Raw genomic sequence first — 72,089 nt, 5'->3', positions numbered from 1 at the left:
CCTCTTTTTGGAAAGTAGACATTTCAAGGTATTTAGTAAGAGGCATTATGAGTTTTTTTAAGTTGTAATTTTTTCCCACAATTCTTTGCAACATGAAGATTTTTTTTTTCCACAGAATTGTCATATTAACAGGTTATTTCTCTCACACAGCATATGCATACCACAAATTATACCCCAAAACCAAAAATTCTACTACTCCTCGATGCCACATGTGTGAGACTTTTACACAGCCTAGCCACATACAGAGGCCCAACATGCAGGGAGCTATGTCAGGTGTTCTAGGGACATAAATTACACATTTCATTTTTTGACTACCTCTTACACTTTTGAAAGCCCTGGAGCACCAGAACAATGGAAATGTCCACAAAATGACCCCATTTTAGAATGTAAACACCCCAATGTATAATGTATGAGGGATAATGAGATTTTTGAACATTAATTTTTTTCCACAAGTGTTTGGAAATCGTTGCAAGAAAATTAAAACTGATTTTTTTACATTTTTTATAGAAAGTTGTCCATTTATAAGATATTGCTAACACATAGCATGTACATAACAAAACCCAAAAATATTGTCAGTACACAAATCCGTCACACAAGTCAAAAGTGCAAACACGCATGCTCGAAATCAATGCTCACCAAACATGAAATTAGCAGAAGGGGCCAAAAGGGTGGCGCTCGAGAGCTGAAATTCCTCATAGTGGGTCACTACGTTCGTGTTTTTGGCACGACAATTGTGTACCGTTGGTATGCAAGACAAGATCCTAGCACACTCCCTTTTGACAAAAATCAGACGCTCAGTTGACCAACGATCGTACCATGTGTACGAGGCTTAAGTCTTCACTCACAGAGCTTCTAGTCTCTCAATAGACTTCTCAGACCCAATCGCCACTGGATCCCCTGAGCTCTATCACTTCCATGACTCAGTATCTTCCTCAAGTGCCACCCCCGCTTCCCTGCTGGGTCCCTGGCTTGTTACTCACAGATACTCTTCAAGTGTCACCCCATCTGGCTCGTGTGATAGTAGATAGAATCAACTTTCCGCTTATCACATAAGCAGATCGGGGGGGCGGGGCCATGTTACAGAGCGGCCGCCGAACACAGAGCCAGCCAGCGCTGTGATCAAGAGGAGGAGATGCCCATCCGTACAGCCCTCCCTGTGTGCCTGGAGTGGATAGGAGGATCAGCAGGGGGGCTGCATATAGAGAAAATTAGCCTTCTATATTCCTCCATGCAGCCGCTGAATGCTTGCAGGAGGGAGAGGAGGAAAATCAAGCATTCAGCGACTGCATGGAGGAATATAGAAAACTTGTGCTCCCTGCCCCCCAGTGCTCTCCTCCCCCACCACACTCTCCAGCCCCCCCCCCCCCACAGTTCTCTCCACCCCTGTTCTTTTTGCCCCCCCTCCAGCTCTCCCCATCCTTCTCTAGCCACCATCCCAGTGCTCTCCTCTCCCCCCAGTGCTCTTCACCCCCCCAGTGCTCTTCACCCCCCCAGTGCTCTTCACCCCCCAGTGTTCTTCACTCCCCCAGTGCTCTTCATCCCCCCCAGTGCTCTCCCCCCAGTGCTCTTCCCCCTGTTTTCCCCCCCAGTGCTCTCCCCCCTGTTCTCCCCCCCCCAGTGCTCTCCTCCCCCCACCAGTGCTCTTCACTCTCCCCAGTGCTCTCCCCCCGTTCTCCCCCCAGTGCTTTCCCCCCTGTTATCCCCCTGTGCTCTCCACTCCCCCCAGTGCTCTCCCCCCTGTTCTTCCCCCCGGTGCTCTCCACTCCCCCCAGTGCTCTCCCCCCTGTTCACCCCCCCAGTGCTCTTCCCCCCCAATGCTCTCAACTCCCCCCAGTGCTCCCCCCCTGTTCTCCCCCCCCCCAGTGCTCTTCACTCCCTCCAGTGCTCTCCCCCCTGTTCTACCCCCCCAGTGCTCTACTTTCCCAATTGTTCTTCCCCCCAGTGCTCTTCACTCCCCCCAGTGCTCTCCCCCCTGTTCTTTCCCCCCAGTGCTCTCCCCCTTGTTCTCCGCTCGTGCTCTCCCCCTGTTCTTCCCCCCCTGTTCTTTTGCCCCCAGTGCTCTCCCCCCTGTTCTTTCCCCCCCCCCCCCCCAGTGCTCTCCAGCTCTCCCCATCAATCTCCAGCCCCCACCCCAGTGCTCTCCAGTCGCCCATTTTCCCCACCCCTGTTCTTTCTGGCCCCCTGGTGCTCTCAAGCTCCACCTATTGCTCTCCAGCCCCCCAGTGCTCTCTACCCCCCTGTGCTCTCCACTCCTGTTCTTTTTGGCTTCCCCAGCACTCTCCACTCCCCACCCCTGTTCTCTCCACTCCCCCCTGCATTTTGCCCCCACCCATGTGCTCTCCAACTCTGCCAGTGCTGTCCACCTCCCATAATGCTCTCCAGTCCCCCGTGCTTTTCCCCCTGTTTTTTCTGGCCCCCACTGGTGCTCTCAAGCTCCCCCATTGCTCTCCACTCCACCCTACTCTTTGTACCCCCCCAGTACTCTCCAGTGCCCGTGCTCTCCACCCCTGTTTTTCTGCCCCCCCCCCGTGCTCTTCGCCACTCCACACTCTTAGCCCCCTCAGTGCTCTCAGCCTACCATGCTCTCCACCACTGTTCTTTTTGCCCCCCCAGTACTCTCAAGTTACCCCCAGCGCTCTCTGCTCCCCACCCCTGTGATCTCCACTACCCCCTGCTTTTTGCCCCCACCCATGTGTTCTCCAACCCCGCCAGTACTCTGCTCCCCCTTCTCTCCAGCTCCCACCCAGTGCTCTCCACTTCCCCAGAACCAGAGGACAGGCTGACTGGGGATGGCTGAAGGTACAGGTGGCCAGGGACCACTCCATCTTACAGCAAACAGATCCTCTGGAAGTAGCGCCGTCCCCATCCAAAACGAGAATAGACCCTGCCTGCTGCTTGCCGTCATGGATATCCTGCTGGCATGCAAGGTACCGTACCGAGCATCAACAACACACCTTCCCACAGACAGGGGCTGCAGACTGGTACATGGGGCACAGGAGGGGCTGCATTCATGGGCACAGTGAGACTGCATTCATGGAACAGTAAAGCTGCATATGATGGGCAAAGTGAGGCTGCAATGGTGGGCACGGTGCGGACGTATTTGTGGACACAGTGAGACTGTATTCACGGGCAGCGTAAAGCTGCATTTGGTGGGCACTCACCCCCCTTATCTTAGTGTATTCTTTCTGTGGAATGAGGTCCCCCCCAAGTTCTGGGCTCCTGGGGTCCCCCTTGATGATTGTACACTTACTATTTTAAACTGGAATTTGCATATATATATATATATATATATATATATATATATATATATATATATATACAGTATATCCCTATGTGATTTCATATATATATATATAATACACTCTTCATCAAATGTGCTTTAAAATGTATGGTTTTCCCTTTCATGAACAAGAAAATAATGACGTTATGCTGTTGGGCTGGTATAATAATGATGTGGGGCTGGTATGAAATTTTTTCCAGGGCTGGTTTTTATTCCCAGTCTGGCCCTGTGAAGGGGGAACACTGAATGTGAAAAGTCTGTCCATCCATCTAAGAAGATGGCCTCGGTTTCAGATGCGTTTCTTAAAATACAAAGCTGTCCTTTGCATGCAGCAAATCACCACACAATTCTACACAGCAGATGTTGACTCTAAAGCACCCCCCTTTATTTTGTCACACTGTTTACCATATCTGACATCATTTTTATTTCATCTGGTGACTTTATTCCACTAAACTGGAGCCAAAGCTCCAGGGGGAAAGTCAAGGGACAAAGGCTTGCCACCCTCACGCATGGTTGTGCCACTTGTTCCTGACACAGAGCTGTCCTTTGCTTGTGGCCTTTTTTAACATTCCATTTATTTTAATTCTTATTTAAGGAGTGAGAGGTTTACAGTCTCTGAAACTAAGATTTAAGTGGCATAAACATGACTTTTGACAGCTTGTGGGATAGTGAAAAAAATCCCAGGGCAAAGTTGCAAGACTGCTCACCAACTATGCTCCAAGTAAGTTTCCTCCTACAAAGAAAAAACATATTGATAGGTTAAAATAAGCTGTTTAGTTCATATAGGTTTTGCTATAATAAACCATAAACAGGGCAATAGCTGTTTGGGTGTTATTTATTATGTATTTCTGGCAGTAACTATATAGTTCTTACTTTACCTCATTTTAAATAACATTCTGCATTACAGTATATAATAGGCTTGCTTTGAAGGCTGTCATGGCATGCACATACGTATCGCTTGACAATTTTTTGTAATTCCCTGTATACCAGCACTTGGAAGGAGAAGTAGGGGCATAAAAATGAATGAATCAGGTTATACTGAATGCACATGTGCTAACAGGAGAACAATGTGCTTTATTGTCCAATCAACAGGCTGGGGGTGGCTGCTTCTTGACCAAACTGTGGTGCTTCTGCAATGGAGGTCAACTACCAACTTGGCCTCCAGCTACATCCCTAACCTGGTCTAAAAAATACCAACCAAATTGTTCTCTTCGTTCCTCCGAAGATCTCCTGCTCTCTAATTCCCTTGTCATCTCCTCCCGTACTCGCCTCCAGGACTTTTCCCAAGACTCTCCCATCCTTTGGAATTCCCTACCCAAATCTGTCCAACTATCTCCTACTCTATACACTTTTAGGCGATCCCTGAAAACATCCTCTTCAAAGAAGCCTATCTTGCCTCCACCTAACATCTGTACTTTTATTTTCTCCATCAGTTAATCCACCACAGTTATTACCTTTTGTATCACTTGGCTCTCCTTTTTTAAATTGTAAACTCTAATAAGCAGGGCCCTCTGATTCCTCCTGTAATGAATTGTGCCGTAACTGCACTGTTTGCCCTAACATTGTAAAGCGCTGTGCAAACTGCTGGCGCTGTATAAATCCAGAATAATAATAATCACAGACAACCTTATTCAGTAAAATAAAGAATTAGTAAGCTGCAAATTATTAATCTTTGTTTTTTGGGTTTATATACGGTTTTAATTCCTATGGCATAAAACAAGGGTCTTACAGACACCCACAAGCCTCGGCAAAAAGGATACTTTTATTTTTTATTAAACTCTATTTCCAATTCTATTATACATGTTTTCTGTCAACAGAAAATTAACATAATTAGCAAAAAAAAAAAAAAGAATTATCTAATTATTGGTGTTCTGTGGTTACTTACTTTGAAAGAGACATTACAGAAGTCATTGTGTGCCACTACCATATGCCTCCTAGCTCTAGCAAGTCTAGACCAAGGCACCAGGCAGGACAGGGCACGTGTCCCAGTTGCTTTGGTCTAGAAACAACTAGCCAAAAAAAGATGATTTCTGATTAGTTATGGTTTACCTCACTTTCCAGATTGCTGTTTACCTAACCAAATAATCCTAGTTGAATGATTGTCATTGATATGATTTCTAAGCAGCTTTTACATTCAATGTTCTATTTCATTTGGTTAAAAAAGGAATGCACAGGCTTTTCTGTAATACACACACGTATAAATTCAGAATAGTCAAATGCAGGTGGAGAAAATAGAATACTGCCTGCTGGGAAGTAATGATGCCATGTGCTCCACAGCTGTTGGGTCAAACTAGAATAGTAGATAGCTGGCTTTAATAATGGTTGTTATATTAAGAAGCATAGGGAAAGATGAGTACAAAAACATGTGCAGAAACAGCGAAGATGTTAGATGTAAGTGTGCTTTTATTCCTGGCATGTAAACTACTTGGGTTGGAAACTTGCAGATCAACCCACTGCAGAGTACAATGAAATACAAATAACACACTGCTTGTTGTAAGGTATCCTGAATGTCCTTATTTTCAGTGACAAGTAAAAGACTGTGCAGGACACACACTATATTACCAAATGTACTGGGACGCCTGCCTTTACACGCACATGAACTTTAATAGCATCCCAGTCTTAGTCCGTAGGGCTCAATATTGAGTTGTCTCACCCTTTAAAGCTATAACAGCTTCAACTCTTCTGGGAAGGCTGTACACATGGATAAGGAGTGTATCTATGGGAATGTTTGACCATTCTTACAGAAGCGCATTTGTGAGACCAGGCACTGATGTGGACGAGAAGGCCTGTTTCACAGTCTCCGCTCTAATTCATCCCAAAGATGTTCTATCCAGTTGAGGTCAGGACTCTCTGTAGGCCAGTCAAGTTCCTCCACCCCAAACTTGCACTTCCGTGTCTTTATGTACCTTGCCTTGTGCACTGATACAGATCATTTGGTGGAGGAGAATTATGGTGTGGGGTTGTTTTTTCAAGAGTTGGGCTTGGCCCCTTAGTTTCATTGAAGGTATCAGCATACCAAGACATTTTGGACAATTTCATGCTCCCAACTTTGTGGGAACAGTTTGGGGATGGCTCCTTCCTGTTCCAACATGACTGTGCACCAGTGCACAAACAAGGTCCATAAAGAAATGGATGAGTGAGTTTGGGGTGGAGGAACTTGACTGACCTCAACCCGATAGAACACCTTTGAGATGAATTGGAGTAGAGACAGCAAGCCAGGCCTTCTCGCCAACATCAGTGCCTGACCTCACAAATGCGCTTCTGGAGGAATGGTCAGACATTCCCATAGACACACTCCTAAACCTTGTGGGCAGCCTTCCCAGAAGAGTTGAAGCTGTTATAGCTGCAAAGGGCGGGCCAACTCAATATTGAACCCTACGGACTAAGCCTGGGGTGCCTTTAGAGTTCATGTGCGTATAAAGGCGGGCGTCCCAATACATTTGGTAATATAGCGTCCTGCACAGTCCTTTACTTGTCACTGAAAATAAGGACAATCAGGATACCTTACAACAAGCAGTATGTTATTTGGTAATATAATGTTTCAGTGGAGTAGGAGCCAGCAGGAGGGACCACAATGACACAGTGTGTTGGATTGTTTGGCTTAGCAAAGGAGTAAAAATTCCATTATTTTTTTTTTTTTTAGACATTGGGACTGGAAAGTATAAGGTACCTCAACACAGATGCTTTATTGTCAATAATATACATTTGTATATACTCCTTTATTCTTTTTTTTTTAGCAATAATTTGTATGGCTCCAACCAAAATGATGAATATGATGAAATGCAACATGTGAATACTTTCTGTTCTAAGAAAGCTCTGCTGCACCTTAAAAATACCCAGTCGTATGAAAAGCATCTGCACATCATTGGGTATTCATAATGAACAAGAAATTGCTTTTCACATGATTGGATATCCGAATTGAATATTTTAAATATTTATTTGTATGTATTTATCTAATCTTGACTCCTAATATGCACTGGATAGTTTTTTACACCAAAAGAATAATTATTTCGGATTTTGTGCTTTGGATTTTAATTTATCTGGCTTTCCCTACTTAACGTGACCAGCAGAATCTTTGCATTTATGAGATTTGGGACATGTGTGAGTATTAAAGTCAATGTCCGACAAATTCTGCAAACTCGAAAAAAAGAAAAAGAAAAAAATGAACTGCATTCAGGCTCAATTGACAAATCAGATGAAACGAGCTGCCAGCACTATAAGTTCAGATACCTAAAGTGTTATTACACCTGCAACAATAAAATCAGTCTATATACAGTATCTCACAAAAGTAAGTACACCCCTCACATTTTTGTAACTATTTTATTATATCTTTTCATGTGACAACACTGAAGAAATGACACTTTGCTACAATGTAAAGTAGTGAGTGTACAACTTGTATAACAGTGTAAATTTGCTGTCCCCTCAAAATAACTCAACACAGCCATTAATGTCTAAACCGCTGGCAATAAAAGTGAGTACACCCCTAAGAAATGTCCAAATTTGGCCCAATTAACCATTTTCCCTCCCTTGTGTCATGTGACTTGTGTTACAAGGTCTCAGGTGTGAATGGGGAGCAGGTGTGTTAAATTTGGTGTTATCACTCTCACTCTCTCATACTGGTCACTAGAAGTTCAACATGGCACCTCCATGACAAAGAAACGCTCTGAGGATCTGAAAAAAATAATTGTTGCTCTGCTTAAAGATGGCCTAGGCTATAAGAAGATTGCCAAGATCCTGAAACTGAGCTGCAGCACGGTGGCCAAGACCATACAGTGGTTTAACAGGACAGGTTCCACTCAGAACAGGCCTCACTATGGTTGACCAAAGAAATTGAGTCCACATGCTCAGCCTCATATCCAGAGGTTGTCTTTGAGAAATAGATGTACGAGTGCTACCAGCATTGCTGCAGAGGTTGAAGGGGTGGGGGGGGTCAGCCTGTCAGTGCTCAGACCATACATCGCACGCTGCATCAAATTGGTCTGCATGGCTGTTGTCCCAGAAGGAAGCCTCTTCTAAAGATAATGCACAAGAAAGCCCGCAAACAGTTTGCTGAAGACAAGCAAACTAAGGATGTGGATTACTGGAACCATGGTCCTGTTGTCTGATGAGACCAAGATAAACGTATTTGGTTCAGATGGTGTCAAGCGTGTGGCGGCAACCAGGTGAGGAGTACAAAAACAAGTGTGTCTTGCCTACAGTCAAGCATGGTGGTGGGAGTATCATGGACTGGGGCTGCATGAGTGCCACCGGCACTGGGGAGCTACAGTTCATTGAGGGAACCATGAATGCCAACATAGTTACACAGTTACGCAGTTGCATAGTAGGTGAGGTTGACACAAGTCCACCAAGTCCAACCTATGTGTGTGATTATATGTCCGTATTACATTCTATATCCCTGTATGTTGTGGTCGTTCAGGTGCTTGTCTAATAGTTTTTTGAAGCTATCGATGCTCTCCGCTGAGACCACCGCATGTGGAAGGGAATTCCACATCCTTGCCGCTCTTACCATAAAGAACCCTCTACGTTGTTTAAGGTTAAACCTCTTTTCTTCTCATTTTAATGAGTGTCCACGTGTCTTGTTAAACTCCCTTCTGTGAAAAAGTTTTATCCCTATTGTGGGGTCACCGGTAAGGTATTTGTAAATTGAAATGATATCCCCTCTCAAGCATCTCTTCTCCAGAGAGAATAAGTTCAGTGCTCGTAACTTTTCCTCATAACTAAAATCCTCCAGACACTTTATTAGCTTTGTTGCCCTTCTTTGTGCTCCATTTCCAGTACATCCTTCCTGAGGACTGATGTCCAGAACTGGACAGCTTACTCTGGGTGCGGCTGGACCAGAGTCTTGTAGAACGGGAGAATTATTGTTTTATCTCTGGAGTCAATGCCCTTTTTAATGCATGGCAATATTCTGTTTGCTTTGTAAGCAGCAGCTTGGCATTGCATGCCATTGCTGAGCCTATCATCTACTAAGACCCCAAGGTCCTTATCCATCCTAGATTCCCCCAGAGGTTCTCCCCCCAGTGTATAGACTGCATTCATATTTTTGCCACCCAAATGCATTAATTTTACATTTTTCTACATTAAACCTCATTTGCCATGTAGTTGCCCAACCCATTAATTTGTTCAGAACTTTTTGCAAGGTTTCCACATCCTGCGGAGAAGTTATTGCCCTGCTTAGCTTAGTATTGTCCGCAAATACAGAGATTGAACTGTTTACCCCATCCCCCAGGTCATTTATGAACAAAATAAATAGGATTGGTCCCAGCACAAAACCCTGGGGGACCCCACTACCCACCACTCCCCATTTATCACCACCCTCTGAATTCGCCTTTGTAGCCAGTTTTCAATCCATGTACTCACCCCTATCAATCCATGCCAACTGACCTTATTTTGTACAGTAAACGTTTATGGGGAACTGTGTCAAATGCTTTTGCAAAATCCAGATACACCACATCTACGGGCCTTCCTTTATCTAGATGGCAACTCACCTCCTCATATAAGGTTAATAGATTGGTTTGTCAAGAAAGATTCTTTGTGAATCTATGCTGATTACTGCTAATGATACCATTCTCATTACTAAAGTCTTGTATATAGTCCCTGATCATCCCCTCCAAGAGCTTGCATACTATTGATGTTAGGCTAACTTGTCTGTAATTCCCAGGTATGTATTTTGAGCCCTTTTTAAATATTAGTGCTACATTGGCTTTTCTCGAATCAGCTTGTACCATTCCAGTCAGTAGACTGTCAGTAAAAATTAGGACCAATGGTCTGGCAAATACTTGACTGAGTTCTCTAAGTACCCTTGGATGCAAGCCATCTGGTCCCGGTGATTTATTAATGTTGAGTTTCCCAAGTTTAATTTTAAATCTGTCCTCTGTTAACCATGGAGGTGCTTCCTGTGATGTGTCATAAGAATAAACACTGCAGATTTTGGTTACTGAAGCCCCCCGATTCCCTCATGAGGACTGAGGAGAAGAATAAATTGAATGCCTTCGCCATCTCCCCATCCTTTCTAACCAGATGTCCTTCCTCATTCTTTATGGGGCCAATATGGTCTGCCCTCCCTTTTGTACTGTTTACATACTTAAAGAATTTCTTGGGATTTTTTTTGCTATGTGCTATGTGTCTTTTGTGTTCTATCTTAGCTGCCCTAGTTGCACCCTGATGATGATCCCTCAACCTTGTATTTTTTGAAGGCCTTCTCCTTTGCTTTTATATGTATTTTTACATTGGAGTTAAGCCATTGTCACGTACCTGGTGGTGGGGCCTGATATGCAGGGAGAGGCCTCTCTTACAACTCTGACTCGAGAACCCCTGATAGGGCAGACAGGAGGCTTGGGAGTACAGAGTGGCACAAGTGCCTGGCAGGAACCCGGGTGCTGGAGCCCAGCTGTGCTTCCGAAGACTCTGCGAAGACAGTCTGGCTTAAGACAGGAACAATTGGAAGCCGGACACAGCAGTCACAGAGGGAGGTGTCCTGTAGATCGGGGCACTAGCAGGTGAAGACAGGCTGGGTCGGTAGCAGACAGGCGGGTCAGGTACAAGTTCAGAGGCAGAAGCAGAGTCATGGTACAGGCCGGGTTGGTAACAGGCGGGCAGCAGGCAAACCGGGGAAGAGGCAGGAGCTGTTCACTTCACTGTGTATGTGTGAGGGTTTACATCCACTTTAAGTGCTGTTTGACCATCTGTAATACAGGGGTCAATATTTTCTGGTAAGGAGCTGTAATGTTCTTCTAGCTCGGGCTCTTCGCTCATTATTTGTGGACTTTATATGTGGTGTTTTGATAACATATTAAACTTATGGAATTCTTTTTTTTATCAAATTTTTTTTTTATAGTTATTAGATGGAAATTATTTTTGCACATACAGTAATCTTGCACTTATCTATATATTTGTTGTGTTATAGTGCAGCACTTTAATTTATATATTTCGATTTTTATACATTTTCTGCAAAAAGGCTCTGCACCCCCCCCCATCTGTATGCAAGCAGTAGATTCCATGATGGTAAGTGTGGCATGTATCATTGATAAAAGCTGTAAATAACTGAATGTGGCTTAAATTTTCTACATCAAATACAAGGTGTTTTGTGAATGGACAAAAGAAGAGGATTTATGGATAAACGACAGTGGGCTCCATTTACAGAATGAACTTGCATGAGATATTTAGGTGTCAGGACACAGTTTGCCTAAATATCGCATGTGATCCTGAAACTGTCAATTCACTAGACCGTTTTGCGGTATTTACCAAGAAATGCTGAAAGCGCTTGGTAAATACCGCATGAAAAGGTGTTAAATTTAAGGAAATTAAGTAGTGATCCAGGCATGTGGAATTTGTAGAATGTGTACTAGTTGTTGAGGAGCGGGCAGCCATCCACTCCTTAAAAAACAGTAAACAACATAGTTGTTAAGGAGCAGGCCGCTGCTGTGTCCTTATCAACCTATGAGTCATCAGCTGTCAGCGGGGAAAAAAAACAATTGCTGGCAATTAAAAAATGTGAAGAAAACTGTGTGGGGTCCCCCCCAAATCCATGCCAGACCCTTCAGTTTGATTTTCAGCACCCTGTGCTCTGGTGGCAGCAGGAAGATGCAGCTTGAAGTGGAAAGGTCATCCAAACATGAGCAAGCTAAACCTTGTGGTCAAAAATAAAGGCATATGTTGAATAAATACGTTACTGTTTCAAACCCTAAATCTAGCTATCCACAGTATCTCAACAGTTAGTTTATTAAAGAAGTCCTGTCTCCCACTGAACTAATGAAATTTCTAGAGGGCTGCCCTTTTCCCTAGATCGCTGGGCCTGAGAAGGTCATGCTTAACTCCCCTATCACAATAGAAGAGCTTACAGAGGCTGTGACGAACCGCTTCCATCAGTATACAGCTTCCTCCACTCTGGAAACAGGTATTATAGCTGAATATTGCAGCCAAGGACTAGAGGACACTAGCTTAGGTGCAAACTGGAACTCTTGACTGAAAATTCACACAGAATTTATACCACACAAAATCAGATAAGAGCTTGATCACATTATCCTGAACAATGAAAACTACAGTAAACAGTAATATTATCAGTATGTCTAACAGTACATCTAATGAACAGCTAACTTAAACATAAACACATGTTTATGCCACAAAAGTTTGGTAACAAGCTGAAGTGGACATAATACTAGAAGACAGACAGAAACAATATGTGATTCAATTAACAATGGGGATACACACCTATGAGGCACACAATGAGAGAAAGATATCTTAATAAACAGATTACACATAGCAGGAGGAGACCTCAGCATTAGGTTGTTTTAAGCTAATTTATAATCTTCTGCTTAGAATATCTGAGTGGGGGGGGGGGGGGGGTGGAAGCAGTCAATGCTGGTTTGTGCACAGAGGCTGTATCAAGGTCCTCGGTTCCCAGAGTCTGTGTGTTTACAGGGAGACATGGACTCAAAGCTTAAGCAAAACTACTCCAAATGTACCCCAGGCACACACCTCCCAAAGAGCCCCCCAAAAGCCAGGGCCCATAGTCAGTAGGCAAGAGGCTACCCTGCAGTCTGCTCCAAAAGCCCCTGTCCCTGTTGGGTCTGTCACAGAGGCTTTAGCTGCGGCTCCTAATAACAAATCCCCAGGGGCTTATGGTCTCCCTTCTGAGGTGTACAATAGATATAGGGAAGTGCTCCTGCTCGTTCCACTACGGGCATTACACGAGGCCGCAGATATAGGGGAATTGCTGGACTCTATGAAAGAAGCAATTGTTATAGTTCTCCCGAAACCAGGGAAGTTTAAACTACTCCCTAAATCATACCGTCCTATTTTTTTTTTTTTTTTTACTGAATATGGATGTAAAGTTAAAGGGGTTGTAAAGGTTTGTTTTGTATTTTCTAAATAGGTTCCTTTAAGCTAGTGCATTGTTGGCTCACTTATCTTTTCCTTCGATTTCCCTTCAAAATTTTTTTTTTGTTTGTTTTCTTTGTCTGAATTTCTCACTTCCTGTTCCTCCTCAGTAAGCTGTTCAGTAAGCTGTTCTGGCTGACTAAACACCGCTCGGATGATGGTGTGAAGGTTACTGAGGAGAAACAGGAAGTGAGAAATTCCGGCAAAGAAAAAAACATTTATGCCACGTACACACGGTCGGAGAATCCGTCGGAATGCGTCTTATCGGACCGTGACGTCAGATAATCCAAATGTGTGTGGTATGCATCGGACTGATTCCGTCCGAATCTCCGTCGGACCCAATTTTCCAACATGTTGGAAATATTTCCCGATCAACTGGGCCGGTCAGACCTAATCCGATCATGTGTAGAGCATTTTGATCGGACCAAGTGCCATGCATGCTCAGATCAAATTCCTACATCAAAGCTATTGGCTACTAGCCTGAATGTAGTCCTATCGTAACGAAATTACGTCATCACGTTCTGAAAGATCGGATTTTTCGACAACTTTGTCCGACCGTGTGTATGCAACAGTTTCGGACAAGATCCGACGGACAAAATCCGACGGGCAGAATCCAACGGATTTGGTTGTGGAAATCTCCGACCGTGTGTACAGGGGCTTAGAAGGGAAATCTAAGGAAAAGGTAAGTGAACCAACAATGCACTAGCTTAAAGGAACCTATTTAGAAAATAAAAAACGAAGCTTTACAACCCCTTTAATGGCCCAAATATTGGCCACCAAGCTATCTAAGGTGATAGGTAGATTGGCCCACAGGGATAAGTTGGGATGCATTCCATCTAGATCAACTGCAAATGACATTAGGTGTTTTTTTCTTCATATGCAAATATCAGTGGACAATCCTGGGGGTAGGGCCATTCCTTGGATGCTGCCAGGGCTTTTGACAGCATTGAATGGCCTTATCTCTGGATAGTGCTCTCTAGATTTGGCCTGAGGATCACTTTATTAACTGGGTGGGTATTCTTTATGCTGCCCCAGGGCTCAACTCAGTATTGGTAATGATCTTTCTGAAACGCTGAGAAAACTCTGTTGCCCCTGCTGTTTCCAATTGCAAGGGAACCCCTGGCCATTATGGTCCATAAGTCTCCTGATATTGTAGGGTTCTGCAGAGGTATAGTGGAAGAGAAAATATTCTTATATGTGGATGATACCCTGCTGTATTTGGGAGACACTCGTGGATTTTAGCATCAACTGGAAAAAATCAGTTCTTATGTCTTTGGATCCACTGGTTTACCCCTTGCCTGATTATGCCCAACAAATACAGGTGGCTACTTCATTTATTTACCTAGGACTAATAGTCTCTCTAGTCCCTACATAATTTTTAAACTTAAATTTAGCGCCCCTACAGAACAGGCACAACGTGAAATGTAATAGCTGGAGTAAACTGCCCCTCTTTGTGGTGGGGAGAGTCCATTTACAGAAATTAAAATGGTTTGGCCCCCGCAACTTTTATATATCTTTCACAAATCTCCTATTTGAATCCCTCAGAAATTGTTCTTGCGTATAGACATCCAATTCAGGGCCTTCATTTTCAAAAAGCAACAGGCTAGACTATGATTACTGACCTTACAGTATGGCAATATACGTTTTGGCTGCTCAATTCCAGCATTTAGTTGGCTGGGGGATATAGGACAACTCAGACTCCATAGTAAAATTAGTTACCTACGCTGCCACATTTAGAGATGGCTTACCTGCCCTCCCCCTAACTGCTCTACTGTTGATCTGTTGGAGAGTCTGAAGTGCTATTACATAGTTGGTGAGGTTGAAAAAAGACACAAGTCCATCAAGTTCAACCTGTGTGTGTGTTTTTATGTCAGTATTACATTGTATATCCCTGTATGTTATGGTCGCTCAGGTGCCTATCTAATAGTTTTTGAAACTATCAATGCTCCCTGCTGAAACCACTGCCTGTGGAAGAGAATTCCACATCCTAACGCTCTTACAGTAAAGAATCCTCTACGCAGTTTAGGTTAAAGCGCTTATCTTCTAATTTTAGTGAATGGCTGCGTATGTTTTTAAATTCCCTTTCGCTGATGAGTTTTATTGTGGGGTCACCATTACAGTATTTGTACATTGAAATCATCTCCCCTCTCAAGCGTCTCATCTCCAGAGAGTTCAATGCTTGCAGTCTTTTAAGGCCTCCTTACATACCTCTGTTTTTTTAGAGATTACTCCCTTATGGAACAATCTTAATTACCCTGAATTAGCCAAATTGGAAGGGGTTCAATATGGAGCAGAAAGGGAATACACGTTATTGCCCAGTTATACTTGGATATGACTTTTAAATCCTTTGAACAACTACAATCTGAATTCCTCATGTCCTATAGTTATTTCTCTCAATATCTACAGCTTCGATGTGTCATGCAATCTCAGTCACACGTCACTGTTCTAAGCAAAACAGACTCTACGTTTGGCAATGAGGTTACTCCGGACACTTTTCGGAAAGGGTTAATCTCTCGTATCTACACGCACCTACTATCTACAATACAAAACCCTGCTACTCTTAAAAGCAGCACACAGTGAGTGAGAGACTTAGAAGAGATTAGTGGAACTTGGCTTTGGGGTTAATTCCCCTGTCGGCCTCCCATAAGCTTCCTCAGTTGTTTATCTTTCATCGGATTTATAGGACCCCTTATAAATTGTTTCAATGGGGTAGGAGGGATGTCCCTATATGCCCTACATGCTCAGCACATAGGGCGACTTCATCCACATGTTATGGAACTGCCCCAAGCTCTTAAGATATTGAACAGAGGTAGTGCAAACTATTTCATTAGCTGCCCAAAAAAATATACCCTTAGATCCATTGGTGTGTCTCCTAGGTGCATTAGATGATGAACTATACTGACCAGGGGGTTTACATGGTCTTGCGGCTTTTATATCTGGATAGAAAATTGATTGCTAGATACTGGATGTCTCCTGCATCTCAGACTAAAAAGAAATGGGTGGATTATGTTAACTCCTCACTGTTGCAGAAACAACTTACCTACCACCTCAGTAATGCCCGTTGTAATTATAAAGTGGAAGTAAAGGCAAAACCTAGCTAACTCTAAACTTACTCTCTACTACATTGTAAACTTACTCTATCTAGCCTTGTAAAGAAAAGATTGCTATACTTACCTATTTTGAAGCCGCTCTGGTCCAGTCTCTGGCAGCGCTCCCTGTGTGCAGGAGAAAGCTGACAACGGCTTAGACTTACTATGGGGCTTCCGTTGTCGGCTGTCTCTCCTGCACACGGAAAGTGCTACTGACAGCTCAGCCTGGGACTGGACTGTAGTGGCTACAGAATAGGTAAGTATAGAGATCTTCTATTTACAGGGCTAAATAAATTAGGCCTAGAATGTGGGTCTGAGTAGGTTTAGCGTTAGTTAGGTTTTGCCTTTAGTTCTACTTTCATTTGATTTGACAGGGATGGTTGTATATCTCGGTTTTGGCTCCACCACAGTAATGCCCTGTACAAGGTTTCAGCGGACTGTTCGCTCGTGTGTAGGCTTGTTCGGCCAACTAAGTCTCGCGCATGCTCAGAAAGGATTTCCACGTCGGAAGGTTGCATTGCAGTGTATTGGACGTCGAAATTTTCGATCCGTCGTGCGTGCCGAAACGTCATCGCGCACGGTTTCAGCAAACTGTTCGTCCGTCGTGTGTGGCCATGTCCGTCCATGCTACTGTTTGCCGAAACTGTTGGACGGACAAAGTTGGGCGAACAGTCCGCGCGTGTGTACGCGGCCTTACTTTTTTCTCTTTTATACCAAGAAAAAGAGTTTGCATTAAAAGAAGCCCTGTCTGCAACTTCCATACATGATTTTTATTCACTGGCAATGTGCCTTTGAAATTCCTAGAAAATCTGACTGCTTCAGGATAGTTAATTCTCTAGCACAGTTCCCCTCTCCCACTTTGCATGTGATCACCCTCTTCTCTTCGGGGACTGCCTTATCACTGTTAGTGCAGGTCCGGCATTTCCAGCCCTCCCATCTCCTTCCTACATAATCATTCATGTAGCTGACAAGGAGGAACAAGAGGAAATATTGTAGAGTGTCACTTGAGTGACAGCACTGAGTCCTTTGGGGCTGCTGACATCACGTCCAAGATGATGGGATCCAGGAGCAGTCTCAGGGATTTTGATGTATACATGAATGTAGGCTTTTACAGTTAAATACCATTTTTGAGAAGATTTTTTGCACAAATAAATGGTCTGGTGGCAGGGTTTCTAAAAGTAGAAATTGTAAAAATAATATCTAATAATTATAAAAATATGTGCGGTTTTAGGCCCAAAAGTTTACTATCTGTATTCTTGGTCATTTAAAAGGTGCATTTTGTGGTAAAAAAAAAAAAATTGAGGTCTTTGTTTTTCAAATTGCTGTTTTAGACCTAGGAGCTAACTATCTACGTCTAATGTCAGTGTAATAAAAGTGCCTTTTTTTTGTGTGAAAAAATAGAGATTTATTTTGAGAAAATACATACCAGTTTTAGACCCAGAAGCTTGCTGTCCATTTTCAGTCAGAAGAGCTGAAAAAATAGGCCATTGTAAAGTAAATGTTTGTTATTTTAGACCCAGAACCCAAATATTTAAGAAAAAAATGACCCATTAGGGTCTATTTGAATGGGCCTTTGATTAGGTCTGCCTGTCAGCTTTTCAGGAAGACCTGATCAGAAGCTCCAAGTAAGTCTATGGGTGGGCATATACACTCTATATTGCCAAAAGTATTGGGACGCCTGCCTTTACACGCACACAAACTTTAATGGCACCCCAGTCTGATGCCCCGTACACATGAGCGGATTTTCCGTCTGAAAAAACTTGGATGGTTTTTTCCCATGGAATTCCGCTCAAGCTTGGTTTGCATACACACGGTCACACAAAAGTTCTCTGAACTTTCGACCGTCAAGAACCCGGTGACGTACAACACTTCGGCGAGCTGATGAAATGAAGTTCGATGCTTCTGAGAATGCGTCTAATTGTTTCTGAGCATGCATAGGAATTTTGCGCGCCAGAATTTGTACTGACGATCTGAATTTTTTCCAACCGAAAAATAGAGAACCTGCTCTCAATCGTTTGCTGGCGGGAATTCTGCTAGCAAAAGTCAGATGAAGCATACAAACAGTCGCATTTTCCAACCAAAACCTCACATCGGACTTTTGTTGGCGAAATTTCCGATCGTATGCGGCATTAGTCCATAGGGTTCAATATTGAGTTGGCCCACCCTTTGCAGCTTTAACAGCTTCAACTCTTCTGGGAAGGCTGTCCACAAGGTTTAGGAGTGTGTCTATGGGATTGTCTGACTGTTCTTCCAGAAACGCATTTGTGAGGTCAGGCACTGATGTTGAACAAGAAGGCCTGGCTTGCAGTCTCCATTCTAATTCATCCCAAAGGTATTCTATTGAGTTGAGGTCAGGACCTTATGCAGGCCAATCAAGTTCCTCCACCCCAAACTCGCTCATTCATGTCTTTATAGCTGTTATAGCTGCAAAGGGTGGGCCAACTCAATATTGAACCCTACAGACTAAGACTGGGATGCCATTAAAGTTGATGTGCGTGTAAAGGAAGGTGTCCCAATACTTTTGGTAATATAGTGTAAATGGACATTTGTCCATTAATGTCCATTTGCCCCCAAGTCCATTCCGACCCAGAAAAAGAAATAGAAATACTCAATTTTTTCGGACCTAAATATCATGGATAGGGGTAGTCTAATGTAAACAAATGCAAATCTATGTACATCTGGCCAATCAAGGATCCAGCATTGTTCCAGAAAGCACTGCTTTTTAAATGGAGAAAAGAACTGAACAGACATGTATGTCACAAAGGTTTGGTTCTGCAGAGGATCTGTTCACATAGAAAGTTGTTTGAGTAAATACTTTGCTGTTTTTTGACACAGAAGCTGCCTATCTATTCCAAACAAAAGATTTGCCCTAATGGGACTGGGTGGGCACCATTTGGCCAAAAAGCATCATGCCAGTAATTGAAGTATGAAGTATATGCGTTTATTCAGGTAAAAGTCATGCATACATTGGTATCATCGGAAATGGCCAGTTGTAAAACAACATACATGTAAAATAGACAATGGTACATAACTGGATGATAAGCATGTAAAACACGGGCATTGGTATACCCTAATGCCCCATACACACGGTTGGATTTTCTGATGGAAAATGTGCGGACGGGTCATGTTGTCGGAAAATCCAACCGCGTGTGGGCTCCATCAGACGTTTTTAATCGGATCTTCCGACGCACAAAGTTTGAGAGCAGGATCTAAAATTTTCCGACAACAAAATCCGATCGCATAAATTCCGATCGCGTGTAGACAATTCCAACGGACAAAGTGCCACACATGCTTAGAATAAACTAAAAGACGAAAGCCATTGGCTACTGGGCAGTTTATAGTCCTGACATACGTGTTTAAAGTCACCTCATTCAGAACGATTGGATTTTCCCACAACTTTGTGCGACCATGTCTGTGCAACATAAGTTTCGCCCAAAATCGGACAGATTTTGTGGTCGGAATGTACGACCGTGTGTATGGGGCATAAGAGTGGAAAGTATGTGATACACAAGCATCTAGTGTAGCCGACGCATTTCGCGAGACCCAGCTCGCTCTTCAGAGGTTGATGCATGTACAGATGTACCTAAGATAGAAGAATATAAATGGGTAGGTGGTGTAGTATTGATGGAGTAGTTGAAGAGTATGGGGTCCCATACTCATCACTAAATGAGGCAGGGACAGCAAGTGTGTGGTTCCCAGAGGTAGCAGCAGGAGTCTCAACTGGGAACCCTGGAGGCGGAGCCGAACAGGACCCCTGCGGGGAAAACCAGAGGATAGGCATGGTACGCATTTGAGAGTGTGTCCCCAGGAGTCTCACTGAATCGCACTCTCACATGCGCACCATGTGAAATACCACCTACCCATTTATATTCTTCTATCTTAGGTACATCTCTACACACATCAACCCCTGGAGAGCGAGCTGGGTCTCACGAAATGCGTCGGATACACTAGATGCTTGTTTATCACATGTTTTCCACTCTTATGTTATACCAATGCCCGTGTTTTAAATGCTTATCATCCATGTATGTACCATTGTCTTTTTTACATGTATTTTGTTTTATAACTAGCCATTGCTGATGATGATACCAATGTATGCATGACTTTTACCTGAATAAACTCATATACTTTACTCTTCAATTATTGGTATGATGCTTTTTGGCCAAATGGTGCCCACCTCATTTAAAGTCCCATTAGAGCGAATCTTTTGTTGCATATTTCAGGGATGGAGGTGGGTTACCGGGGACACCAGACCACTCCTTTTTATTTTTTCCCTATCTATTCCAAAGGCTGTATATTGAAATTTGCATTTGTTAATAAAGCCACAGGTCCTGACGCTCTCTTTTAGCATTTTTACTAAAAAAACAAGCTGACATCTATTTCTCAGTTCATTCAAGCATGCCTTTGGTTGAGAAAAAATAGAAGTCTGTTTATTTTGCCCAAAAAAAAAATGAATGCCGAGCTTACCTCTGTGAACTATGGAACGCATCCCCCTGTGTAATGGAGTAGAAACAACGGAAAGCTGTTTTAACACACTTTCTGTCCTAGGGTGAAAATAGCTTAGTAAGTAAGCATTGTCACCTTAGAACCAAGAAGTGTATTGCTGGCAGGATCACTAAGTAAAGGAAAAAGCAAAAAAGAAGACCAATGCAGCCACTATAGCTAAAAAGTGTTTGGCTGCAATATTGTTGTTCTTGGGTTTAAATATGATTTACGTGCCCTAAATGCGCCTATAGAAACACCCTTGAATATGCTCTCAATATCAACATATTTTGACTAGTATATCATCTCTTGTTTATTGATGTGAAAGCTTTGCCTGAGGTGTCAGCTTCTGACTTTAATTAGCTTTGTCACTGTTTATATGAATTGTATTTGTTTATTTCAAGGCAAATATGATTCTTGTCATTATGACAGCATAAAACAGATTCTTTGCTAATCATATCACACTTAATTAGCAACGGTAAAGTACGCTTGATTGACCTTGACATGTCGAGAATGAGACACAAAAGGCTAAAGTATTTAACACAATGAAAAAGTATAAAAAAAAATATATATATATATATATATATATAAAAAAGGCAAACTGTGATTTTTTTTTTTTTTTTGAAGGGTTGTGAAGAAGACAAGATGAAATAATAAGGTGAGACCTTAATTAGCAGTAGGAATATAGAAAGTCATAAATTGCAGCAGAAGTATGACGGATAAAAAAGGAAACTGATAAGGGGGCTTTTTCGCTGAGGTAATGAAGCAGAGAGAGAGATAAATATATTGAAAAGTGAAAGGAAAAGATTTACTGGAGGTATGTAAGAATTATTCATAGAAGCCATAAGAGGTGCATAGAAGGTGAGTGTATTGCTGTAAGGAACAAAATATGATTAGAGGAAACAGAGAACGTCTTTGAGGGTGAAGAGAATGTACGAGTAGGAGGAGTAACTGTTGGAGAGGGAACTAATAAAGCAAAGGGTGGTAGAGGAGGATCTGCATTCATGAGAGAAGGAGTATTTTTCTTTCTTCCACTCCATCCTTTCCTTTCAGTAGCTGAGAATCGAGCATCCTGCCCTCAACATCTTTCCTGCTGTCTCCACGGCAACCCAGACTCGGGTACCACTTGTACTTAGCAGCCGTGCAAGAGCAAGCATTATCCCACTGCTTGAATATGGAGCTTGAGCTATCCACTTCCAGACTGTACTCAGACATCCTCTTCTACAATGCCACACAGAACCTCTCCTTCTCTCCCACGTCCAACAGCAGCTTCAGTGTCCCAGGCCAAGTCTCCAGAAACCATGCTTCAATAATTATGGCCGTGGCGATCACTGCCCTTTACTCAGTGGTGTGCGTGGTGGGGCTCCTCGGCAACATCCTGGTCATGTATGGGATTGTGAGGTACGGGCTGGACCTGCCTGGATGTACGGCACATTAACCATTTCTTCTCTTAAGTGTCAGTTTTTTTTTTTTTTTACCCGCCAGAGTACATCCTATGTTGCTGAGAATATTTGTAATGAATAGTTATGAGGAGTGGGTGTATGCAACGTGGAAAATAGGGAGATAATTGTTAATTTCTGCATGTCACCTCTGAGCCTGGAGAGATAAATAAATATAAATAGATAGATAGATGGATAGATAGATAGATATATAGATAGATAGATAGATAGATAGATAGATAGATAGAATGGTGTATGCATGTGTATGTATATATATATGGACAATCATGAGATACTGTACTGCTCATTAGTATAGACTGAAAATGCAAAAATGCATTCACTTATCGTAAGTTTGTTCAATAAGGTGGGTTTCTTTGCTGTATATGTAAAGTAATTTCAGAGCAGGTGTGCTTATTCTGCATTTTTCTGTTTAAGAATACTCCTGTATGTACTGTGTGCGTGTGCCACAACTGTCCTCTATTTTCAGTACATGTCCAGGATCCACTGGTAATAAGAGCATGAATGACCTGAAGACAGACATCTCAATTAGGATGGCATTTTAGAAACAAGAGAGCAGGGGAATGCTATTCCTTTCTAATTTGTTTAGTCTAATCTCATCTCCCTGTGTAATGCATGTAACTACCTACTTCTCCATTATTTCCAAGTAGCTTATATCTACTATAATATTTATTACGAACTGTGCAGTAATGCTCTTTAGCTTTATGGCCAATCATCTATTATATTAGCTTTAATTTTTTTCTATTCTTATGTTTATAGCTTACATATCTTTATGTATGCTTTAACTATAGATCTACATTTGATCCTTACAAATCCCTACTATTTTAGAAATAAAAGTGTCATAAACTTCTGGTCCTCCCAGCAAAAGTTCTCCCTATTCATTCTCTTATTTCTACATATAGCTGTTTAATATGACCTCTATTCCTCCTCTTTCTCCATATGACTATCATCTATAACTTTCCATAACTATATTTTATCTTGTTGATGCATTATACATAGAACTGGTTGGATAATTTACCTGCTTCCTAAAACTCCATCTAAACAGCTTCCTACATATGAAGTAATACACCTTTTGTGTAATATTGTTCTCATTAGTTATTCATATTTTATAAGTTGATACAGTATGGGCACTTAACTTTAATATGGTTTAAACATATTGCTTCTCTTTACTCTTTGCAGTACTCTTTGTATTTGTTGGTCTCCCATAGAGCACATAGTATATTAATATTTACCTCTTTAGGATGTTATTACTAAATTAGTGCTATTACTGTGAATGTCACCAGTTATGCAAGCAGCAGTGAAATGTTCTTGGGAACTTGGTATTATACTTAAAGTCATTAGTGTTCAACTAAAAAGTGTCTAGCGCAACAACCAAATTATTGGTTGTTGATTCAGCAAGAGTCTGTTTAAGCATATTTTTCTCTTTCTGGCACTGGCTCTGTAGTAAAGGATGACAGCTGGCATTGAATCTAGAAGCAGAATGATTTGTGATCCTATACATGTCTACTGCTGTGATCCTTCATCCAGAATTCCTTGGGGAGTTGTGATATACTTCTAATTTATTAGGCATTTAGCCATTGTAACAATAATTAAACAGTGACTATTAGCTAATTTAGTAAAACATGTAATCGAATGCCTTCTAAAGGCCCATATGCCTTTCTTGTTTAAAAGATTCACATACATAAAGGTAAAAAATACATTTAGAAGCATATCACACACAAGGGACAATGCCTACTGTATGCAAAAAGACTTAATATACAATATGGCAACTCACAAAGTTGTCCAGATATCTGGCCTCAGTTAGCGTATATCAACACAGGAGTCACTATTGGTCATTGGCATTTTGACATATGAAGGGATTAGACCAAGGACAACCAGAATGCTTATTGTATGTCAGCCTTTTAACTGGCTTTGTGTACCAACAAGTCTGCCTAACACCCTATTGATTTTAGTGTGATGATTACTGCGAATTATTGCATTGGTACTTATGTCTGACATTAGGTGAATGTCCATTGTTGTACTGCAGGCCGGTATAAATGGACCTATATTACCACGTAAAACAAGAAGTGGGTATAATGCAAAAAAACTAGTATTTGTTTGACTGTTGGGGCATAAAAAAATTATTGAATGGCTCCACCCACTGTCCGGAAATGAGGATTAATCTTCTTAATTTTGGGAAATGTGATTTGAGACATGGGAATACATTTTGTTGTATGGTTGGAGGGCTTTCTAATTACTTTAGTCCCTTCTCACCATAACCTGTATGGTTATTGCCTTGTTCATTTGTTAGAGAAAGAGCAATTATTTTGAGTAGTTCATTTTAGAATGCCTAAGGTTTTTAATATCCACTAAAGCAAAATAATTAAGCACAATTTTCTCTAGACTATACCTAATTCAAGTTATAATTCTACCATCAAATTGCTCATCAAGCTGTAGATATTTTCTGACACAAGATGCCATTGTCTACCTGCCAAGGAATAAGTATGGAGCTTGTAAGCCAGACAATAGCAGGTTCCAGCAGATAGGTATTTAACAGAATGACAAAAATCATTTTTTTTTAAATGAGTGCAAATTGGACAACAGCTGTGTGATTTTCAGTGCAGTATATTCAAGTTACTAACGGCTAATGCAACAGGCTTGTAATAGGCTACAGTTCACCAAAAAGTGAACTTAAATTAGAAGCATAGCCGTGAGAGCTGAGTCAGCCCCTTATTATTTAAATGTTTGGATACTACCACAGCAAGATCTCCCTGTAATAATGGTTGAACATGCAGAGTGGAACCCCCTTACAATGGCTACTGCAATTTAATAGAATTTAGAACTCAAGTTCAGGTATTTCATCAACATCCACTAAAAACAGAGTTTTAGGTGGACCGGTTGTTTAAGTAAATTATCAGGAGCAAACGCATGATTAACAGGATATCAATTTCCCAAATTTACTGTAGTTTTCTTCTTTCTTCTATTACTCATTTTATTTGTGGGTTTTTGTATTGGCTATTTAAAATAACTGCAAGCTTGTTTTGAACCCAACAGAAGATGCAGCTTGCCTATGCGAATGCAAATACCCAACAGTTACTGAAACAATGCATAATGGGACTAAATGCCAGCTTGAAAAACAGACATCTTGCCTTTTATGTAACATATGAGAACACTTTAAAGGCTCTTTGTAAATAAAAAAAAAAAGGTGCTTCTTGATTTTTATAAGAGATGAATAAAGAAACATAAATAGATAGAAATGGCTGGTACGTCTGACACATTGTTAAGCCTGGCACACACTATTCGTTTTTTTCTGTTCAACCCAGCTGGCTGAATGAAAAAAACTGACAGCTCCGGTCGGATCTGCTTTACTAACTATGCAAAGTAAGTACAGCGTTCTACCTGCACTGATCAGGAGTTGGTCGGCTGCTGGTTTTCCAGCATGCTTGGCCAGCTTCTGTCAGGCAGGCTGACATAAAGATGGGGCGAGTGTCGGACATTTTTTTTTGAACCGGCAAATGTCTCCCTACGTTCGACTCATGTGTTCCCAGCCTTAGCAATGATGTGGGCCAGTGGTTCCCAAACTTTTTTCACTTACTTACTAACACTATTATGAACATGTCCACAGATATGATTTGTGAAATCAGTGGGTCTGAGAATGGGAGTGGGACAGAGGTTTGAGTAGTGTAATGAGCTAAAGGACATCTGTACTGGTCATTACTGGAGTGCAGCTGAGCTCCTTTTCCTCTTTAGTGTGGGTGACCTGCACCTTGTGTACCTTTCACCCACTCCTCAATGTGTATGTGTCTCCTCCTCTTCCTCCCCTGCACCATGGAAATGCATGATGCTGCATGACCCAGCTGCCTGAATCCTAGCAACTAATGATACAGGATTTCTAGGTGGTGCCATTACTGAATTCTTTTGCATACCCCCAAATGCCCTGGCATGTTCTCCTGGTGGTACACATATCCCAAGTTGGGAACCACAAATCCAGACAATACCTTTCATATGCTAACTGAATATATTTCGGGTGAAAGCTTTCAAAAACATTCAGTTTTCTGCTTTAAAAAGATTTCAATGGCTTATAGCCTATCATATTCTCAGCCAATGAAAGGTATGCCGTTTTACTTTTCAGATACCATCTATGGCTAACATGGTACAGAACTTATTAATGACATCACTACATTGGTCCTATGTCTAGAGAAAGCTGAACATACAGTATTGTGTAGAGTCAGGGTCTACCTAGGTTTTTAGCCTATAAGAAAAACAAAATGATGAAACATCTACTGGATGTTTTCACAGGCTCTAAAACTGTATGCCAACCACTTTAATAAAGATTTCTTCTAGTGTATAGGAGCGAAGTGAGAAAACTCTCAGACGAGGCGCTCTGAGAGTCTAGGTCTGTTAAAGCCATTTGCTGAATCCATTATTGCATAGATGTGCTGTGCCAGATTAAGGCAATATTACAGCTCTGAGGAGTTATTTACATTGGAATCAAATTTAAATTTCGAGACTCAGCATGTGTAAGAAAATTAGCAGACATACAATATTAAAGTTAAAGAGTTAAATGTGAAATTTAAGAATCTTTAAATTGTATCTTCTCACTCTGTTATGAGTTTACAGTTTTTATAGCACTTACTGTACAAGAGTTTCCGATCAACAATATTGCCTTAGTGCAGGGGTGCCCAACCTTTTGAAGAGTGAGGGCCACTTAACCGACTTAGTAACTAGTCGCAGGCCAAAATGAGCAGATTACAGTCCTGCGTCCACTCTACGTATGCGGACACAGACACAGCCCACTCTACTCTATAGGCCAGCCATTCTCAACTAGGGTTCCATAGAATCCTGGGGTTCCTCCAGAGGTTGCTAGGGGTTCCTTGAGCTGTGGCTGATGAACCACCTATTTGATGATGCCTACAGAGTTCAAGGTTCAGCACCACTTAGAAAAGCCAGCAGCATGACACCAAATATCTTTTTAGCTGTCTTTGAGGGTGGCATTCGAAACTCCACTTTAAGGGGGGCATTCTTCCTATTGACCACTAATATAAGGAGCATTGTTCCTATTGAGCCTTGATGATTTGGTTTTAGTAAGGGTTCCTGGAGACATAAAAATTATTTTTGGGGTTCCTCTAGGGTTAAAAGGTTGAGAAAGCCTGCTATAGGCCCTCTCATCTGATCAAATGGAAAGGGACGGATCCACTTTCCTTTTTTTAGCAGATCGGATTGGAAGGAGGCAGGTGTAAACGGACACAAGTCTGTTTACATCTGCCGCTCCATAGAGGTGACTGGAGGCTTTGATTGGGTCAGACAGAGCAAGTTAAAGGGGCCTAAGGCTACGTTTACACTGATGGTCTGCGGTCTACCCACACCTGTGGCTTTCCTGCAGGTTAGCTGTACTTTGCCATAGAATTCTATGATATCCTGCAGGTGTGGTGCGCGTTCTGAAAGTGCACCAAACCCACAGGTAAAACCAGTCTATGGCTCAGTGCAGGTAAGCCACAGGTACACTGCGCTACACCTGAGGATCAGTTTAAAAACAGCCCAGTAACCACTGCAAAACAGATATGTCCATATATACACTGTGATTTTAGTAATAAACTTGCTGTCCCAGGCAGAGTGCATTTGGTATCATTCCCCCTATGACAGGAGCCGGTGCTATACAGGAAGCATTGGCTTATGCGGCTCTGCTCCACAGCTGCTTGCTTCCTCTACCACTGGCTTCATTCACAACACTGATGCTCTGGCATGGTGGGTAGAAAACCTACAATCTAGGCTTGCCAACCCGCCATCCCAGAGCAGGAGGTCGTGGGCCACATCAAAGGGCTCCGCGGGCCACATGTGGCCCAAGGGCCACTGGTTGGGCACCCCTGCCTTAGTGGATATATGCAAGCTTTATGAAGAGAGTAATTTACATGTACAGCATATTATAAACATTACTGTCACAAGTTTCACAGAGCCTGCCTTTTGTACTACAGGGGTGTTTAAAACAGGAGTTTCAGGAGGCAGAGTCAGTATAGGAATCAATGCTTGCTGGGAGCAAGGTACCATGGGATATGTAGTCCTTAAAAATTGAAAGCAAACAGCCGAAGAGAAGCTGTAAAGCATGCAGGGAAGTCAGGAACTTGTGAAAAGAAATGGCCAGCAGACAGGCAGGACTCACAACATGAAAGGAGATTTTTCATGTAAGTTTATACTGGATTGTCAAACATAACTATTGTTTGTATTGTCATTACAATGCTGATGTTATAAAATGAAGTGTATGCCATGACTATACATTACCTTTAATAGCACATGTGGGTTCCAGGGATGGGGAACAGAATGAGAGAAGTTCTGGCAAAAGTAAGAGGACAAAACAATTTCAGGAGCACAACAAAGGTTTTGGATTAAAGTATAACTAGAGGCCAGATGTGAGGAGGTGATAGATTTTGAATTGTGTAATTTTGTTCTGGAATGCTGCAAAGGCTGGTGTTACAATAATTAGTGCAGGTGATGAACCATGCACCCGTATCTTAGTTATATCATGCTTGAGATGACGCAATAGATGCTGCTTAGTTTAGAAGAAGGCAAGCACTGGTTAGAATGTAAATGTGTGAAAAGAATTAGACAAGAGTCAAATTTACTTCTAAAACGGAAAGGATGAGAAAATGGGAATATTGAATGCACAGTGTCTGCTAAGAAAGGTTATTTAGGACATTCTCTGCTGATATTTAACCCATTATGGGTCAGAATTAAACTTGCAAGGCTAACATCTATCTACAGTGATATCATATGACTCAGGATGGGAAAATTATCTTGGTCCAGATGTGTGGGTAAATGCACCTTTTCATAGAAAAACTTCAATTTTCCACAAAAAAAAATAAAAATACTGGCACCCAAGACCCAAGACCCAAAGACCCTGTCTTTGTTGGCCTTGTCCTTGGTTATCTTCTTGTCTTAATGTACACATGTGGAATTATTCAATACACACTGTACAAAAAAAGTGAAGGAAATAGGAAACAAATCAAAATGAAATTTACTGAAGCCAAACCTGCTCCACTGCTGCTGTTTTAAAGGGTATGAGCACTGGCCTTGGTCAGCTTATTTACGCCTTTGAATTTCAATAGTATCTAGGTTAGATAAAATTCAGATCATATGATTTTAAAAAAAAATGTATAAGCCGCCATCTTCAGTAAAAATGGTATGTCAAAACATGGGTGATCAATCTGTGGCTCTCCAGCTGTTGCACAACTACAAGTCCCATGAGGCATTGGAAGGCTGACAGGTACAAGCATGACTCCCAAAGGCCAAGGCATGATGGGACTTTCACCACAACCGGAGGGCCACAGGTTGAGCACCCATGACAGGATCCAAAGATATAGACATAAGGTTGAACTCCAGGCTAAATAGACAGAATTATACATATAATGGTGCTATCTTGCCCGATAAAGGATGTATTCATGTCCATGCAGTTCTAAAATGTGCACAGCTTTGTTGCACAGCACAGCCCTGTATGGCAGGGAGACCTGATTTTCCTTTGCTGCAGTTTAGTAGCATTTAAAGGTCTTGGTCGTTCTTCCAGCCTGTCACTGGACAATGGAAGGTGGATCAGCAGACTAATGAGTTCTTAACTTCAGTTTATTCAATTAAGCATTGGCAATAAAACCTGCTAGCTTATTGGTTATTATGCAGAGCTGCACCAGATTCTGTGTGCATAAGTTTTAGTAAATCTCCCCTATGTGTTTTTATATCTGCATGGAATTCAGCTTATATTGTATTTGCTTTGACTCCTCCAACCTCCTGAATCTCCCTTTTGGGCCTTCAATATGAAGGCCCAATATGAAGATGCCTTACTCACCAAAAAGAAGGCTCAGAAGGTTGGAATTCAGGAGATAACAATTGTTTTGACATACAGCTTTTTTTTATGGCGGGTAACCTCTGCTTGTTAATTTTTGTTGAATTGCCCAGGTTTGTGATAGGTTTGACATGCAAACGTTGAAGGCAACAGTTCTTTTCCATTGAAGATATGGAAGCATTTATGAAGCAAAAGGAAGAGTATATATATATATATATATATATATATATATATATATATATATATATATATATATATATATATATACAGTATCTCACAAAAGTGAGTACACCCCTCACATTTTTGTATATATTTTATTCTATCTTTTCATGTGACAACACTGACGAAATTAGACTTTGCTACAATGTATATAGTAAGTAGTGAGTGTACAGCTTGTATAAAAGTGTAAATTTGCTGTCCCCTAAAATTACTCAACACAGAGCCATTCATTCCTAAACCAACAAAAGTGAGTACACCCCTAAGTGAAAATGTCCAAATTGGACCAAAGTGTCAATATTTTTTGTGGCCACCGTTATTTTCCAGCACTGCCTTAACCCTCTTGGGCATGGAGTTTCACCAGAGCTTAACGGGTTGCCACTGGAGTCCTCTTCCACTCCTTCATGACGACAACACAGAGCTGGTGGTGTTCTAGAGACCTTGTGCTCCACCTTCTGTTTGTGGATGCCCCACAGATGCTCAATAGGATTTAGATCTGGAGACATGCTTGGCCAGTCCATCACCTTTACCCTAATCTTCTTTAGCAAGGCAGTGGTCGTCTTGGAGGTGTGTTTGGGGTCCTTATCATGTTGGAATACTGCCCTGGGGTCCAGTTTCCGGAGGGGATCATGCTTTGCTTCATTATGTCAAAGTACATGTTGGCATTCATGGTTCCCTTGATGAACTGTAGCTCCCCAGTGCCGGCACCACTCATGCAGCCCCAGACCATGATACTCCCACCACCATGCTTGACTGTAGGCAAGACACACATGTCTTTGTACTCCTCACCTGGTTGCCGCCACACAAGCTTGACACATCTGAACCAAATAAGTTTATCTTGGTCTCATCAGACCACAGGACATGGTTCTAGTAATCCATGTCCTTAGTCTGCTTGTCTTATTTTGGGGGGACAGCAAATCAGCATATTTACACTGTTATACAAGCTGTACACCCACTACTTTACATCAAAGCTGTTGGATTGAATTCGCACCGAACGTCCTTCAGAAGCAAGGTGTCATTTCTTCAGGGCTGTCACATGAAAAGATATAATAAAATACATAATAATAATAATTTACAAAAATTAGAGTATATATATATATATATATATATATATATATATATATATATATATATATATATACAGTATAACTAGTCATATTGATTCTTACTTCTCAGATTTTATTGGCTTCATATTCATCGCAAATTACATTTAAATAACCTATATGAAAGGTGAAGATTGCCTCTGCCTCTGTTGCCCCAGGCACTTCCTACGTCTCAAGCTAGAACCAACCATTATTCTATTTCAAAGGGATATTTATTTTGCACAACAAAATATCCTCAAGCTAAGTTAGGTCCAGTCGAACACTCCCAAGAGCTTGAAAATTATACAGTTTCTATTGGGAATATTTTTCTGCAAGGTTCAATAAAATAGAACTTTATAATAATGGAGGGTCTCACTTGGTAATGTATGAGAAGCCGTTAACGGGGTTTTAAAGCTTAAACATTTTTTAACTTAATGCATTCTATGTATTTAGGTAAAAAATGTTAAGGTATCATTATCCCCCCTTCCCCCTTTACTAACCTGAGCCCTCATTCATTCCAGCCCTGTGCACATCTGCAGCCCTTTTCTCCCCTCACTTCCGGGTCTCGATGGCTTTGCTGGGGCACCGGGAGACATTGACACCCAGTGCAGTCAATCAAAGTCAGTGACGAGGGAGCGGGGGCAGGGCCGAGTCTTACTGTCTGTGTCAATGGAACAGCAATGGGGCTCAGGAGCAAGCACACATCAGTGCCCTTATGGGAGCACCGGCAGGGGACCCCGAGAATAGGCGAGTCACAGCCGCTCTATGCAATTACATTGCACAGAGCAGTTAAGTATAGACATGTTTATATTGTTTATTTGTTTGTTTGTTTTTTTCATTTACCTTTACAATTGCTTTAACTTTGTACATCTGTAAAAACTGGTAAATGAGTGGCAAGCTAAAAAGATGTCAACTGTACAGTATTTAAATCTTTGTACATAGGACAAGTGCAGAGGAAACTCTAAGCCCTTGTACACACGGTCGGAAATTCCGACGGAAAATGTCCGATCGGACCGCGTTGTCGGGTAATCCGACCGTGTGTGGGCTCCATCGGACTTTTTCTGTCAGAATGTCAAACCAACAAAGTTTGAGAGCTGGATATAAAATTTTCCGACAACAGAGTTGTAGAGAATTCCGATCGGACAAAGTGCCACGCATGCTCAGATCAAACTACGAGACCAAAGCTATTGGCTACTAGCCTGAACGTAGTCCCGTCGTAACGAACGAACGTCATCACGTTCCGAACGATCGGATTTTCCGACAACTTTGTCCGACCGTGCGTATGCAACACCAGTTTCGGACAAAATCAGTCGGAAAAGATCTGACGGATTTTGTGTTCGGAATGTCTGACCGTGTGTACAAGGGCTTATTCTTTAGGAATGACTATGCAACTTTGTCAAAGGACCTCTGTTGGGGAATTGTGATATTCTGATCTATGCAGATAAAGTGTATACATAGCAAACTTTTTTTAGTTTTGAATAGGGTATGGTAGGGTCATTGCTGCCTCTTTGTCTCTATTACTGCTAGGTAGATCCCTTCTCTCTGGCCCCATGTGACCTTGGGCCATTGTAACCGAGACAGTAAATGATGGGATATTAACATTTGTACAGTTATCACCAGAACAAGAGTGGTGGTTACATCTTCCAATAGAGCAGTGGTATTATTAAAATTCAACGAGGTATGGTCAGTAAAAGTATTCCAGCAGAGGCCTGCACATAACAGTGCCCTCCCCCTTCACATCATGATCTCCTCTTGATGAGTGTCCTCAGCTCCCCTTTTACATCAGACCCCTCCGCCCCTTACCAGAGTAGTTTTCTTACAATTACTTGACATGACCCCCCCTCTCCCCCAACAGTACTGTCATCTGTCCCTATTTACATCATCCCCCCACATTGCAGTCCTCAGTGCCCCCACATTACAGTCCTCAGTCCTTCACATTACATTTATCAGCTCCCCACATTACAGTCCTCAGCCCCCCATTACAGTACTCAGAACCCCCCCATCAGTCTGAGCCCCCCACATCAGTCCTCAGCTCACCCGACTGTAATGTCCTCATCTCCTCCACATTCCAGTCCACAGCTCCCCCCATATTCCAGTCCTCAGCTGCCACCACATTCCAGTCCTTAGGTCCCCCCCTTTAATGTCCTCAGCCCCCCACATGACCGTCCTCAGCCCCCCACTTTAATATCCTCAGCCCCCCCACATCAGTACTCAGCCCACCCCATCAGTCCTCAGCCCCCTCCACTTCAATGTCATCAGTCTCCCACATTACAGTCCTCGGGCTCCTCCAAGTTCAATGTCTTCCGCCCCCCCCCCCACATCACTGTCCTCAGCACCCCCCCCCCACTAATATCCTTAGACCCTCCCATATTACAATCCTCACCCCCCCCCCCAACGTTCAGTCATCTGCTCCTTTTTAGCCACCCTTCACACTAATGTCCCCACTCTCTTTAACTTTACCCCCCTCACTGTCTTACCTTACACCGACACATTGGAGGGAGACGCAGCATGTCTGGATGGAGGTTGGAGGTTACAAGATAGTGATTAGTTGCTAGGACAGCCCTTCATCCTAGCTGCCAATCACCTGCTTGTTAACCTTGGCCAGCTCCCCCCTCCATCCAGAACTGTCCTGCCTCCCGCTGCCAGCTCTGTGGGGATGACAAAGCGATGGCAAGGGATAGAAAAAGCTACTAAATGGTTGGACCATGCATTTGGACTGCGGTCCGCCATTTAGTGATGCCTGCAATAAAAGCACCTGTTCCAATGACTGTTTAAGAGGGGAATTCCCCTCACTTTGAAGAAATGTTCTCTCGCTGCCTGTTGCATTTATAAGGACAGGAAAAGTCTGACCAATGGGACAGCCAAAAACATTTTATTTTTAGTTTTGGATAGAGTTGGGAAGAATAAGAGCTTCTATTGTTTCTTTGTTCTGCTATCCAGGGCTTTGTTAATGAGATTTACCCTTATTTCCTGTCTTTCTGACAATGATTTCACTGAACAGGAAGTAAGAGAAAATCTGCAATAGGGGCAAAGGCAGAAATATAAAAGCAACAGCAGCGAAAGTGACTGTGGTTGGGAGACAACACACAACACTGCTAGGGGTGTTACAGTAGTTGCCGCAACAGTTTAATATTTTGTTTTAAATAAGGTTTGAATCTTGTAAATAAAATGTGACAGATGTAAGCACCAATGGCAATGTTACAGTCTGTTAAACATCTCTCACTGCCACTTTTGCTGGACAGCATCATCTGCATGTAAACACTGAGAAAGATACAATAAGAGGTAAATTAAATTAAAATAAAAGTAAAAAAACAAAGCAAATAAACATTAAAATTCAAGGAGCACACTTCAGGGGTGCTCACTTTCCCCTCTCCTTTTCGCACTTGTGAGTGAGCCGCTGACGACGGCGATCTGTCAGTCCAACTCTATTGTAGGCTGCCTTTTATACCAACAACGCACTACTGTTTCTGTGAGATACTGGTGAGTCCTTGTCCTCTCTTATGTTCACTATCTCAATATTTGTATCCTTTTCTGGATTCACATATAATTGGGACAAATCTGTGCTTCTTCTATTAGATTCCCAGCAGGTGACACCCCTATTGTGCACAACAGATTAAAGCCTGGTACACACTATGAGGTTTTTTTAATTTTGTCAGCCCCAGCCGGAGCCGCTGTACTACAGTAACTATGAAAAGTTTGTATAGCGATCTTCCCTGTTGAGCTGTTGGGTTCTGATAGGGGGATGCCACCGGCAGAGAGCGCTGATCAAGAGTCGGTCGGCTGCTGATTTTCCAGCATGCTCATCTGACAGAAGCCAGCCAGCTTCTGTGGAAGAGGGTGGCATACATATGGGCTGAATTTTGGCCATTTTTTTTTACCGACCAATGTCTCCCAACATTTGGCCCATGTGTACAGGGCTTAAGGTAGTGTCCTCCTTTAAATAGTTAGGGGTATTGGCTCATCCCAAAGTAGAGGAGTATTTACAATATAACCTAAAGTATAGGTCCTTCTGGAAAAATGTAAACTTAAATGTAAAACATGGTGTAAACTTCTGCTGTCTGTGGTAGAATAAGAAAATATGATTAAAATGATCCGGGCACCGCAGTTGTTATACATAATGCACCAGTATGGATCAATTTACAATAGTTTAAAAAATAGATTCCCTTTTTAGAATTTTGATTTGGAAATGTAAAAATCCAAGAATCTGTCGACCTATACTACAATTACCCAAAGATGGTAGGGGATTAGCTGATCCATCTGCAATAATATATTTCTTGGCTGCTCAATTACAACACTTTGCTGGTTAGGACGTTTTGAACCATAAGGATCCTATCCAAGCTGTTCCTTTGTCATGTTCCAGTATTCACTTTTGGCGCAATTGGAGGCAGACGGGCTTTGGGAATGTCCTCATTATCCTACCTTAACCCTTATGCCCAAGGTTTGTTATGAGATGAAGCTAATATTGAGATATTGTGGGGTATTATATTATGTACCCATTTGGGAGGGACGATGTTTATAATTTTCATAACTGCTACTCTAGGGGTGTCTGGTTCCTATCTCAATTATGTGCTAAGGACTATTTAAAATCATTTCACGATATACAAATGGAATTTGAAATCCCCTCTCATAGGTTTTATCAAATACCTTCAACTCCATCACACCCTTTCAGCCCAATTCATGGAATCTTCTTTTAGATTGATTGCTGTCTCATTTATGGAACAGTTAGCTAACGCTACAGATAAGACCCCTTTCACACTGGGGCCACCCGTGCATTTGCGGTAAAGCGCTGCTCATTTTAGCTGCGATTTAACAATGTTTAAGCGGCACTTTTCGGTCACTGGCGGGGCGCTTTTAACCCTAAAAAAGGGGTTAAAAACTCCTGTGTCTTCCCCCCACTGTACTCTCTTCCTCTCCTACTCTTTCTAGCTAGTATCTTTTCAGCTCACTGGAGTTAATGAAAATTACCTTATGCCTGCATTCATGGCAGCAATGATTACTTGAACTAAGAGTGTTGCTTCTTCTTTTAACAGTTTAAGTTCTGCAGATTTTATGATTACTGGGCACTCCAGTACAGCCGTCCATGCACTTATATTAATCATAACTGATGTTGTTCTTCCGGTTTGTACTGGTTTGATTTATGATCACTCTATCCATGTATCGGAATAAAAGGATTTGCTGTTCTGTGTATGCTGGATAATTTAAATAAAGAATATGAAAAAAAACTCCCGTGTTACGGCGCTTCCAAAGTGCTTTTCAATCGCTTCAGAAGAGCTGCCCGTTTATTGCCAAACTGCCACAAAGATGCTGCTTGCAGGACTTTTTCTAACATGCCACAAGCACACTGTCCAGGTGTGAAAGCACCCATTGCAATGAATGGGAGGCAGTTTTCAGATGCTTTATATTTTTTGCGCTAAAACGCCTGATGACTGCCTCAGCGTGAAGTCTAATTTCCTCCATGTATAAATCCCTATTGGATAGTTCTCTTGGTAATTAACAGCTCCGGGGCAGGAAAAAATTAGATAAACATATTGCTGGTTTAGATGGAGAGATGTAACAAGAGGTGTTGGAAAAGGTTTTACTTGTTTGCATTTCACCAACACAACTTTTTGTCATGTACAGGGCTTATAAAATGGGATATAAATTCAATGGCACCGTAGAAAGAGTCCAGATTGTCCCAAACGGGGAGGATCTCATGCAGATCTAATGCATGTGCTCTAGAGATGTCCCAAACTGGTGTATAATTGGCATTGTGTTATTTCCATTATTGATACTACATTCCAGACTGCTTTACAACATGACCCATTAAATTGTATCCTGGGATTCTTGGATGAGGAATTATATACACCAAAAGCCCAGACATCCATATCAAGATTGTTATTTCTGGCCCGCAAGAGCATTATGTTAAAATGGCTTTCCTCTACATTTGAGGATTAGGGTACACAGGTCAACACCACCCTGCTTAAAGAAAGGCAAATTCTATTGCAACAGGGATTCCCTCATAAGTTTCACAAACTGTGGGGTCCATGGCTGCAGATTCCAAATATAGCCCCTTTAGCATTGGTATGGTTGCAGATTATTCAATGTTGAAACTACTGTTATTGCTATATGAGCTGGAGGGTCTGGTGTGTAGCATTGGCAGTCGTGGGTGGTTGGGATACTCTGTGAGCAGGCACACTTTTGTTGTGATTAGCTGGTTTCCATTACTGGAGGTAGCAGTGAGAATGTTCCTTTATCCTTTCTCCTGGTTTGACATTTACTGACACTTTTTTTGGCTCTCAAGTTCACATTTTGTGTGTAGAGGTGTTAGAAACCATGAATCGGACCAAGACAAAAGTTCAGTTAAAGCGGTTGTATACAGTTTTTTTTTTTACTTTTACCTACAGGTAAGCCTATAATAAGGCTTACCTGTAGGTAAAAAAAATATTTCCTAAACCTGTATGGTTTAGGAGATATTCCCCTCGCAATGAGCCGCTGACAGCAGGGGATTTTCGGCTGAAAGCCCGGCAGACGCCAGACTTTGCCAGAAAGAAATCTCCCACGCGGGAGTGACGATATCGCAGCTCCGGCCACTCACAGCGCCGGAGCCACGATACCCGGAAGACACGCCGAGGGAACATGTCAGCTCCCTTGGCGTAGATCGTCTGCAATATCGTTCTAAAGTAAGTATTTCATAATGAGCTAGTATGCGTGCATACTAGCTCATTATGCCTTTTCCCTTGCAGGTCAAAAAAAAAATTCAGCTTTAAATCACACTTGTTTAATAATAAAAGTAAATAGAACAAACGTAGCCAAAACATAGCCAAAGTTCGGTAACTGGAAAAAGATAGTCAGACAAGCCAGAAAGTCAGGAAGCCAGGGATCAGCGTAGTGGAACCCCAAGCAGGATCTGGAGCCAGAAGTAATGTCAGCCAAGCAAGTCTTTAACAGAAAGGCAGGACATAGTCTCTGTGATGTTGACCAAGGTGAAGGCAGAGATCATCTGGGCTGGATGGCTTAAGAAGGCAGGACTGACAAGAAAGATATCATCAACAGGTGAGTCACTGTGGAGAGATAGGAGCTGGCAATTAGCCGACAGCTGAGCTGCCAGCTCAGAGAAGAAAGGGTTGAGCCCAGCCCTGATAAGATGGTACTGAGTAGCAATGAGCATGCTCCATGATGATTGAAACTAACCTGATTTATATCTGTCAGTTGTTCTGATATACTCATAATTTTATTTGATCGTATTATGGATGCTGCTCCAGATATCTGTGATGTGGGACAATTTAACCACTGCTGATTTGTGGTGATTGTTTAATTCATTTTTTACTCCTCTTTTTCTTTTCTTATTTTTTTTCTTTTTTGTAAACAATATATAGTAAAAATATTTGGGAAAAAAATTCAAGGAGCATTCCTGAAGCTCTTAAAATGATTGTAAATGCGTTTTTTTTTTTAAAATAATAAACATATATTTACTCGCTCTTCGCAATGGTTGTCCTCATCTATTGTGAATAGTTCAGGTTGGAGTATCCCACTCATTCCTTCTCCCATCCAAATTCCAAATGAAATCCAAAAAAAAAACAAATAACCCGGACTGATCTTTGAATAACAAGCAAGCGGGAGTCAGGATGGAACAAGTGGGAGATCCTAAGCTAGCAAGCAGGAGCTCTCAGCAACTAAGCAGGAACCCCTAGCAACATGGTGGATAATCCTTAGCAACCAAGCGGGAACCCTTAGCAACATAGTAGGAGATCTTCCGTAACCAAGCGGGGACCCTTAGCAACATAGTGGGAGCCCTCTGTACCTAAGTGGGAAACCCTCTGCACCTAAGTAGGAACCCTCTGCACCTAAGTGGGAACCATTGGCAACCAGCTGCAGGTAACTAGGAAGAGACCTATGAAGTCCACATTCAGCAAGCTCTACAAGGATAGTGCTACAATATTGTGCTTGATAAGCTCAGGAACATCACATCAAATGCGTCCCTGAATATTGATTAAAAGCAGACTTGTTCTGAAAACAGTAAAGCTGTAAAACAGAAATGTAGATACCATATACATCCATAAGCACTTCAAAATGGCCTTCAAGAGAGGCTCAGAAAAATCATGAAATAAATATTGTCTGGAAAAACTGTTTATGTACTTATGAGCAGAAGATATGAGGGAAACTGTACCCACCATCTTTTTATTAAATAAGGCAGCTCTGTGGTTCACTTTAATTGTTGTTATTATTATATTTATTTTTTATTTTATTTGTTTTATATTTGCTCAGCAATGCTTTGTTCTATATTCACATTTTTTAAGATTACATGTAGCACAAATACCTGAATTTGACTGAGTGTTAGCTCTCTCTTTACAGCAGAGCTCAGAGAAGCAACACAAGGAGCCAATCAGTTGTGATGCAGTGCTTATGTGCTAACAATGAACTGACTGATAGAGAGTGCAGAGTGACAGAGAGATGAGCTTATCCTTTTACTATCCAATCACAGGCTGGGGGAGGGAAAAGGTTTTTGAGTGTCACTTAACCACTTTGTGAATACATATTGACCTAAATGTATGAAGAAATTCTATCTTTAAAATTTTTTTTTTGCACTTTAGACTTTAGGAGATTTTGTTTAGTTTGGTTTCATTTTAATTCGTAAAATATATCATTTCGTTCTGTTATATCCGTTATGTTACTTTTTTTTTTCAGATAATTCATTATTTCTGTAGAGTGTCGATATTCGTTATACCGAATCGATTCGTTTTGTATGTATATTGATTCAATTAAATTTTTATGTATGTACAGTATCTCACAAAAGTGAGTACAACCCTCACATTTTTGTAAATATTTTCATATGACAACACTGAAGAAATTACACTTTGCTACAATGTAAAGTAGTGAGTGTACAGCTTGTATAACAGTGTAAATTTGCTGTCCCCTCAAAATAACTCAACACACAGCCATTAATGTCTAAACCACTGGCAACAAAACTGAGTACACACCTAAGTGAAAATGTCCAAATTGGGTCCAGTTAGCCATTTTCCCTCCCTGGTGTCATGGGACTCGTTGGTGTTAAAAGGTCTCAGGTGTGAATGGTTTAGCAGGTATTTTAAGTTTGGTGTTATTGCTCATGCTCTCATACTGGTCACTGGAAGTTTAAAATGGCACCTCATGCCAAAGAATTGTTGCTCTACATAAAGATGGCCTAGGCCAGTGATGGCGAACCTTGGAACCTCAGATGTTTTGGAACTACATTTCCCATGATGCTCAACTACTCTGCTGAATGCATGGGCATCATGGGGAATGTAGTTCCAAAACATCTGGGGTGCCAAGGTTCGCCATCACTGGCCTAGGCTATAAGAAGATTGCCAAGACCCTGAAACTGAGATGCAGCACAATGGCCAAGACCATACGGCTGTTTAACAGGACAGGTTCCATTCAGAACAGGCCTCGCCATGGTCGACCAAAGAAGTGGCGTGCACATGCTCAGTGTTATATGCAGAGGTTGTCTTTGGGAAATAGACATATGAGTGCTGCCAGCATTGCTGCAGAGGTTAAAGGAGTGGGGGGTCAGCTTGTCAGTGCTCAGACCATACACCGCACACTGCATCAAATTGGTCTGCATGGCTGTCATCCCAGAAGGAAGCCTCTTCTAAAGATGATGCACAAGAAATCCTGCAAACAGTTTGTTGAAGACAAGCAGACTAAGATCATGGATTACTGGAACCATGTCCTGTAGTCTGATGAGAAACTTATTTGGTTCAGATGGTGTCAAGCGTGTGTGGCAGCAACCAAGTGAGAAGCACAAAGACAAGTGTGTCATGCCTACAGTCAAGCATGGTGGTGGGAGTGTCGTGGTCAGGGGCTGCATCAGTACTGCCAGCACTGGGAAGCTACAGTTCATTGAGGGAACCCTTTAATGTTAACATGTACTTTGACATACTAAAGCAGAGAATGATCCCCTCCCTTCGGAGACTGGGCCGCAGGGCAGTATTCCAACATGATAACAATCCCAAACACACTTCCAAGACAACCGCTGCCTTGTTAAAGAAGATGAGGGTAAAGGTGATGGACTGGCCACGCATGTCTCCAGATCTAAACCCTATTGAGCATTTGTGGGGCATCCTCAAACAGAAGGTAAAAGAGCGCAAGGTCTCTAACATCCACCAGCTCTGTGATGTCATCATGGAGGAGTGGAAGAGGACTCCAGTGGCAACCTGTGAAGCTCTGGTGAACTCCTTGCCCAAGAGGGTTAAGGCAGGGCTGGAAAATAATGGTGGCCACACAAAATATTGACACTTTGGGCCCAATTTGGACATTTTCACTTAGGGGTGTACTCACTTTTGTTGTCAGCGGTTTAGACATTAATGGCTGTGTGTTGAGTTATTTTGAGGGGACAGCAAATTTACACTGTTATACAAGCTGTACACTCACTACTTTACATTGTATTGTTATTTCAGTGTTGTCACATGAAAAGATATAATAAAATATTTACAAAAATGTGAGGGTGTACTCACTTTTGTGAGATACTGTGTATATATATTCGTGATAACGATTCGTAGTTTGGAAACTGGTTTGTATATTGAATCCATTAACACAAACAATGGCAATATCTCTTCTCCTTTGCTCAAATACAATACAACACCCTTCTCACTCAGTTCTCAGAAATGCACTTTGTCAGTAATCCAACCTCCAACACAAAATTAAACAGCTGATTGGACTGTACAGGGGCGGCTTCAAAGTGTATAGAAGTCAATGCAAGCCACTCCGAAGTTACCCCAAAGTAGTACAGGAACCTTTTTCTAAGTCAGAGCGACTTGAGTCACTCCTATTAGAAGGGTTCTATTGCAATGCATGGAGCCTGACAGGTCGCCCCTGTGTGAACCAGCACTAAGATTTACTCTGAGTTGATCTTTTGTTTCGTTAGACCTTTAATGAATGAACGAATCATGCCAAATTCATTCGTTATTTTCGCTATAATTTCTTTCGTATTAGTCAAAAATTCGTTATTTTTTTCAGATAGTTTTTCGTATATATTTAGCCGAATTTTGATTCATTACAAAATGAATTGCACATGTCTATTGGACATGTTTTAGAGCACAAAATAAAAAATAGTGTTTTTTTTCAGAAATTGTCTGTCTTTTTTTGTTTATAGCGCCAAAAAAAAAAGAAAAAAAAACACACTAAAAGAAAGCTCTATTTGTGGGGGAAAGTATGATATATTAATGTACAGCTTTGCATGGCCGCGCAATTGTCAGTTAAATTAACGCAGGGGCACATAGAGAAAAATGGCCTGGTGATAAAGGGGGGTAAGTCTTCTGGAGGTCAAGTGGTTAACTGCAGCAGAGAAAAATCAGGTCCCCTGCTTGACCTAACAGGGCTATGCTGTGTAAATCTCAAGACTGCTTGGACAGAAACACAAATATTTTGGCAGGTAAAACAACTCCCATTGGGGTTCTTCAACTGTGTATTTAGTTATTTGTCTGAGTTTGGCATTAACACCTTCCTGCCCACCCAATAGCAAACTGACAGCCGAGTGGTGGTTCAGTTATCCTGACTGAGTGTCATATGATGTCCTGTCAGGTTGTGCCGATCGTGCAGCCACGGGGCCACGCAGCAGCGTGACTTGTCATCGGCCGTGTATCATGTGATCGTCATGATGTATCACAGCAGGTCACATGACAGTTGTAAACAATTGATCGCTTTCTTTCATGCCATCCATTGAATACAACTGTGTTGCTAGCTTGTGATTGGTCAGTGTGATCACATGGTATAGACAGGGCCAATCACAGCACATCTGTACCACGTGATTAGCTCTAGCAAATCACAGCTAATCAAAACAAAACAGATTGAATGAAACAGTTTCATTCAGTAAAATGCTTGCTTATAGAAATGTAATGCATTGCTATATGCAAACATAATGTATAAAAAAAATAAAAAATCCTGTTCACTTTCCAAGAGTAGTACAATGTTACTATGGTAACATTATATAGCTCTGGTCACAGTGTGTTAGAAAAAAGGGAAGAAAATGTAATTAAAAATTGAAACAAATTGAACAAAAACTATTTTAAAAAAATATGTTTTTGTACTGTCACCAGTCCGTTTCCCTGATTACTGCCACACCCGGTAAAAGATCCTGCTTTAGTGCACTGGTGAAAATATGTTGACTTTTTTTTTTGTTTTTTGTTTCCTTTCACAAAAAATTGTGACAAAAAAATTACAACTTTACAAAAAACTTGCCATGCCTCTTATTAAATACCTTGGACTGTCTACTTTGCAAAAAGGGGTCATTTGGGGGGTATTTGTACTGTCCTTACTTTTTTGGGCCTCAAGAAATGAGATAGGCAGTCAGTACATCAGGATTGCTAAATTTTCAGATATATACCACAGTTTGTGGACTTTATTTTCACCAATGTAGCAATGTAGCAAAATACACTTTGGCCTAAATTTATCAAGAAAAAATTAGCAAAAAATAAAGAAAACGTTTTTCCCCCTCCAAATTTTCAGTATTTTGTCGTTTATTTAGCAAAAAGTAAAAAACTCAGTGGTCATTAAATACCAATTTAGTTTGGGTACAGTGTTGCATGAATGCGCAATTGTCATTCAAAGTGCGACACCACTGAAAACTGAAAAATGGCCTGGGCAGGAAGGGGTTAAAAGTGCCCAGCATCGAAAAAGATAAAATAACGCCAAAAAAATATGCAACAATATATCCAAACTACTTAACTCAATAAAGAACATAAAAACATGTTAAAGTCCTGATCATAAGAGCTTTCAATGGGAATAAGAAATAATGGGAAAGACAGTAGTGTGAAGCCGCGTACACACGGGCGGACTGTCTGTCCAACTTAGTCCGCTGAAACACATTTCAGCGGACAGTCCGCTCATGTGTGGGCTTCAGCGGACTTTTTCAGCGGACAGTCTGGCGGACTAAGTCTTTCGGAATTTCCGTAATACAGTCCGTCCAACTTTGGTTTCAGCGGACAGTCCGCTCGTGAGTAGGCAAGTTGGACGGACTAAGTATGGCGCATGCTCAGAAAGGATTTACACGGCGAAAGGTTGCATTGCAGTGTATTGGACGTCGTATTTCTAGTCCCGTCGTACGTGCTGTACACGTCATCGCGCAAGCTTTCAGCGGACTGTTTGTTCATCGTGTGTGGTCAAGTCCGTTCATTCGAAAGTAGGACAGACTGTCTGTTGGATTGTCTGACGGACTTAGTTGGCCAGACAGTCCGCCCGTGTGTACGCGGCTTGAGACTACAAAAACTGGTCACTAAATTCTATAGATGAGAATGGAACAGGTTGATTAAGAATCGAAGAATTAACGCAACCAATTTATCTGGTTTATTGGCAAGTTTGTGTGATGTTCCCACAACAAACAATTGGACATACAACATTTATTTTTGTCCAACGTCTCATACGCTAAACAACATTATCTGTTGATGATGGCATGCAATTACACGTGCCAAATGTGAAGTAAAAATTGATATTTTAAAAAGCGGAAGGCTCATTTTTCTCTCAACAGTTATATGTGGCTAATACATTTGGGTTAATTGGCTTTGATAAGAGAGACGCCTTAAAGTGGTTCTAAAGCCTTAAAGTGTTACTAAACCCACACCAGTAAAATTAATCTGTATATGCAGTAAAGCATGCTTGATATACGTATTGTGGAACCTAATCCTTTGCATTGTGTAAAAAGTCTGCTTGATCCTGTATGCACAGATCCTCCCCTCCCTGCGCTGTCCCCATGGACAAGTCCGGATAACACAGAGCCTTTGGAGTCAGCCTGCACATGCTCAGTTTGGTGTGTATTGCTAGAGGTTTTTTTTTTCTAGGCGGAGTGCATGTGATTAGCACAGGACCAATCAGTACTGTCTTGCAGCCTCATATAACAGCTCAGTGCAGTATGAAAACTCCTCCTACAAGCTGCACCGGGAACTGATAGAAATCACAAGACTGCTATATTCTGCTGATGAGAAAAGGTATTTAGCTGTTTATATTTACTAAAATAATTGCATTTCCATGTTCTGTGTACTGTGGGAGATTAGGTATAGTGAATGCAGGGTCCTGGGTTTAGTAACACTTACATTTTTGTCTGAAAAGAAAAAACGCTGTTAGGAAACCTGGTGGGTGAACATGCATTCACTCATGTCAAACTGTCAATGTCAGATACTAAAGTATGCTTTTGTTTACTTACAATGTCTGTTTGTAGTGTGTGACAAGTACTTCCACTTTACAGGGCAAATTACCTTCTAATTTGCATATGTGCATACATTGGTTCCACTATGTGTGATGATAACTGATCCATGGTTTGATGATGTCTTTTGTGCAACCGTAATTTTAATTAAATCTGATGACAAGGTAATAGGAGCCCAAATCTTAGCAAACCTTTATTTTTCAAACACGTGAACATCCATTATTCTCGCTGTTTATGGCTAGCTTGAGAGACACTATGAAAATAAGTCTGCTAGAAACTGCAGGCATAAAAGCTAAGGATTTCTTTTGCTCTTTACACATATTGTAAGTTACGGCATGGATTTTTTTTTTACTGCTTCAGGGGTAGGGATGAGCTTCGTGTTCGAGTCGAACGTACGTTCGACTCGAACATTGGCTGTTCGGCCGTTCGGCGAATTCCGAACGTTTGGGCCGTTCGCGTCAAAATTCGAGTGGCGTGCGCGGACCACAATGCACTGCGGTGGCGCAGTGCATTGCTGGCTCATGATTGGCCAAGCATGCACTGTGACCCCGCATGCTTGGCCAATCGTAGCGCCAGCAGCGAGGAGAGCCATGATTGGCCACAGGCATCCTGCCTGTGGCCAATCATAGCTCAGGCTGTGTAGTGCACGCCCCACACTATATAAGGCCGCCTTTGAGGCGGCCTCGTGTAGTGTGTTAGCATCTGAAGCAGTGGGTGTTCTGTGTACCTTCAACACAGTACACACCAATCGTTTTTGGCTGATTTCCTATCTTGCTGCTGTGTAGTGGTTGTTGTCTGTGCCCTGACCGCAGTATACATCACTATATTCACCTCACCTATATAGCTAGTGATCTAGCTTTAACCACTTAACAACTGCCCATTGCCGATTAACGGCTTCAGGGCGGTTGTTTAACTCTGAGAGGCCGTTAATTAACGGCCTCCCAGAATTCTGCTCTCGCGCGCCCCCTGGGGCGCGCACTCGAGAGCATCCGTGACCGCCGGGTCCACAGGACCCGGCGCATCACGGATCACGGTAAACGGCCGCTCGTCGCGGCCATTTACCACGTGATCGCTCCGTCAAATGACGGAGTGATCACTTGTAAACAAACCGGCGTCATGTTATGACGCCGGTTCCTCCCTCCCCTCTCTGTACCGATCGGTACAGCGGAGGGGAAAGAGATCGGTGTCAGCAGCGATTTGGGCTGCATCTGCAGTGCCCACATCGCTGCTCACCGAATTTAACCCCTCAATTCCCTGCCAATACACTGCAATACCAGTGCATACTCTGCAGTACCCTGCCATTACTCTGCAGTACCCCGCCATTACTCTGCAGTACCCCGCCATTACTCTGCAGTGCAGTACCCTGCCATTACTCTGCAGTACCCTGCCATTACTCTGCAGTACCCCCCATTACTCTGCAGTACCCTGCCATTACTCTGCAGTACCCCGCCATTACTCTGCAGTACCCCGCCATTACTCTGCAGTGCAGTACCCTGCCATTACTCTGCAGTACCCTGCCATTACTCTGCAGTACCCCCCATTACTCTGCAGTACCCTGCCATTACTCTGCAGTACCCCCCATTACTCTGCAGTACCCCCCAATACTCTGCAGTACCCCGCCATTACTCTGCAGTACCCTGCCATTACTCTGCAGTGCAGTACCCTGCCATTACTCTGCAGTACCCCCCATTACTCTGCAGTAACCCCCATTACTCTGCAGTACCCTGCCATTACTCTGCAGTACCCCCCATTACTCTGCAGTAACCCCCATTACTCTGCAGTACCCTGCCATTACTCTGGAGTACCCCCCAATACTCTGCAGTACCCTGCTATTACTCTGTAGTACCCCGCCAATACCCCGCCAATACTCTGCAATACCCTGCCATAAATTGCCATACCCAGCCATACTCGGAGATACCCAGCCATACTCAGTGATACCCTGAAATACCCAGCCATAGACGCCCCCCACCCCTCACCGCCCTCCGGTGCTTCTACCAACTCGCCAGTACGATCAAAGCCAGAATCTTTTTTTTTTTTTTTTATTTCAGGCTTCCCAGCCTAGAGGTGAGATGTGGGGTCATAATGACCCCCAGATTTCACTGTAAAGAGGACCTGTCACCCCATATTCCTATTACAAGGGATGTTTACATTCCTTGTAATAGGAATAAAAGTGATCAAAAATATATTTTTGGCCACTAAGACCCAGGAAAAGGGATTTAAACTGGTGACGAGATGGTACAGATGCCCATCGACGATAAACCATTTCAACCCGGGAGTACCAGATACCTGCTGGCGGTGTCTTAGCTCCCGGGGAACCATGCTACACATATGGTGGGAATGCCCTCCGGTACAAAAGTATTGGCAACAGATATTCAAACTTTACTGTAAGCTGATGGCGACCTCTATACACCCCTCACCTGAAGTGGCTCTCTTATCTATACTCCCTGGTACATTCAAATCCATCAAAAAAGATATTTTACGACACTTCCTGGCGGCGGCCAGGGTAGTGATCCCCCGTCACTGGAGATCGATGATCATGCCTTCCCTTGGGGACTGGGCTATGGAGGTGGACCGCATAAGGGACCTGGAACGTCTGTTGGCAGAGGAATGTGGTAAAAATGAACAGTTTACTCTCACCTGGACATCTTGGTCCATGTTCCGATATTCCTCTGAGTTTATCTCCTGGGCTGAGCGTGGCCTGGACGACGTCGCACTGGGTCCATGATGGAGCGATTCTCGTCCCCTATCTCTGTGCCCCCTCTTCTATGTCCCTGATTCTCTTTCTTTTTTATATATTTCCATACACCCCTAGGAATACATCTAGCTAATGTACCATGGCTCCGACTTATCTAATGTTCCTGAACTGGTGTAAGAACCCTACGTAATATCTTCCCTGCAGATTTTTATATAACTTCGTCCGGAGTTCTGCGCGGGGGCCAGTTTTGAACCCCCCTGGCAGTACTGAAGACGAAAGGTTCTTTAGATTATACGATGTATTTATTTTACTCTTTCTGTATGTATTTGCTTATGTGTATATATATGTATGTATATGTATATATATATATATATATATTTTTTTTTTCTTCTCTATTTTCCTTTTCCCCTTCCCCCGCAAACATGGATTGGTCTCATTGACGGTTTCCTGGAAGGCCTTATTTACGTGCTGTCAATCCATTTATATGTAACATAGACATGTTTTTGTTCAGGCATATACGAAGCATACTGTTGGTGTATCTTGTTACTGCTTGTGTTGTTTACCTTCTCTTTCTCACCCTTTTTTTCTGAATAAAATAAGATTGAATTAAAAATATATTTTTGGGGAAAAAAATGTCAAACTAAAATAAATAAAGTAAAATGAACAATAAAAAAAAAAGCGCCCATGTCCCCATGTGCTCGCATGCAGAAGCGAACGCATGCGTAAGCCCCGCCCACATATGAAAACGGTGTTCAAACCACACATGTGAGGTATCGCCGAGAACGTTAGAGCGAGAGCAATAATTCTAGTCCTAGACCTCCTCTGCAACTCAAAACATGTAACCAGTAAAAAAAAATTTAAGCGTCGCCTATGGGGATTTTTTAAGTAGCAATGTTTGGCGCCATTCCACGGGCATGTGCAATTTTGAAGAGTGACATGTTTGATATCTATTTACTCAGCATAACTTCATCTTTCACTTTATACAAACATTGGGCTAACTTTACTGTTTTTTTTGTTTGTTTTTTAAGCACAAAACTGTTTTTTCCCCCAAAAAAACGCGTTTGAAAAATTGCTGTGCAAATACCGTGTGAGATAAAAATTTGCAACGACCACCATTGTATTCTCCAGGGTCTTTTGGTATGCATATGCTGTGTGTGTGAAATAACCTGATAATATGACAATTTTGTGGAAAAAAAAAAAAAGGAAATAGGCCGTCAGTACTTCAGGTGTGATCAATTTTCAGATATTGGCACCATAGCTTGTGGACTCTATAACTTTCACAAAGACCAAATAATATCCACCAATTTGTACTTATTTTTACCAAAGATATGTAGTAGTATGAATTTTGGCCAAAATTTATGAAGAAAAAATTACTAATCTGCTAAATTTTATAACAGAAACGAAGAAAAATTCATTTTTTCGCAGAATTTTCGGTCTTTTTTCTTTTATAGCACAAAAAATAAAAAACTGAGAGGTGATTAAATACCACCAAAAGAAAGCTCTATTTGTGTGAAAAAAAGGACAAACATTTCCTATAGGTCCAGTGTTGCATGACTGAGTAATTGTCATTCAAAATGTGAGGGCACCGAAAGCTGAAAATTGGTCTGGTTATTAAGGGTGTTTAAGTGCCCAGTGGTCAAGTGGTTAATAATAGAGCTTGCAGTCAGTAGTGTTAGGAGATAGTGCGTGCTATCTGCGTGCTCTGTACCCAGTACATACCGCTATAATATAGGGCAGGCCCCTACTTTCAAACATCCAACTTACAAACATCTCCTACTTGCAAACGCAAGGAGACAGCAGCAAGTGAGATGAAAAAAGATGGACGACAAAACAAATTATACAGGGGTGATAACCCTTCCCTATGTTTTCCAAAAAGCTTAAAAATAGTTTTTTTGACTGGAGCTACACTTTAAAAATGTACCAGTTGAAAATTACAAACAGATTCAACTTAACACAACAAACCTACACAGTCCCTATCTTGTTTGCACCGCCTGTATACTGCTGTTCTGAGTATATAGGGCCTGGGGGCCACACGCATTTCCTTTTTTTAATATGGGTACGGGGTTCCCCTTAATATGCGTACAAGACCCAAATAGGCTGGTAATCTCAATGATTTTCAACCATATTGCAGGAACCAGATATAACAATAAAACCGCAAGCAGTTTTAAATGGTGTTATTTCCGTTTAATGTCATTTTGTGCAGGGACTGTTCTAAACACGGGAAACACGTGGCACTTCACAGGCATACTACAGACACCCCCCAGGCACCATATTTAAAGGAATATTTCACCTTTTTTTTTTTCACTTTAATCGTCATTAAAATCAGTGCTCCCGCCAAAACGGCAGTTTTTAAAACTTTTTTTTGCAGTGACCCATGTCCCCTGAGGCAGGAGGCAGGTCCCCAAACCCTTTTTAGGACACTATCTTGCATATTAGCCGTTAAAATTAGCACTTTCCATTTCGAACGTTCGAGTCCCATAGACTTCAATGGGGTTCGAACGTTCGTATCGAACGCGGGGGTCGTTCGCAAGTTCTGGTGCGAACCGAACCGGGGGGTGTTCGGCTCATCCCTATTCAGGGGCAACCTGTATGTATCCCTAGACAGAGTGGGAAAAGAGAACAGGCTGTATTGAAGACTTTAGATCAGGGGTCTCAAACTAGTGGCCCTCCAGCTGTTTGCGAAACTACATGTTCCATCATGCCTCTGCCTGTGAGAGTCATGCTTGTAACTGTCAGCCTTTCAATGCCTCATGGGACTTGTAGTTTCACAACAGCTAGTTTGAGACCCCTGCTTTAGATAATGCATTTGTTGGAATATAATTGGGAACTAACAGAATCCCTGGACTTCATAAAGACTGGTGCATGCAGATTTTGCAAAAGTGTCTCTCATGCCTTCTAAAAGTACAGTAAAGAATGCACTAAATTCATATACATCACCTGTCTAGAACTTGTACTTGAATTTGGCTCATGCTTTGTTACTTTCGCAAAATCTGTCTGAGCCAGTTTTTCTCTATATGCTAAAAGAGAATTGGTCTTAATTAGCTCCACTTTTACATTTGGCACATTCAATGCGACACAAATTAGAGAAAATTAGAGATGCTAAAATTTATATTGGTTGATCCTGACCAATGGCGTCTGGCTAACTACTATTTAGGCTCTGGTAAAATGGCGTCAGCCTCACTTCCTGATGACGCACGCTTGAGCGTGAAATGCATAAAAGAGAGGCTTGACACGTAAATTGAAAGGAGCCCTCCACTTCTGCTGGGTAGTTGGAACACACGCCGCTAGTCACACAGTGGTGCGGGACTGGTTATACAAACCCTCGAGCTGCTTTTGTGCCTTTCTGCATCTGAATGGACATATGTAAGAGCAGCTTTTAAAATAAAAAAGCAATATTACACTATACCTGCCTTCTGTGGCTCTTTGTGGCTGAGCCAATTCCACAGAGTCTCGTGATGGGAGACAGATGATAGTTGATAATGGAAAGAGTTTCTTCCACGTTCCACTGCATATCCGACTGTGATCGTATGGTAGCCACACATGGAAGAGTGAAATAGATGTGGAGATAGACCTATGAACTGAGGAGGTTCTCACATTACATGCTTTATGGTCACTTGTTGGCCGAGGAATTCTGGTGAGTGCATTTTAAAGCCACTTCGGGTGAAGCACTATTGTGTTGGAAGTTTGGGAGCACATATTATTTTAGAAGCACTGTGTTGGAGCATACATTGAAGAATTGTCTATATAGACATTTATGGACTTTGATGTAAATTGATGAATTGTGTTTTTTTGATCACTTGTATTTACCAGTATATAAGGAATTATTAATTTATCACTTATATAGTTTTATCCAGGTAGCACCCTTTATACACACTTTTCATGAATTATTAGTATCGTATTTATCAGCGTATAACACGCACTTTTCCCCCTTAAAATCGGGGGAAAGTCGTGGGTGCGTGTTATACGCAGATCCCCACTGTCTGGGAGTCTAAAATACTGAGCGCCGCCGAAAAAGACCGAGCGCCGCCGAAAAAGACCGAGCCGTCTGCTCGGCTCCGCTCGTAGTCCCGCCTCCCTGCTGTTTCTGAAGCGAGTGCTGCCGAAAAAGACCGAGCCGACTGTACTGTGTACTCGGCTTGGCTCGGCTTGCAGTCCCGCCAAGCTGAATACACAGTAGAGTCGGCTCGGTCTTTTTCGGCAGCGCTCGCTCCATAAACAGCAGGGAGGCGGGACTACGAGCGGAGCCGAGTAGACGGCACGGTCTTTTTCGGCGGCGCTCGGTCTTTTTCGGCGGCGCTGGCTCGGTCTTTCTCGGCGGCGGGATATTTAAACATGGGCAAGGCTGCAAACGGCGCTGGGCAAGCTGGAAATGACACTGGCAAGCTGTAAATGACACTCTGCAAGGCTGAAAACAGCGCTGGGCAAGCTGCAAATGATGCTGGGCAAGCTGCAAATGACACTGATCATTCTGCAATGATGGACAAGGCTGCAGATGCACACTGATAAGGCTGCATTGACGGGCATTTAAATGTAAGTTTTTTTTTTTCCTTAACTTCCCTCCTAAAACTTTTTTCCTTAAAATGCCCTCCTAAACTTGGGGTGCGTGTTATACGCCAGTGCGTGTTATACCCCGATAAATACGGTATATCAATAATTTTAGGTGCAGCACTGGGATATTTAGTTATTGACGCCGTAACCTTTAATTTTTCACAAAATATAAAAGATGATGATGTTAGGATTATTCTTCCCCTGTGATCAGTCAAACTCCAGGCTTCTCAAGGTGAAGGTAATTTATTCAAAATGTAGCAGTACATTCTGAGTGATGCTTATAAGCCAAAGGATGGAGCAGAAATCACACAGAGGGATGTACAGCCCCCCTCCTAATGCTTACAATAATACAGCTATAATGCTTCTATTGGCTGAGGAAACACTGATAGCTCCTGGTTCATCATGGTACATACTTTATTTGCTAATCAGTGTTCCCGTACAATCTGTTACCATCAGGGCAGCCATCAGAAATTTTGGGGCCCCTTAAAGAGCTTTAGGCCTGGGCCCCCCGGGGCACGACCCCCAACATTCTCCAGGGCCCGCCCACTGGTCGTCCCACTGAATCGGCCCACTGACCATCCCACGAGTTCTTCGGTGCACCCATTTTTATTTTAACACTCTTACATATAGTCAGCCTAAGACCCCTTTCACACTGCAGACATTTTTCAGGCGCTATAGCGCTAAAAATAGCGCCTGCATAGCGCCTGAAAAAAGCGGCTCCATTCACTCCAGTATGAAAGCCAGAGGGCTTTCACACTGGAGTGGTGCGCTGGCAGGGCATCCGAAAAAGTCCTGCCAGCTGCCTCTTTGGAGTGATGAAGGAGCGGTGAACTCACTGCTCTTCCTCCGCTCATGCCCATTGAAATCAATGGGGCAGCGCTGCGATACCAGAAAAACGCCGCTCCGGCGGCATTTTGCGGGCAGATTTAGCCCCTTTTTGCCCGCTAGCAGGGGGTTAAAAACACCCCACTAGTGGCAGAATAGCGCTGCTAAGACGACGGTAAAGCAGCGCTGCCTTATTGCTGATGATGGTGGCGGCACAGTGTGAAAGGGGTCTTAGGGTGTCCCATCCAAGAAAAAGGAGATAAACAGCACATGGGGGCACAGTCAGCAGGACACATTAAATTGCGACTTACCCTCCATGCTGCACTCTCCGATCTGTTTTTGGTGTCCCTGCCCATGTGCACTGTCGACGAGCTTGCACTCCCCCTGGCCCTGTCTTGCCCATCACAGTTCAAGTCCAGCAAATCCTTAGGCTCTGCCTCCACAGGGATGGATAAGCAGAGAATTAGCCGTTGTGAGTGTAATCTCTGCAAGCTTTCTTTTTCTTTCCGCCCCCTCCTCTCCCCAATAGCAAACTGAGGGTGCGGGGGGGGGGGGGGATGCTGGCGAACATTACATTAGTGATCTCTTCATGTTTCCTCTCTCCTCCTCCTCAGCCGATAAACTGTTAGTGCTGGTGGTAGCAAAGGCGATCTCTTCATATTTACTTTCCTCCTCTCCTGCTGTGAGCCGATAACAGATAAGCAGGGGGGTTGTGCTAGCGATGTTAAGTTTTGTGATCTCTTTTTTTCTCTGCTCAATGGTAACACCTTGATTGTTGGGGGGGGGCTCTGGGCCCCTGGAGATAGGCGGGCCCCTTACAGGTGTAATGCCTGTACCCCCCTGATGGCGGCCCTGGTTACCATATATGGTAAAGCCTAATCACTCTATATTTTACTATGGGGGCAGTTAAAACAAAAGATATAGCAAGTTAATACAACATGTGCTCAGATACCATCTTAAAAATCAGTCTCGGGTATTTTTAATAATCACACAATAAACATTTAAAACTTTTCTAACATTCAACGCTTTAAAAACCCCTACAGGTCATCAGTTTAGAGTTATGCAGGAGCACTGGTGCTAAAATGATTGCTTTCACTCTGGCGTGCGAGCTGATATATAACATGTGCAGGATAATTGCCATTTTTATACATAGGTGCCCCAACGCACACATTTTGGTACGTGTGGGTGTGTATGTGGGGGGACTCTAAAAAAATTATTTATTTTTTACATGCCTCCTTATATTGTTAAAATAATTTTGGTTTCATTTTTATTTATTGTTACATAACTTTTATTGTTATCACATAGGGGACCAATAGCCCTCTAAGTGATAGCATATAGGTGACAGGTTCTCTTTATGGAGACACCGGCAGTCTGTTAGACCCTGGATGTCTCTTCTCTAATCTACTGCAGCTGATGGAACACAGACCATGTTCCATCAGCTGTTTACCCCAGCACTGATCTCAGAGAATGACAGCTCCAGTCCAGAAAGTGATGTCATACACATCACCTCTCGGTCTGTGTACAAGATGGAGGCTGAGAAAACGGAGGTCCGCTAAGCTCCCGTTGCCCCAGTGATACCCGCCATGACAGCACCAGGTGGGATAGCGGAGGTGGGATAGCGGAGCCTTGTGAGCATGATGAGGGGGAAGTTGGCACATAGCAGCAGTGGTGGGAGTGATAGGTGGCTTCACAGCTGCTTCTATCACTCCCACATGAAAGTCGACTTTACTAAAGTACACACACTCCCCGACACTATAGTAGCCGGCAGTATGTAAAAAAACACATCTTCAGCACTGTGAAAATCAAAAACCCCAGCAAGTGGCTGGGGATTTGGATTTTACCACCCCCTTTTCCTGGCACCCTAAGGCAGGTACCAGGAGGTAGCAGGCAGAAGGTACCAGAATAATGCCTACGCATAATGCAATGTTTCCTTGGAAAAATGTAGTCAGAGGGAGGCATTGCATGTAACCACCATAGTATATATATATATATATATATATATATATATATATACTGCTTCAGCCCCAGACTAGAATTTCAGAGATGCCATCCTCAACAATTTTGGGGCAATAAAACCCAAAGCATAGAAAACCGAATTTTGATGCTTTTTTACAAAAGCACAAACCAATGCGATGAGAATCACTATGGCAATCTTTACTTATACAATGATAATGAAACAAGATTTTATTGACACTATGTATTAGGGTCAACCTAAGGGTTAGAACTAAATTAGGGTTTCTGACATCTAAGGTACTTTTTTATTTTTATCAGTGAAAAAAACAGACTAGTCTTATTTTTAAAGCCCACTTCATATTTTGTTACTAAAATGCAGTCAGCCTGCATATACAGTAATAAATATGGGATTCTTTTACTTTTTTGTAGTAACTGCTCAGTGTTTAGTAGGGGTTAAAGTACCTTATGCTGGCAGCACATAGGGGAGTCGGACAGCAGCTGCACATAGCTCCAATCAGCAGCAATATATGTTTCAGTCATTTTAGTTAGTCACTAAAAGGAATCACTTTGACAATACCCTTTTCCTCCCTACCTATGTACAACCAGTGACATTAGAAGAAAAAAAAAGGGTAGCCATGTCTTGCTTTTATGTGCTGGAATTGTATTAGCTATGTGCCAGCAAGTGGTTAGCACTTCCACCTGACAGCACCAGGGTCGTTGGTTTGCATTCCAACCGTGGCACAGCCCGCTTGGAGTTTGCATGTTCTCCCTGTGCCTACATGGGTTTCCTTCCACACTCCAAATACATGCTGGTAGGTTAATTGCCCCCTGTCTAAATTGGCCCTAGTATGTGTATGTACAGTATGAACATACATACAAACATAACCCTAACCCTAATCTGAGTTAGGGACCTAGATTGTACATTCCTTGAAGGCAGGGACTGATGTGAAATTTAATGTACAATATATATGTAAAGTGTTGCATACATTGGCAGTACTATATATTGCAGGTACCTGTAACAAATAAATGTAGGGTTCTTTGCAGAAAATTATCCTTTAAGATTATAGTATTTTCTGTTCTTCACAGATACACCAAGATGAAGACAGCAACCAACATTTACATCTTCAATCTTGCCTTGGCCGATGCACTGGCAACCAGCACTTTACCTTTTCAAAGTGCCAAGTATCTCATGGAAACCTGGCCATTTGGAGAAGTTCTCTGCAAAGTCGTATTATCTATAGACTACTACAACATGTTCACCAGTATTTTCACCCTGACCATGATGAGCGTGGATCGTTATGTAGCTGTGTGCCATCCTGTGCGAGCATTGGACTTTAGAACCCCCTCAAAAGCCAAAGCTGTAAATGTCTGCATATGGATTCTGTCATCAATTATTGGAGTGCCAATCATGGTTATGGCAGTCACCAAAACAAATAAAGGTAATTGTGAGCTTTAATGTTGTCTGTACATGGCATGATAAGGAATACCTAATACTGAATTAAACTATGCCCCAAATTGTAGTGCAGAGATGTCTATAGATACCTATGGTAGGCCTAGGTGCCTACACACTTTACCTGTCAGTAGATTGTTTTTGTTAGAGTGATAGAATCACTTTAAGGTAATAGTTTAAGATCCTTAAATATCATGGGAATTCTAAAACATGAACTTGAATGTATGCATTTTTTCAACATACATAACTTTGTAACTATGTAATATAAAGTATAAGAATGGTCCATACACTGAAAAGAAAATAGTTAACATTTCCTTAAACTTACTGACTATAGTATCAATCAGATCACAGCTTCCTCCATTTTTATTTGCATATAGTCTCGTTTAAAAATGGCATTAGGCAATCAGTACCACACTATAAAAAAACATTATTTCTAATTAACTATTGCAATTTCGACTATTTATGAGGCAGAACTTTTTTTCATTTTGGATAACCTTCATGTGATATACAGTACAATTCTATATACAAAAAGACACTTGCTGATTTAATTTCTTTTTTCATTTTTTGCCATTGGTGTATGTTTGATACAAATATGGCAGCATTTTGAATTTTTTTTATACAACAGCCAGCATAAGCCAAAGATTATTTGTACTAATGTGTGGATACTACTATTCATTGGCATTGTTTACAAAAGGGAGCCAATTTTCTTTTACATCTTCTGTACAAAAATGCTGATATAAGTCACTTTTTGCAGTCCTATGCAGATGAAGGATGTGTATGCTAAATTGTGTCAGTGTACTGTATGTAACATGTAAATACAAACAACACTTCATTTGGAATTTCAGATGGATGTAAAAGCATATGCATAATAATGCATTTTTTTTTTTAAATATAAAGATAAATGTATTTTATTTATTTTATATATATATATATATATATATATATATATATATATATATATATATATATATATATATATATATATATATATATTTATTTAATATCATTTGCATCTTCTGATAACAATTTATGTGTCAAAAAGGACACATGTACATATAAGCCCTTGACTTGAACCTGTACTTTACCAATGGAGGTTCACTTTATCCACCCAAGCAGCATATTGTTTCTTTACTTTTATTACTATGCCACTTTGTTAAGATATTGACAGCAAAAAAAGCCCGTGCTTACACAGGGCTGTGGAGTCCCGGTGTGACAGCACTAATTAGGCCAGAATTATCACATAGAGTGACTTACCAGGTACTTCCTTTGGCTTCCAATGCTGAACAATGCAGTGGGAAAGCAAAGGAAAAATACGTATATTCTGGGTTGCCAGCTAGTGGATGGGAAAAGCAAACCTGTTCCTCTGCCCTAACTGGGTAAAGCACATGTTTGCGGTAAAGTACAACCGAGATTATATGTGAGTTCCACCCAAATGTCACCCTCTGTTAAAATTTGTTTTTGATAGTCATTACTTAAATGGCCCCTTCTTCAGTGTCTATTTATGTTACTGAAGTGCACCCCCTTAGGAGCCGCAGATGAACTGGGGTCCGCCACCCTGCACAGCCAGGCAAACCAAATTTTCACAGGCACTCCAGAGACAGAGAACAATCCATGGCTTTGTTTTATGTGGTTTATTGAGGGTTTATTGAGGGTTAATAACTTGGATGGGGATGGGAGGTTATGGGATGCCCACTTGACTTCAGCAACAAAACGTTGGCAACAACTTCAGGGACATCTTCCTATACACAGTCTATATACAGTCTCCTTGACACTCCTCCTGCACTTCACTTGCTTGCAGACTGCAGCTGGATCACTGTTAATGGATCTGACAGGCACAGTCAGATTTAGCAATAGCCCTTTGCAGGCAGGAACCCGAAGCCCTCTGTTGTGTAGCAGAATCAGCTTGTACTTTCCCTTCCTATGGCTACTGGTCCCAGCATCACCTCTTCAGGCACTGCCAACCCAGCTGGCTGCAGCTGCCCCATTCACTAGCCCTCCAGACTAACTTTCCTCCACAGTCCCCAGACTGACTCACACTAACCCACCCGTGTGACTCTGCAGGAGATCTCCCAGGGAAGGAATGAAGAGCTGACACACCACTGTCTTTAGGGAGACCTGGCTACATGTGGTAGTAAATCCCAAGTAGGGCTTCTCTACTCACACTGTCCCTCTCTTGCTCCCGTACCACCAGGACGGGCTTCCTCCATGTTATATGGCAGGATCCTTCCAGCACCCAGCTCATGATCACCCCCTAGACTTGGGGGTACCCCAGAGGGCCACGACAGCCTCCACAGCACTGTATCTACATCTTCCACCCTACTGCCCCTGCTGGCATGGCTCATGCCTATTTATGAAGTAAGCTTTGCCCCCTGCCAGCCCTTTACAGGGAATTGGCCAAGATTCTCATAAATATTCCAGGCAGCTCCTCCTAATCTCCACCCACTAGCTCTAGAAGTTTCTATAACATTCTAGACTGGGGGTGGCACCAGAGCAGCTGTCAGGATGAGTCATTCAGCTCTGACTCACTGAACCCTGACCCAGATTCACAGCTCAGGCCTAGCCCCTAGCCCTGACTAAATTTACCTACACTAAAAAAAACATACTAACAAACCTACATTAACAACTAGCACATACTAGAGGGCGCTACATTACTGTGTCTGCACAAGTGTTTATAACAGACGTGGATCAGCATTCATTTCTATTGTGGGAACTCGTGTTGGCACAATTGTGCAAAGATGTTGACATTGCTAGGCAATGGGCAGACTTTAGCAGCAGGTTTCAGAAGAAGGAATGTTTTATGTAATTTCAATTAGAAATTTTATGTATAGTGAAAACACCTGTACTTGATGAACGTAAAAATAAACAGAAAAAACAGAACAAATTGAGCTGCCACCAATAGGGCTTCTATTTGTCCGTTACTATAAATAAAGTTACTTTAAGGTGAGGACGGCGCTACCATATTTGGAATTCGTTTTTGTTTTTTTGTATGTGTAATAACAGAGGGTGAATCAGTTACTAACAAGTTCCTATCTCCTCTACTTCTACAGCTGGTACAATAACCTGCATGCTTCAATTTCCTCGCCCCGATTGGTACTGGGATACTGTTACCAAAATCTGTGTCTTCATCTTCGCTTTTGTGATTCCAGTCATGGTAATTACAGTATGCTATGGGTTAATGATCCTTCGCCTTCGTAGTGTACGCCTCCTGTCTGGATCAAGAGAGAAAGACCGCAACCTACGCCGCATAACGCGTATGGTTCTAGTAGTGGTGGCTGCCTTCATCATCTGTTGGACACCCATCCATATCTTTGTTATTGTGTGGACCATGGTGGAAATTGACAAGAGGAATCCCTACGTTGTGGCAAGCTGGCATTTCTGTATTGCCCTGGGATACACCAATAGCAGCCTAAATCCAGTGCTTTATGCCTTCTTAGATGAAAATTTCAAAAGATGTTTCCGAGAGTTCTGCCTACCCTTTCGTACGCATGCTGAACAGAGTAGTTTCAGCAGAGCCCGTAACACTACCCGGGACCAAGTATCCACTTGTGCTCAGTCACATGCTCCAGACAAGCCGGTATGACTAGACATGGATGGCCGAAGGAGAGGATCCCGAGGCCGACGAGGAGAAGATCTGAACTCAGAAGTAACTCAGGTTACCAGTACCACCGAATTTTAGCAGTAGGTACATTGGGCCTAACTTTATATGCTGTTCCAGAATACAAAGGCATTGTGACACTTTCCTATGATTACTACTGTGTTCTGGATTTCTTCAAACTCCTTCAATCTCTTCCTACAGAGCAGACAATCAGACTCGTTTTCTTGGTAAAGAGTTTATAAGTGATATTGCTACCTAAATATCTTCCATATAATTGAATTTTTGACTATACTTTTAGCTGTGAACAAGTGTCCAATCATTGAAAGATTTCACAGTTAAAGCAAGTCCAGTCCATGGACTACAACATTTTCCTCCTGATCTCAGTTTTAATATCTCTGCTTTGCCTTGAGCCAATGTACTCTACATCCTCAAAAGAAGAGTTTCTTCTTTACAAATCTTCAAGCCTTGTGCAGAATGAAGACATTTTTCAGGTGTTGTTTGATTGTCTTTAAAGTCTATCAGGTCTTGCTGAACAAGACCTGTTATGGCCAGTACAGGACAAAGCATCTACTCAAACAGAAGAAAGGTACCTGAACTTACCATCAAACAAATAGTCAGCTTCTTATCAGAAATGTATGCTTAAGAATTTTATCTGGGCAAGGGCCAAACACCATTGAAAGGCCTGAATCAATCTGATTTTTTTCAGAAAGGAAGCAATAAACAACTTGCACAAAGAACTTGAATTCTCTTACGAGAAATACGGTTGAATACAGAAGAGTCTTCTTAGTCCTTTGACTTTATACATAACTGACTTACTGCCACCTCAAGTATATAAATAAAACAGCTGTACGTTTTGGTAGATTTCACAAAAGGTGCATACAATCCCATTATCATTATATATATTTTTATCTTTCTATAAGAAGTATTCGAAAGATGCACATCACAAAATGGCAATGGAACAAGACTTTAATTGATGTTATTACTAAGGTCTGTTGCCTAGTAATTTGTATTGTGTCCCTTAAAGGGATATTTAGAGTGCAGACAGGGTTTAAGTTTATGTAAATAAGATGTAAATCATGTCAAGGTCTGTTAAAAGAAGTGGCGTTGATATTGCTGTGTAATATTCCCAAATAAGTATAGTGAGAGAGAAAGAAAAGAGAAGAGAAAGAACTAAATTTGATAAAGATGTACATATTTCTACTTACTTGGCTATGTACAAAACATGTATATACATTAATTATGAATATTTGATATAAATTATATATGAATATTATATTATACTGCCAAAACTGTCTGAAAATTTTCCACTCAAAATATTTCTGCTCCCTCCTCCATCTTTAAAAAGTCGCCAGGAAGATATATTTTGAAACGGCAGTATTGTTAGGCTTTTTGTGCCCATTTTGTTGATGGGCATGCACAATGTAGAAATAGAAGTATATTCCAATAATGGCATGGTAGATAATATTCCCTGATAGACGCTTACTGCTCAATCACCAACCTTGAGCACAGCTATGTGTTTCCCACTCATATTTTGTTGTTCTTTAGAAGGAATCTGCCACTTTTCTACAGACCCGTCAAATAGGTAAACTCCATTCTTTAAGTGTTACTAAACCCACAACCATAAAATCAGTCTGTATATGCAGTAAAGCACGCTTGTAATACTCATTTTGGAACCTAAGGGGTTAATCCTTTGTATTGTGTAAAAAGGCTGTTTAATCCTGTATGCACAGATCCTCCCCTTCTTCCACTGACTTCAAACCATGTCTGGATAAGACAGAGTTACTGGAGTCAGGCTGCACATGCTCCGTTTGGTGTGTATTGCTGGAGATTTTTCTTTTTTGGGAGAATGCATGTGATCAGCACAGGGCCAAACAGCTCTGTTCAGACAGAGGGTCAGAAGTCCTGCATCCTGATAGAACAGCCAGTGCAGTATGAAAACTTTTCCTACAAGCTTTTACCAGGCACTAATAGAAGTCACACTGTTATATACTGCTGAGAATGATGATGATGATGAGAACGGGTATTTAGCAGTTTATGTTTACTAAAATAATTGCATTTCCATGTTTAGTTTACTGTGGGGGACCGGTGTTTGATCAGATAGTGTCCCCCATCAGATTGTGCCCGCCCTGTACTGCGCTTGCGCAGTATGGGGGACAAGGAGAAGTCGAACATCTTCGAAGATAAACGGCGCCTGCGCAGAGAGTCCAGGTTCAAGCCCCACCATCCAATTGAACATAGAGTTAGAATATAAAATAGCCGTGCAAAGCGAGGCCGTGCCCTGAAGCGTGGCGAGCGAAGTGAGCCTGCGAGGGGTCCTGTTACTATCAGCAACCCAATGTTCACTTGGATGCTGGGCCTTTAACCTGGACTCAGTGCACAGGCGCCGTTCTCCTTCTGAGATGTTCGGCTTCTCCTTGTCGCTGAGCCTGCGCAGTATGGCCTGGACACTATTCGATAGGCGGACACTTTGTGTCAGAACACCGGCTCTGGGTTCAGTAACACTTTAATTAAAAGTGGTCACTCATTATCAAATCACATACTCATTATGGGTTCAGCTTTACTACCTTGGAATTATTATGTAGACGAGAAGTTAGAGAGCGGCTGTTCGAACTGACTGCAGCATACTTCTGAAAAACATCTGTTCATATGGGAGCTGAACTTGCTTCCTTTTTTAAGGGTCGTGCTCCAGAATTATCATCCTGATTTCACTCCCAAGTGTGTCATTGACACAGAAGAAGCAGGTGCATGTTAGATGATCTGACATCTGGTAAGCACATGCTTGTTTAAGGTCAATGACCCATCAAGTAGTAAAGCAAGAATAGAAATACAGCTTTGTATCATATGGAAATATGTAAAAAAAATAGGCAAAGGGCAAATGAATAGTTACCGATGTTGCTTGTAAACTCCATGCAGCTGATCTTTTACCAATACTGATTTACTATGCCTTACTCTGCACTGCGTCTCTATGCGAAGGCCACCATTTCGGTAGACAAAGAGCTTTGCTTCCTTTACTCCAGCAAGACACCATCACATCTCACTCTTAATCTCCTGAAATAAGAAGTGCCTAGGGCTCATAATGCTGATTTACAGCAATGAGGTTGTAAGCGCAGGAGTGCCTAGGCACACTCACATACAGGGAAGTACATAGCTATTTGTTTAGAATCTCAAGACAAAAGGTATTTTTTGGGATACTGCTTAGGTACAACTAACATAATTTCTAAATGTTCCTTATTACATAGCAATTCTTCACTTTTTACGTTTAGGTCCAATAAAAATAAGTAATTGAAGACAGTTCCCATATTTCTATCCTGACAGGTTCCTTTTAAAAGTCGCTAAAACATTTACTATATCAGATGAAAAATCTTCATCTGTGCTCATTGTAACTGTGACAGATGCTAGCTGTTGAGACAGCAATGGCACTGCTACTGATAATGGGCCCCCTGCAGTTTTGCTTGGCTGGGAAAGTTGGATAGCTGCAAAAGGACAATAAGTGGATTTTTTCACAAGTCTGGCTGAAGTCTGTGTGCCATTTTAATAACAGCGCTGCCTCCTGCATGACATTCTCAGGGTTAGGTGTGTTATTAGGTGCAAGTTTTATCTACAGTTGCTGTCCAACAAAACTGAGTATATTTATTTTCTAAGGGGATCTGTACTTGTCTGATTCTAACCTTATGTAGCACTTACCCCCGAAGGAGCGGCTGAATTTTTCCGGGCTTACCGATTACCTCCACCAGCTCATACTCGTTGTCCTTGTCTAGGGGTTCCCAGTGTTGATGACTCAGTAACTGTAGAGACCGACACTTCGATTCCTTGTTAGGATTTTTATTTTGCATAAAACAGTTGAACAAACTCAGTCTCTCAGTTGGGAATAGAGGGTATCAGGGTAAAGTTTAGCTCAGGTGCTTGGAACTGCTGACTTCAAAAAAGGTCTCTCTGTACATAATCCAGGGAATAGCCACCCGCAACTGGATTCCTTAACTGTTGGATACATCCTTGACCTTGGATCTAGCAGCCAACAAGTAATTCTAGCCTTGCAAAGTCTCTCACACAGACTTGGTTGAAAAACGTAGTTGTAACCGGAAGGATAGCGGTAGGAACTTTTCTTACTGTACCAGAATCTTGCAGCTAGTCCAGCGAAACCGTAAGAAATGTGGATTCAATCAATGTCCATAGCAGCCCAGCTTCCAGCCTCATGCATGGCCCTCTTACTGAAGAGTGCTCCCCTGGTTGCATGAGGAGTTGCTGGGCCTCTCCAAACCCGAGACGGCACCGGAAAACACCTTGGAATCCTCCTTCTAGTTACTGCGCCTCGAACTAGCCAGTTCTGAGGCTCGGAAACGTATGGATCCACACCCCAGGCCATGAGGGCCTCTGGGAGCTGGTCAGAAGGATCAGGACCACGGAGTCAGCAACAACTTCTGGACCGGAACCCAGAACCGCATGACTTCAGCACCTTAAGTGCCCTCTCCTGGAATACACAGTGAGACAAACGCCCACTGATTGGCTCAGAGAGAGAGATTGGTACCCAATGCGTCCAGCCAGACTGCGTTCTAATGCCTCTCACAGGTGCGAACCCCACCTATGACCAGGCAGAACCTTAATACAGCCCAACCAAACTGATGCCAAAGCATAATTTAGAACAATTAACCCCAAAACTTAACTATAGTTTTGGGCAAAAACTAAATTCATAGACATAGCGCATACTCATTACACTACACTTATATTGCACTACTTGCCTTCGTTTTCCTCTACCCTCTGGCTATACTAAGGTTGTAGATCTACATTCAAACATCTGTTTATGCATGCAAGTTCAGTAACTATATCTGTATTGATTCTACTCTACAGGCTACTATTACCACAAGACACCCATGGGCTAGTGCCTAAGGTGGTAGGAAAAGAGGGGGCATCACCAGGTCACAACCCCTGATCATTTTTTCCTTTTTTGTATGCCTCTGCTAGCAACGTCTTGCTATCTGTGGCTAAATCCAGCAGTAAAACTAGGAAGAAGGATGTGCTACGATGTCATGAGCGTTGCAGAGCTCTAGCTCCAATGCATCACAGGCCATGCTGGACCTTTGCAGAGAGGCTATTTTTTCCACACAGAGAACAAGTGACCTTCATGTTAGGACTTGACAGAGGACTCAGGCTGTGGCTGTTTTCTAAAGAAGATGAATTTTAAGACCTTTTGCTTTGATGAACCTTTATTTATCTGATTTATACTGAAAGTTCAGTTAATCTTTAAGGTTATGATGCCATGAGTGGAAATGCACCATAAAACTTTACGTACATACTGTGAAATTTTCATCTGACCAAGCAATGCCAGCCTTCAAAGAATTCACTGTAAAAAGAAAAGAGCTAATGAACTCCATTGTGATTCAGAAAGTAGTATATGGGTAGAATCTGAAAACCAAAACATTTTTATTCAGCTCGGAGAAACCCTGGTGTAAATGTATTGATCTTCAGAATAAGCTGCTTTGCTAGCAAGATCGTTATACCATCAACAGAACAGATGATTAGAAAGTAAAGGTGCTGTCTGCAGGAACCGCTTTCTTGTGTATGCTAGAAAATTGCCTCTGGTTGGCTTTAATGTAAAACACATCGCAAAAATATTGAACTTTTTTTGTTTTAAGCAAATCTTGCCTGAAAATGCAACATCTGCTTATCTGGAAACCCCTACCCCACCCAAAAAACTGAATAGTTTGATTTGTTTTAAATGAAAGATAGAGAAAAAAAATGAAAATATACTTACTCAAAGCGGAGTTCCACCCATTTAAAAGTCAGCAGCTAAAAAAAGTGTAGCTGCTGACTTTTAATAATTAGACACTTACCTGTTACATGGTCCAGCTCTGCGGGCGCATGAAGCTCCCATCTTCTCCCCCCTCCTCTCCGCTGTGAAGGCATTCTAACTGTGGGCGCCCGGCTGTGGCTTTACAGCCAGGCATGCACTGCGCATGCGCGAGCCATGCTGTGAATAGCCAGGCAATCTTCTGGGACCTGTGGCTTGTCCCAGAAGATTGCAGAGAGGGGGGGGGGTGATCTTACCTCCGGCGCCACGGTACCATGGGAGGAAGTGGGAGCTGGTTGCCTCTAAAAACAGGGTACCCTCTCCCCCCAAAAAAAATTACATGTCAAATGTGGCATGTCAGGGGGTCACCATCACTTAAAGCGGAAGTTCCATTTTTGGGTAGAACTCCGCTTTAAGACTACAGCTTCTGTCAGCTTCCTGAACATGCCAGTGATGTCACTGCATCTTACTGCTGCTTTCTGAGCAAGCTGAAAGCTTGAAATCCCATGAAAATACATGTCCTTCCCCAGGAGGCAGCAGTGAACATTGACATCATTGGCACCTTTAGCAAACAGACACAAACTGGGTCAAAGGTAAGTATTATTTTCTTTTTTCCTAAAATGGTCTGCTTTTTCAGCTTTTGTTTAGTATTTTTTGGGGGTGTAGAGGCTCCCAGATAATATAATCTTGCATTTTCATGAGAAGTCTACTTTAAAATAAACCTGATGCAGACCCGAGCAGTTCAACCAAACAGACCTTCAGAAAATAAAGATTCAAAGACTGGGCAGCTAAATTTATTTGTAAATGTTGACTTTTCCTGTAAAAGTCCAAATTGACCCACCCCTTTCTGCCTCAGGAACCTCCTTATGTCATTAATATGATACTGTAGGTCATTTGGCTGATCAGTAAGGGTTGCTAAGTAGAGGAAGTGTTGCAGTTGCCTTTATCTTTGGATTTACTCATCATTTAGACATGTCTAATTCAAGGAATGTTTTCTCTTTCACAGTATCCACTGAGCCGTCTTGTGAGCAGAACTCCTCAAGGGCATTAGGATGTGCAGTTAGCTCTGTTACTAGTAAGGCCCATCATCAGCCAAACCATTTTTTTGGTGAGCATGAGTGTAAGAAGCTTGTAGGGCCCTTTTAGGGATGGTTCTACCTAGATTGTTGCAATAAGTGTACCTTGCCACTCGCCTTGCCTGGATTGGGGCTATAAAGGGAGTCATGGGTAGAGCCACAGGGGCTGTGGCGTGGAAGAGAGACAGCGGGGTTGATTTACTAAAGGTAAAGAGTCTGTGCACTGAAAGTGCACCCACATGTGCACTGCAAGTGCAGTTTCTCCAGATCTGAGGGGAACATGCAAGGAAGATTTAAAAAACTGCTTTTTTGCTTGCACATGATTTGATGATAGAAATCATTAGAGCTTCCCCTCATTTCAGGGCTTCCCCTCAGGCCTAGAACAACTGCACTTGCAGTGCACTTCTAGTGCACAGTGTAGGGTTGATTTACTAAAGGCAAATAGACAGTTGCACTCTGCAAGAGCAGTTGCTCCAGAGCTTAGCAAATGATGTAAAGTTTAACTTTGCAAAGAATACCCAATCACGTGCAAGGAAAATAAGAAAAACAGAATTTTTGCTTGCACATGATTCAATGATGGACGTCAGCAGAGCTTCTGCTCATTTACAAAACTCTGGAGCAACTGCTCTTGCAGAGTGCAACTGCACTTTGCAAAGTGCACAGTCTATTCACATTTACTAAATCAATCCCTATATTTACCTTTAGTAAATCAACCTCAGAGTAAGGAGGAACTCTACTTAGAGAGAGAGAGAGAGAGAGAGAGAGTAGAAAATATGTGAGTGACTAAAACTTGGCTACCCTTCAAGGAAGTGGGACTACCATTGATTTAGGCAAAGGAAGGTAAGGCGTTGAGGTTTTTCTTTTTTTTTTCTTCCCCTAAGTTTGGAGTGAAGTGGTACAAGAGGTTGCGTGGACATATTTTTTTTTTTTATGCGAAGGAATTTTTTATCGTTCGGTGAAGGATGTGCTTCCTTACTGAAAACCTTGTTCACAGTAAAATTTCCATTGCTAAGCAAGGGCAACCGGGTGTGATTCTTCCCTATTAAGGGGGTTGAAGAAGAGTTGAGAACCAAATGTTCTGCTGGCTAGCTATTGTATGGTCCCATGTCTCCTGGGATAAGGGCTGGAGATGATCAAGTGTCAGGTAGGTACAGTTTGCGAGTGCTCCCACAGGAAGGTTGTGTGTGACTTAGGAAAGCAGTTCCTGTGTTTGAGGTACTGAGCTAGAAAGTGGCACTATTGTATCACTTCAAGAATTGAAGCTGAGAAAAGAATGTAAACTTTGAAACAGTGTGAAGAATAAATACAATATCTAATATACTTGTATCTGGATAGGGCGTTTCTGGATGAATAGCATTGATAGTCAGATTGACTTAAAACAAAGTGTAAGTTTATTGTCAACCAGTTGGCATCAAAAATACAATGTAAAAAGTATAACAGTTCAGTTCAGCATAGGTAACATTGTATAAAATAGAATAAATAATCATAAAGCTTAGGAAAGCCCATGTGCTTCATGGCTGCTGCCTTCTGTCTCCATACTGTCTAGCCAAAAAGAAGCAGGAAATGACGTTCTTGGACTTCTGAGAGTCATCACCTATTCCAACTTGTCAAAGGGTCTTTGTGTCAATATCTCTGTGTCATCTCTAGGCTCTGTGTGTGTGTGTGTGTGTGTGTGTGTGTGTCTAGCCTTCAATATCGAAGCATTGGCTTTTTATGTTACATGTGAATGTTATAACCTCACAAAAACTTAGAAGCTTATATGGCACACATTCATTTATGCTGACTTCAGCAATATGCTATACATAAGGAGATACTAACTCAGAGAGTCACATATGGAGTTTGATTGACAAGCCCACATGCAACACTCTATACTTGTAGTAAGGTTCTGATCATGTAATGTCATATAACCAAACATCTACTAATATGAACACATACTACCAACTTTAAAAGGGTTGTAAAGGTTCGTGTTTTTTCACCTTGATGCATCCAATGCATTAAGGTGAAAAAACACCTGTCAATGACTGCCCCCCCCCCCCCCTGTTTTACTTACCTGAACCCAGCAACTTGTCCCACGGGAACGTGCTGTCTCTCTCCCTGGGGTTCTCAGCTGTTATTGGATAGATTGATAGCAGCGCAGCCATTGACTCCCGCGCCTGTCAATCAAATCCAATGGCACGAGCGCCGGGGGATGGGGCCGAGTCCTGCATTCGGCGTCTATGGACGCCAAATGCTGGACTTGGGAGTGTGCCTGCAAGGTAACCTGGGAGAGCACTTCTCTCAGGGGGTTATCTGATGTGAGGAGGAGCCGAGAGAGCTGCAGAGAGACCCCAGAAGAGCAGGTTTGGGGCCACTCTGTGCAAAACGAGCTGCGCAGTGGAGATAAGTATGATATGTTTGTTATTTTTTTTTTTAAACCCAAATCTTTAGTGTCACTTTAACTACATTAAGTAACTATATACTAATACTTATTAATATGACTGGGACTGCACTAAATTAACTTAAAAGGATATAAACAAATATGTATTATTCCTCTAAATACATAAATACTGGTCTATTCTGGACCTCCCTTGACATTCTATACCAGTTAACTTATTATGTCATTCTCAAACTAACTACATACACCAGAAACATCAAGCAATACTCAGGTTTAGATGAAGAATCATATCAAATCAATTGATCAAGGTCATTCACTCATTACAAATATATTTTGCAAGGTTGCCATAAATAAAATATATCACCTATAAGTGCCGAATTATGAATGTGGAATAATATTCTAACGCAGTGAAAGGTTGGGCAGCCAACGTTGACCAGAGAAGTTACAGGCTCCTTAAATCAGAAAGAACCTGTTGAATCCTGAGTACTATGCATTCTTTCTTACTCACTGGAACAAACAGAGAAGTCGCCAGTTGTAGTGTTCAAGAGCAGTGATTGCCCCCCCTTAAAAAGCTTTTTCAGTTTTGTTGTTGTCTGTGTCCATGTTGGAAGATATCTTCTGACTTCCTTTTACCTGGAAAGGAAATATAAACAGGGACACAGGGAGTAATAAAACACCTTTTTAGTAGAATGGTTAGAAGAGTTTTATCGAATTTTCAATCAAGCCACTTTTTTGTTTTTAAAGATTTGAATGGCGTGGGGGGGGGGGGGGGGGGGGTTAAAATTTCTGTTAGGTCTTTATTTTAATCTGTGATGCATTTTGTGAGATTACCCCTCACTATTTGTCCCCGTGACACCAGGATTCTGATGGACCTAGAAATAGAACATGTTTCAAATCTGTCCGACGGAATCAATTTCTATCGGGAAAACCGTTCGTCTGTATGCTGGTCCGACGGACCAAATATGACGCAAGGGCAGCTATTGGCTACTGGCTATTGAACTTCCTTTTCTAGTCCCATCATCCGTCATCACATTTAAAATGAACAGACTTTGGTCCGTTTGTGTGTGGGTAAGTCGGAAGTTCATCGTAACTCAGTCGAAAGTCGGAACTCCATCGGGAAGACCGTCGGACCTTTTCTGCCAGAAAGTCTGGTCGTGTGTATGTGTGTTCTAACCCTATCCAAGTTTACAAAAATGTGTTTTTGCTTTTGTCTGTATCCCCTTTAGAGGCCTTCCCATGACTGAAGTGAGGAAACATCCCTTTAAAAGGGGCACTAACAACAATAAAAACCTGACAGTGTCTAATGCCACGTACACACGATCGTAATTCTCGTCGGAAAAAGCTCTGATGGTTTTCCCGACGGAATTCAGACGGAATTCGGCTCAAGCTGTCTTGCCTACACACGGTCACATCAAATTCCGATCATTTATAATGCGGTGACGTACAACACGTACGACGTGACTAGAAAAAGGAAGTTCAATAGCCAGTAGCCAATAACTTCTGTCTCGTAGTTGATTCTGAGCATGCGTGATTTTTGGCATGTCGGAATTGCATACACACGATCGGAATAACCGATAGAAAGTTTTTCCGTCTGGAAAATTGAGAACATGCTATCAATTTTTGGCTGGTGGAAATTCGGACAGCTAAATTCCGATGGAGCATACATGCGGTCGCATTTTACGATGAATAGCTTTCATCTGTCTTTTTCTGGCCGGAATTCTGATCGTGTGTACGCGGCATAAACCCTTCCCCACGCAAAATAAAATAATCTTGCTAGATTTTGTTTTGAAAGCTGCGGTCTGCACCAAGAGAGAATCAAGTAAAGGCCTATCCTGTACCTTACATAAATAAAATCAAAAAATGCCAACAAGAAAACTATCATAGATATAGCAATGAAAGGGAGGAGGATTGGGTCCTCAGGGTGCAAAATAACAACTGTATAAATAAAACTTTGCATTCTCCATTCAAGCTGCAAGCCATATTTTGCAATAGAAATCAATCCATGTTTTCATTGTAAAAAATTCTGCTTCAAAATATCTCCCTTATATCACCTAGTACTTGTTGTTTGCTTATAATTGTTCTCCCCGAGGCAAGTGCATGTGTGAATGGTGGTGTTTGAGTGCAATCAGACAGAATAACGTTTTGTTTCAAGCAATGAACACACAAAATGGCCCTTTCACATAATATAGGTAGGAAAGGATATTGATTGTTTGTGATTAGCACATACTTTATGTATAGCCCATATAATTCTGAAAAAAAATAAATGTATTTTACTCTAACTGAAAAAAAAAAAAGAGAAGATTTCCATATATTTTGTATGCACGTGCATAAGTTCATGTCAGATATT

At 42.1% G+C, this 72,089-nt stretch overlaps 1 protein-coding gene across 1 annotated transcript; it reads left to right on the top strand.

The window, feature by feature from the left end:
- Positions 1 to 21,746: 21,746 nt before the first annotated feature.
- LOC143982344 (delta-type opioid receptor-like) lies at positions 21,747 to 70,509 on the top strand. The gene is made up of 3 exons (XM_077480980.1): positions 21,747 to 22,128; positions 56,549 to 56,901; positions 59,960 to 70,509. The coding sequence occupies exons 1-3, from the start codon at positions 21,902 to 21,904 to the stop codon at positions 60,490 to 60,492; spliced, it is 1,113 nt and encodes a 370-aa protein (XP_077337106.1). The 5' UTR covers positions 21,747 to 21,901; the 3' UTR covers positions 60,493 to 70,509.
- Positions 70,510 to 72,089: the final 1,580 nt, after the last annotated feature.

This window comes from Lithobates pipiens, unplaced genomic scaffold (genome assembly GCF_037356315.1).
Source record: "Lithobates pipiens isolate NorthernLeopardFrog02 unplaced genomic scaffold, aLitPip1_a1.2 Scaffold_16, whole genome shotgun sequence".
Lineage (NCBI taxonomy): Eukaryota > Metazoa > Chordata > Amphibia > Anura > Ranidae > Lithobates > Lithobates pipiens.
The sequence above is the reverse complement of the archived record's forward strand: the minus strand, read 5'-3'. Positions and strand labels throughout refer to the sequence as shown.

Bases quoted from the DNA above. Each gene is read 5' to 3' on its own strand.
- LOC143982344 (XM_077480980.1), top strand. From the start codon at position 21,902: ATGGAGCTTGAGCTATCCACTTCCAGACTGTACTCAGACATCCTCTTC. The intron at 22,129-56,548 runs GTACGGGCTGGA...TGTTCTTCACAG, and splicing joins GTCATGTATGGGATTGTGAG to ATACACCAAGATGAAGACAG. The intron at 56,902-59,959 runs GTAATTGTGAGC...CTACTTCTACAG, and splicing joins AGTCACCAAAACAAATAAAG to CTGGTACAATAACCTGCATG.